Source organism: Prunus avium, chromosome 8, assembly GCF_965620075.1.
Source record: "Prunus avium chromosome 8, drPruAviu1.hap1.1, whole genome shotgun sequence".
In the NCBI taxonomy this organism is placed as follows: domain Eukaryota; kingdom Viridiplantae; phylum Streptophyta; class Magnoliopsida; order Rosales; family Rosaceae; genus Prunus; species Prunus avium.
This window is the reverse complement of record NC_142291.1, coordinates 7,448,996-7,509,943: the sequence shown is the minus strand read 5'-3', so window position 1 is coordinate 7,509,943 and position 60,948 is coordinate 7,448,996. Positions and strand designations below refer to the sequence as shown.

The following is a 60,948-nucleotide window of genomic DNA, read 5'->3' as shown; positions in this document are numbered from 1 at the left end:
TCTTATTTGCTAGTACGAACATAGCATAAATTATAACTGGTTTGCCAATAGTTTTTAAATGGTGGGGTTAACATGTTCTTACTATGTTTAACACTTAATTTTTTGTCTACTCACACTTTCTTTGTTTTGCGCCCCCTTCCAGGCAGTAGACGAGTACCAGACAACCACTTGAGGGCCTTCAACCATCTACCACTTTTCCTTCTTCTCTCTCGTGTAGGCATTTACTCTGTTGTAAATAATTTTCTGGCTGTAAACTTAATTGAAATAGTTATGCTCTAATATAGTCTTGAATCCCTGTAAGGCTTGAAGTCAACTGAAATAACTATTTTGTATGTGAACTTAACTTGTGCGTGCTGAACGTTTGGGGAATTTTAATTTGTGACTTTGTTTACAAGTGAAAATTTGTTGGTTTGAGCATTTTTCAGGGGAGACTCTGACGGTTTCCCGGTAGCAATCGAACCCTAAAGGAATTCTTGGGTTTAGGGCAAGAGGGGTAGTTTAGACATTTGTGCTCGACACCTGCTAGGTGTTGGACACACACAGAGTTCGACACGGATTTCAAAGTGGAATTTGGGTCGGGTACTATCAACATAACTTAATCCATTGAGCATCATAAGTAAATTCATCTAAAAATTGATTCAAAACACATAAAAGCAGAAGGCTTACCTTTCTTTTCGAATCATATTCCGTAAATGCTTCACCTTCTACATAGGTGAAATTGATTTTTCTTCTTCTTCATCTCAAGGACTTCAGTTTTGCAGCTAAATTAATATGCTCAATAATGCACTCATTCATGCTTCGCATACCATCAAATTTCATGATAGTAAGGTTAGCCAATATTGTCCATGTAATGGACTTGTTAGCAATTCTCGAGAAATCTTTAGCATTATTTACATTAATGGAGTATAGCCTTAATTTATATTGGAATGTCTATTTATTCCCACAAACATAAAGCTCAATATGTTTGATCTTTTCCAGGATTTATGGGAAGTCTTTAATCCCCAATGCTTTACCATAATAGCAATGAGTTTCTCATTTTGAAATGCTCAATCAAGACCCTGAACACCTTGGTGATACTGGACTTGTTCACAACAAAATGAGAAATTAAATCTAAACTAGATCAAACATGAGAATGAAGCAAACCTGAAAATGACATTGCAACATAATTTGTAATATGCTTAGAATACTAATGCTTCGAGTGACCAACACGTACAAATATATATAAGACTTGAATATTCTGAACATCAATAAATGTATCATCATAACTCTCCTTTGGGATAAATTATGATAGTACCAATAATTAACAATTATGATGCATATATTTTACATTATTGGTAAGTGTATATTCCTAGTTAGAAAAACTTTGATATCTTTGGATATCCAAAACAAATCTAAATAAGACATATATAAGTTACCAATCATATGAATAGTGGATCCATCTTTGAGTCCATCTATCTTATGAATGATGAAAATCAATATACTCATGACGTTCGAACCTTGAAAACATTATAAGGTTCAACCTCACTTTTATGCATCCTTAAATCACAAGTAATTGAATAATTATCATTTAATTTGATATTCAAGGAACGTTCTAGCTTGACCACTTTGGTGACTAACAAACCATTCATGATATGAATGTCAAATTAAACTAACAACTCTACTAGTTAATCAATTACATAAGATTAACTGATACACTTTAATGGTTAATCGATCATTAGATTAATTAACTTGATATTCAAGGAACGTTCTAGCTTGGCCACTGTGGTGACTAACAAACTACTCATAATATGAATGTCAAATTAATTTAACAACTGTAATAGTTAATCGATTACATAAGATTAACTGATACACTTTAATGATTAATCGATCATTAGATTAACTGATAAATATATGACATGTTTAACACAGTAGTGGGCAATAGATCCTTAGATTGCCTCGCCTCATAAGACAAAGTACAGTGACAACGAAATACAATATGCTTACATTTATTATTATTATTTTTTAAATAACTTTAATTCACTATACGTGTCAACACCAAGATCTATGTAGCATAAGTTTGTAAACGGTCATACAAAATAGATCATCTAATTACAAATTTCGTTGAATATAATCACAATTCTTCATTCGGTGCAAATATTATGCAATTTTCCCAAAATTAGTATTGCATAAAAGGAAACATTAGGCATCCAAATCAATTAAGAAACCCTATGAACTTTACAACTACTACACTGAAACCATAGCCCAGCCATCCAAATCGATTATGCAAAACTGATTGATATGTAACCAAAAGCACTTACACCGAGACATAATATGCTTTAATAACATCTCATATATAAATATATATTGTATCTCTCTAATGCAATTAAAATACATAATTTCTGGCACATCCATATGATTGCATGTAGAACTTCTTCACCAAAACAAATTTCTATTATTTATTTATTTATTCATTCTATGCATAGAGAAGCATGTTCAAACGACTTCATGGATACAGCACCAGAACCAAAAGGAAATAATATTCATATGATTGACCATTCATACCGCCAACTAAATGAAAGTAATCCTTCTTGGTTTAATGGTACATACTTCATACGGCACAACCAATGCATACATATATATGATTCAAATAAGTATAAATCCAATAGAAAAATTCATAATGGAAAATCACGAACGCTCTTAACCATGCTTTGATACTACATATAAACTTAATATTGGGTCAAACCATAAGAACCCAATCCATGATCCAAGATCTTGAACTTCATGATTTTCACAATAGCATTAGGTGGAAATTCAATTAGACTTAAATTATATACATACCTTAAATGATTAGTCTTCTACCATATCAAGATATTTGTCTTGAGCGATCCGTAGGCGGTCAGTGTGGAGGAAATAGATTTCTCTCTCTAGCATTTTGTATGTTAGAAAACCCTAATACGTGTTTTCATCAGTGTACACATAAGATGGGTATGTGCACTATTATAGGCAAAGAGAGGACCCGTTTCCTAGTGAAGTCCATAATTAATTACCACCCATCACAATAATAAAATAAAAAACTACTTCTCTTTATTTGAGTAATATAATTATTTTGAATAATAGTTATTAAACCAATTAAACAATTTATTTACCACATAGGTCACTTCATGTGGGCCACACAGAATATTTATAAAGTATTCTTACATGTGAAGCATCAACAATTATCACACAAGCTGACAGCTTCTAGGCGGGGCATGATGTTTGTTGAATATGATATCACATGCACTTTTCTTCCAACTCATGAAGAAAAAATCATGAGGCAATACTCCACCTCACATAATACAAAGATAATATCACATGGGCTTGTTGAATATCACATGGACTTCTCTTGTTAATAAGTGAAACTTCGTTGAAAGACAGATAATACAACCACCAACAAGAACAAAGGCAGCAAGCAAGAATACAACCACCAACAAGAACAAAGGCAGCAAGCAAGCCACAAGACGAGAGAACCACAGGGAACCAACCAAGTCTCTCAGTAACAAGAGGAAAAATCCAATATTACAACCAGAGGGAATCGTCTCTATACAACTAGAGGGAATCCTCTACCGGTTCTTAATGGGCGCTTGTCCCTTTTATTTTTTGGTCTGAACCATGAGGTGGTCCTGGATGGGCCCCAATTATGGGTGACACCTTTAAGCCTTAACCACAACCCAGACTAATCCCCACTCACACCGGGTCGGCCCGTAAGGGGTAAAGTGTTGGCCAAAGTGGTGACTCCGTACGAGAGCAGGGATCGAACCCCTGACCTCTCTTAAGGAATGAGAGTGCCGAACCACTCACACCAACCACCTTGGTTGGCGCTTGTCCCTTTCACTACTACAAAAAAATAATTTGCGCGACAAAATAAGTTTGTTGCGCAAAGTACAATTTTGTCGCGTAGGGTTTGCGCGACGAAATTTTGGTCGCGTAAAATCCATCTCGCAAAGCTCGTGGAGATAGGGCGTGGAGATAGGGTTTGCACGACGAAACTAATTTAATAGTTTGCACGACAAAATATTTTGTCGCACAAGGATTTTGACTTTTTGTTTTATTATTTCTTTTATATCAATTTAATTATATATATATATATATATATATATATTTTTTTTTCAACAAATTTTTACTTTTAAAATTTAATTTAATTGTATGATTTTATTTTTTTAATTACTTTAATTTAAATTGACATATTCAAAATAAAATTACATATGAAAAATAGTGATCAAATTATCCAATATATATATAATATTCAAAATGTACACATAAATTAACAAAGTACAATAATAAAATCCTAAAACAAGCCTATTGTGGTGGTAGTGGTGGAGGATATGTTTCGATAGCGTCCTAATCCTCAACTTTAGCCGTCAAAGTCTCGACAATTCCCTACAAAAAAACAAATATGGTCAAATAACAAAAAAAAAAAACATAAAATAATAACAAGAAATTGGCATAATCTCCCCTAAAATTGTTATACCCCAAATCCAACCCAAACTCCAATCCTCACCCTATACTCAACCCCAAACCCCGCACAAACTCAAAACTAACTCCAAAATAAATTTAAAGCTACTTAATAAATAACTATATATATATACACACACACCATTCAAAAATATATTTTTCAAAAAAAAAATCTGATTCGAACTAAAATGATAAATTTAAAGCTACTTAATAAATATATATACCATTTAATTTCTTAAGTGTTATGTATACAAAATAAAAAAAACAAAAATAAAGTGGTTTAGGTGACGAAATTTTTGGATTACGTCATGCAAAGATTTAAAAAAAAAAAATTTATTTTATTTATTTTTGTAAAGACTTTGCGCGACCAATCCTAACTTGGTCGCTAAACACTTTGTGCAACGAAGTTTAGTATTTCGTCGCGCAAAGTCATGCAAGGATTTTAAAAATAATTTTTTAATTTTATTTATTTTTGTAAAGACTTTGTGCAACCAATACTAACTTGGTCGCCAAAGACTTTGCGCAACGAAGTTTAGTGTTTTGTCGCGCGAAGTCATGCAAAGATTTTAAAAAATAAATTTTTTTAATTTTATTTATTTTTGTAAAGACTTTGCACAACGAAACACACGTCGTAGCACAAGAGTTTGTGCAACGAAGTTTATTTTCGTCGCGCAAAACATCGTTGCGGGCAAAGGTTTGTCACGCAAAGTTACTTCGAGCGACGATGTTTTGTCGTTGTGCAAAGGTTTGTCACGCAAAGTTACTTTGTGCGACGATGTGTGTTTCGTTGTGTAAAATTTGATCGCGTACGGGTTTTTTTACTAGTGTTCGCTTGCCTTTTGATCTTAACTGTACATGAAAAATTCAAACGGTGTGTGAACAAAAGAGTAGTGCACTTTTGGATATGGGTGGGATCAAATGTACGGATTCATTAGATATGTAATGCACGGCTAGTATCAAAGCAAACATGTGAAACGCATGGCTACTTCTTAGTATAAATATATGACGTTCTTGGATGAGCTTGCCCCATCTTTTCCAAGTAGTACGTTTTCTAGGTTTTGTAGTGAGACCCCCATAATGGATTTAGTTCCATGGTCGCGAAAAGAGTCTTTCCTTGTAGTGTGGTTGCTCCTTCTCAGCCTCACATGCACTCTGCTAGTAGATGTCACTCATTCTGCTGCTCATTCGGATACCAGAAAGGCATGGAATTCTCCTCTTTCTCTCTCTCTCTCTCTCTCTCTCTCTCTCTCTCTCTCTCTCTCTCTCTCTATATATATATATATATATATATATATATACATATCATTATAGTTTACAACTGGCTTCTATATACTTAGGGCCCGTTTGATAACTATTTCAATTTTAATTTTTAATTTTCATTTTTTGTGCCAAAGTATAGAGGAAAACAAAGTATAGAGGAAAAAGAGGGAGAATGGAAGGGAGAATGAGAGTGGAGATGAGATTGAGAGGGAAGCTGAGAGGAGAGGATGGGAGGGAGGAGTGATAAAAGTGGAAGAAAAAAAAAAACTGAAATTTATTTCAAATTGTTTTCACTATTGTTACTCCTCAATTTCATCCTCCTTCTCATCCTCTCTCAATTTCATCCTCACTCTCATTTTCCTCTATACTCTAGCACAAAAAATAAAAACTAAAAGCTAAAGTTGAAATAGTTATCAAACGGGCCCTTAATAATGTTTATTATTATTATATTAATCGCAGGTTTATATTGTGTACATGGGGGACAAGCCAAAGCTCGACATTCCCACCACTACAACATTGCCTCTCCATGTAAACATGATTCAAAACGTAGTTGGCAGCAGGTTAATTATCACATATATAATATAAGTTTACTGCCTTTTTTGGTTAGGATTAACGAGTTTTCTAGATGAGTAATTGGTGACAATTATATAACTAATTAACATTACAATGATATGATTTGCAATTTAGTAAACTATAGCTAGTCCCTATATAATTCCTAACTTGAGTTAACGTTTATGTTTTTGTTCAGCAATATTGAACAAGAACCTCTCCTACTGTACAGCTACAAGAGAAGCTTCAATGGCTTTGCTGCAAAGCTAACAGAGGAAGAAGCTCAGAAAATGACTGGTTGTGGATCGAGCTTTCTTTCCAATTTGCATAAAAAGTACTGACCATTATAAGTTTTTATCTTACTGGAAGCTTGTGTGTGTGTATATATATATATATATATATATATAGGAATGGCTGGTGTGGTGTCTGTTTTCCCTAGTGGGAAGCAGAAGCTCCACACAACAAGGTCATGGAACTTCATCGGGTTTCATGAAAACGTGAAGAGAAGCACTGTTGAAAGCGATATCATCGTTGGGATGATCGACTCTGGAGTTTGGCCGGAATCTGCCAGCTTCAGTGATGCCGGGTTCGGTCCACCACCCAAAAAATGGAAAGGCACATGCCAAGGCTCATCCAATTTTACTTGCAACAAGTAAGGCTAATATACTAGACCTATCATGTTGGTAGATAATAAACGTAAAAATTATCCTTTTTATGTGATAATTGACTGACGTACTGTTGCTATGGTTGAAACAGTAAAATCATTGGAGCACGGTATTACCACAATGGTAGACCTTTCGTCGAAGGTGACATCAAGTCTCCACGAGACTCGGAAGGCCATGGAACCCACACTGCATCAACAGCGGCAGGAAACTTAGTTAGCAAAGCAAGCCTATTTGGTTTGGGGTCGGGGACAGCAAGAGGAGGGGTCCCATCAGCACGTATTGCAGTGTACAAAGTATGTTGGTCGGATGACTGTAGTGACGATGATATTCTAGCGGCATTTGACGATGCGATCGCGGATGGTGTCGACATACTATCTGTCTCCCTCGGACCGACTTATACGGCCGATTATTTCAGGACACCAGTTACCATTGGAGCCTTTCACGCTTTAAGAAAAGGAATTCTGACTTCCACTTCTGCTGGGAACAGAGGTCCATACCTCAAGACCGTCAGAAACTTTGCGCCATGGTTTCTTTCTGTGGCTGCAACCACCATAGATCGGAAGTTTGTTACCAAGGTTCAATTGGGTAACCAAAAAATCTATGAGGTACAATTAATAGAACCTATAGCTAATTAACATGCCCTCACTTAAGCAATTGAATTAATATATTAATTTGCTTCATTGGCGTATGTAGGGAATTGTACCAAACACATTTGACCTCAAGGGCAAGTTCTATCCTCTAATATTTGCTGGAGACGCACCCAATAGGACAGCAGGCTACGACGAGTCTATATCTGTGTAAATACAATTATACACGTTGTGTAATATTTATGGGATATAGTTTCAGTCTGATAATAATATGTTGCAATAATTAATATGGTGGTACCGTACAGGAAATGCTATCCAGGCACGTTAGACCACAATTTGGTGAAGGGCAAGATTGTTCTTTGCGATGGGGAGAGTGGGTATGGGGCCTATTCTGCAGGTGCAGTTGGAGTTATTTTGCAAAGCCGACCTGTTGCAGATGTGGTTGACCCTCTTCCCATGCCTGCCTCTTGCCTTGGTTTGGATAGTGGTAACAGCATTTACTATTACATTAACTCAACGAGGTACACACAAATATTATTTGTAACTTTTAAGCTAAACCAGATCAGAATAATGCTAAGCTAATTTATATATGATTTTGAATATTTTAATGATTAATTTGTAGGAACCCAACTGCAACCATTTTTAAAAGTACTGAGGGTATTGACACACTGTCCCCATATGTGCCATCCTTCTCATCAAGGGGTCCTAATCCGGTCACTCCTAACATTCTCAAGGTATATGTACATAATACTTGGAACTTGATGAACACTCAAGACTGTTTTATTTTATATATAATTAGCTAGCTAGGCTGCAGCACTTCATCTTTCCTTAATTTTTCTCCTTGTTATGTTGCAGCCAGATATAGCTGCTCCAGGGGCTTCTATTTTGGCAGCATTTTCTCCAATTGCCCCTGTTTCGTTTGTTCCAGGAGATAACAGAGTAGCATCATACAATTTCGTCTCAGGGACATCAATGGCTTGCCCACATGCCACTGGGGTAGCTGCATACGTCAAATCATTTCACCCCAATTGGTCTCCTGCTGCTATCCAATCCGCTCTTATCACCACCGGTAGGGCTGTGTATAAATGTGATCAGTTATTTTTAATTACGTACAATTTTAGTATAGCCTAACCACGTATATCTTGGATTATTTGTAACGATTTGCAGCTAAATCCCTGAGTCCCGATCTTAACCCTGAAGCCGAATTTGCATACGGAGCTGGCCAAATTGACCCTGTTAGGGCTCCATATCCTGGTTTGGTATATGATGCTACTGAACTGGACTACATAGAATTTTTGTGTGCACAAGGCTATAGTACCAAATTATTGCAATCTATTACCGGGCACAAGAGTAGCTGCTCATCAAAAACTAATTATGGAGCACTCAGTGATCATTTGAATTATCCTTCTTTTGCACTTTCCTCCTCAAATCCAAACTCCATCAGTGGGGTTTTCAATAGGACAGCCACAAATGTTGGATCAAAAGGGTCCACGTATAAAGCTAAAGTGACTGGTGCAACGAAAGGACTCGAAATCAAAGTTAATCCAAGCATTCTATCGTTCTCATCTCTCGGGCAGAAGCTATCCTTTCAGGTCACAATAAAAGGGTCAATTCATCACAAATCCAGTGTCTCTGCTTCTCTGGTGTGGGATGATGGTACTTTCCAAGTCAGGAGCCCCATTGTTGTCTATGCTATATATTAAGTGGTGCATGGATCATGTAATCCTATATTGATGTAAGAATAAGAAAAAGCAAATTGCACTATTGAGGACCAAATGACAGATTCTCTAATATTTAATATATATCGATTATGAGTGATGATGGGATTTCTTGGGGATGTTTTCGTATTGAAGTTTGTGAAAACAGAGACAAGACAAGAGGAAGAAGAAGAAGAGAAGACAAGGAAAATGGATGAAAATGCACTTAAAATGGATGAGCAGAATTCGGTGTCTGTGTCAAGTAAACGACCCTTCAGACGACATGTCGTCCATTTAACTAAGCCTCGCTTAAAACTTTAAGCCCATCCTCAAGGCCCAAGGTGTATCGAGACCCACTTTGATCGACCGTTAAAGAGCCCCATTATGTTTCTTATTTTATTTTTAGATTAACTTCAATTTAGTATCATAAACCTTTACTCATATTTTCATTATTAAAAACTAAGTATTCAATTATTAAATTTTAGTAATGTGGTTCTTCCAGTAGATGGTTGAAAAATCCGTTAAATAATAATATGGCACAACTCACTTGTATCCTTAATTACAATAAAATATTTATAAAGTTTTTATCAAAAAAAAAAAATAATAATAAATTAAGAAATATGGAAAATAAAAACCTCTACAATTTTAGGATACCTTGGCATAAAAATATTGAGGCATGCAATGCAATGCAATAGTTCTAGATCATGGCATTTTTTTTCAAATGTTTTCTTTTTGGGTCCAAATTTTCTGATGTTGCTTGGGTACAACTATCACATACAATAAGATTAAGCCCATTCTCAAACTCATACTGAGAAGCCCAAATTTAGTGTATTTTGTACCATGTCACATTGACATGCATGAAGTTACTTATGCTGCTAGCTTTTATTTTTTCTTCTTGAATGTCTCTAATGTCTCAAACTACTTGAGCTACAATTGCTTATGGTTCAAAACCCCCAAGTGGCATCCAATGAATATTTGTATAAACCCCTTCTCCCCCAAATCGTTTGTACGGAAAAACTTACTTGAGCTACAACTTCATTGTTGTGCTTTTTCTTTTCCTTTTCTTTTGAATTACATTTGATGATCAATTAGCTTAATTTTGGAGTTGGTCCCCATTGAGAGATTAAGAATCACTGCAGTGCTGGTGCAGAGCTGCAAGACAAGAGAAATTTCCTTCAATGAATGGGTGTGCAAGGAATGTCTGTTTTCCCTGCTTCAGCGGAAAGAAGCAGCTCCATCTCCACACAACACACAACAAGGTCATGGCGACTTCCATGGTTTCCTGGAAACAGTGTCCAACAATATCAATGAAAAGCGATATCATCGTAGCGTAGAATTGTTTGAAAAATTCTGAAATGCGAATATATTGCTGCAATGATTTGGTGCAACAATTCTGAAGGATGTTTTTAAAATCGTGTATTGGCTGAAAATTATATATAGATGTTGGTAAAATGACTCTGCTACATATTATTCATATCTTCTTCCAATCCGCATGGGGATTTGTTTTGGAAAATTCACTATTATGCCTAATATTTTGTGTTGTGTTTTGTGTTTGCGAGAAAGCGATAAATATACAGAAGACAAAATATACGTGGTTCACCCTTAATGAATGGGCTACTGTTGTGTAGATACAGCTGCACCAAAATGGATTCAGTTGCATCCTCAACTTGTGATACTCGCAAGTGCACGAGCCGTTCGGTAGTATAGCGTATGTAAGTGCGAGGTCGATCCCACGAGGATTGGTGATTGAATGATCCAATTCATTTCTCCTACACAAAACAGAAATGAAAAAGAAAGGAAATAAATAAAACAAGGAAGAAAGAAAATAACTAACTCAAGTAGATAAGTTCCCAAGTTCAATTAGATTAATGGATTGATTCTAGCTAAAGTATGATTAAGCCATGGTGTGTGGTCATAACCTTGTGTTCCTAATTCCCTAATTTGATCATTTGTTGTCTAACCTAAAATTAAGCATTAGGAACCCATTAAGCATAGAAGAACAATTTAAACAACCAAGCATGTATCTAATCCCTGTTGTCGAATGTCCATACATACTCTTCCTATTCATAGTTCAATTCGAATTAAAGCATGGTGTATACTCTTAATTCAAACCAAGATAGCTAACATGCAAGCCTAAATGGTGATCAATCATTCAAACTAGCATATTAACTTATAAGCATAATGAATAAGAACATGAACCATAATTGAAACTTGGAAACTAATCAAACTTGAAAAACTAAAGAAAAGAATTTACATAACAATGAAAATTAAAGTAGAACTTGGAAAGACTTAAAGGAAAATTTAGTAAAAGGATTTTTGTTACAATCAATTGAGAACTAGAAAGGAAAACTAAGAGAATTTGAGGGAGAGAAGGGAAGGGAGCTCTAGAGAAGTGTTTGAGAGCTCCCCCCCTTGGGGTGTGTTTACAAGCTTGGGAAACCTCACTATATATAGGCCTAAGGAAGCTGAAAATCTGAATTAAGTATGGCTAATGCATACAACACTTGTTTTATAAAATCTGAAATGGTTGATGCACTTCACTAATGCATACAACACTTCCATTATAAAATCTGAAATGGTTGATGCACTTCACTAATAAATCCCACCAGCAGCCCTAGCTCATCTTCATGTCACCATGACCAAGCTTCCAACCAGAAATAATAGCTCATCCTGAGGTCAGCATGACCAGCAACTTCAAGGGCTTACGAATTGGGCTTCCCTTAAGCAAATTAAGACTTTAAGCACTCGAACTTGAAGTTCAGAATGTCTTCTTTCCAGCCATATATCATTTGGGCCAATCCAAGGTCGGAGGAGGAAGTTAAGGCCAAAACAAATTGCTAACTCATTTTGCGCGCTGATAAAATCCATCCTGAGCATGGCTCTGTGTTTGCTAGGTAACAGACTCCACAATTATCCAATGGGGCTGAATTTCGGATATGTTATAGTATACACCCATTGGAACAACTTTCATGAATAATGTGGCCTCATCCGAGCTATGTAGGTTGCTGAAACAAAGCTTGCAATATGACCTACGAAACTGGGCTGGCAGGGGACTGTAGCCAAAATTGAGTTTGTCTTTAAGCTCTTCATCCATTCATCCAAATTAGGCCCTAACATGCATGGATTGCATCATTTACTATCCAAAGCCCTCATTATTACCTAAAGCTCAATGAACTGAAAGATAAACACAAAAAGGATTAAAAGCACAAGTTTAACTCAAAAACATAACCAAATCATAAGCTAGAAGGGTACAAAATGATATACAATTATGAACCGATCAAATACCCCCAAACCTAGATTTTGCTAGTCCTCGAGCAAAACAACACAAAACAAAGTTAAAAACAAAACAAGAAGTTAACTAGACCACTTTCGTAGGTAACTCGATTGCATTGAGCGAATGCAACAAGCCTTTAAACCTCTAGGCATCCCTAGTAGGAGGAGTTGTGTCTCCTGAGGGTTTAACAGTTACGATACCCACAAACGTTTTTTTAACTCTACAAAACAAAATGGTTAGAAAACTTATTAGATTTGTTAGTTCTTAAGCAAAACCAAAACCAAAAACAAACATAAAAATAAAAACAAAACACAAAACACAAAAAAAAACAAAATCAAAATAAAAACTCAAAACAATCTTTCCGAACATTTTGTGAAGAGAAATGACTCATGCACATGACTTAAACGTTTTGACAATAAAAGCTCAATTTTAGACATTATTCACAAAGCGGCAAAGTTCAAAACATAATATGCTCAAAGTGTAGTAGTGTGATAGCCAAATGCAACAAATTCCCCAATCTTAGTTTCCACACAATTTCAAAAATCATACCAAGCACAAATGCAACTTCAAATCTCACCAAAGTTGTCCTCTCACAAATGAATCATTCAGAAGAGGGGTACAATGCAACACTCAGTTATAGACATGGGATTAGAGTTAAATCATAAGGTACTTAACTCAAAAATAGGAAGATGAAGAACTTGCATTAATATGATCTCAAGAAGGAGGACAAACACTTAAAAGTAGAAAAATGAATGCAATTCAACCACATGACATTTTAAGATCAATTTAGGTCTTTATTATAGGTTGTAATGGGGCCAAGGGTGTAAGGTGAGTGAGAAATGAAAGGTATGGATAATACAAAGTCCAAGGAACTCACAATGTAAGAGCATAAAAAAAAAATTGTTTACAAGACTTCGAATCATCACGATTAGATTTTTTTTTCTTTTACATGATCAAAACTCCTTATACCTTCATTTACAATGATTTAAACTCCTTTCCAAACACCAATGAAACCCAAAAACAAAATTTCATTCAACTACCATTTAATCATAACTTTTTTTCTTTTCTTTTCTTTCACCAATTGTGTGATTTTCTTTTTTTTTCTTTTTTTTTTCTTCTATGTAATATCCCTTCCCAAACTTAGCATGAAAAACACATCCGAATTAGAGCTCATGAGTTCCTTAGAAAGGTAAATATTTGTTTTTCAGGCTAAGGCGAGGAAATATAATTGGTAAATGAAAGAAAAGGTTTACATGTAGGCTCAAAATGGTTAACAATGGAAAATCATGCTTAAGCATGCATAAAGTTAGCTTGAAAGGTACAAACGATCCAAAGAGGGCCTAATATCATTTCTTAAATGTCATGAAATCGAATTGCAAAAGAATGAATGACTTTTAAGTATTCAACCAAATCAATGAATAATGAGATCAAACAACAACTTTGATGACAAGAAAATAAGAGTATGTGTATAACACTCATGAAATGAAGCACAAGGCTCAAAAGCTCACATTTATGGTTATATAAGTCTAATTTATGCTTGATACAATTCTTTGGGTTATGCAAATCCTTTAATTGGAGAATTATGAAACAAATGGCAAGTGCAAAGAAGGTTTCGAACATATCATGCTAGAACGATGCCAAATTAATCAATTAATTAATTATTTTTTTTACAATAAAAATTTACAAGGAAAAAAAATAAATAATAAATAAAATTCAATTTTCATTTAAGTCATGCAAACATTTATCACAATCTCATCAAATGTGTTCGGAAAGTGAATAAAATCAAAATCAAAATAAAAGCAAGACTTAACAAAATAAAATAAAAATAAAAACAAGCAAATAAAAAAAAAATTAAATAAAATTAAGGAAAAACCAATTTTACATGCTAAACTCCAATACCCCCAAACCTAGAAATGAACATTGTCCTCAATTTTTAAAAATTAGGAACAAGCAATGTCATAATAAGAAATGAAAGGTACTAAAGTAAATATAAACCACACAAAAAAAAAAAAAAAAAAAAAAACACAAAAAAAATAATTACAAAAATAAAAATTACAAAACAAACAAACAAATAAACAAAAAAGAAAAAAAATGAAACAGTAAAACACTCGAAACAGAAAGCCCTAAACAGACAAAACAGTAAGCCCTAAACAGACCGTCTTACGCAAACCAAAACCCAAACAATTGAAAGCCCAACCCAAAAGAAAGTTAACCCACCTTGAAACCTAAACAACGATGAAAACCCGACCCACAATGAAATCCGAAGCCCACACGTTTTTTTATTATTATTTTTTATTTTTAAGAGAACATGGGTCATGATGTCTCGGTTCAGTGTAAGGGACCAACTGACAGGGCGAGACACGTGTTGACGCGTAGAGGCGCCGCAGACTCCACAAGCAAAAATTACGGGCTCATGGAAAGGCGCGAAGACTTTACTGAACGCGTTCGTTCAGAAAAGACACGTCGTGATAAATGAGTTGGGTATGGTTGGAAGGCGAGAAGGTTGTGGGACTCAAGGAATGCTGGAGATTCAGAAAATGCTCAGATGCTGTAATGGCTAGGGTTTGTCAAAGACTAAGTCTATAAGAAAGGGTGAAAAAAAAAGGCAAACTCAGAAACACACAAAAGAGAAAAGAAAGAAAGAAGAAAAGAGAGTGAGAAATCAAATGGCCTCTAACTACCCATTTTCGTTGGATCTCAACCTAGCTCCACCGACTCAGACACGAGGCCAAGCAGCGGCACCAGTATGGATGCCCTACTTTGCTTCCGCACGGGGGCCTGTGACAGTAACTGACTCAATACTCCTGGACAACGATGTTGCCATTGGAGTGGCTAGAAATTTAGTGACTCCTAAAGATATACGTGTTCTGGGGACAAGGGATGACAACCGGGTCGTGAGCGATGCCCTGGCACTGAGCGTGCAGAGTACGGCAACAGTCGCAAGTTTGGGTCATCGCCTACTTGCGAAGTCCCATGAGGTAGAGGTGCTGAAAGGTCAGTTGGCGGCGGAGCGAAGTATGGTTGAGGAGTGTCAGACTGCTATAAAAAGCTTGAAAAGGGAGAGGTCAAGGATAGTGGAGGTGAATCGACACCAGCTAGAAGTATTGCGGGACGAGAATAAAAACCTATCCAAAATGGTAGAGTTGTACTCTCGCGACATGCGAAAACAGCTAGAGGACCTAGACCGACCGGGTAAACGCAAACAAGCAGATCGCGAGAGTAGTTACACTCAAGCTAAGATTGCGATCTTTGGGAGCTCAAGTGGTGAGCCCCAAGAGGCTGTGCATGAAGCCCAGGAAGAGGACAGCCAGAGGGCCAAACTCAAAGCTCCAATGGTCGAGACACCGAGCACTGTGAAGAAATGACTTCTAGTGCATTATTGATGTTTTTATTTTAATTTATTTTATTTTTTTGGTTGTTTTTGTCTTTATTTTGTTTTGGAAATAAAAGAGTAAATTTGCAGAAGGAAAAAGAAAACGGAAAAGAAAGCACACTTTCCAAACTTAAATCAAACGAAGACGACAAACGGAAATGGAAGCACAGTTCCCTAACTAAAATAAAATAAAGATGATAGCCGAAAGGGAAAGGCAAAAACACAAAGCTCTAGAAAATGAAAGTAACAGGCAAAACAATAAAACACCAGAAAACACGGAAAAAAGAAAAGTAAAGTGAAAGTAAAGGTGCTCCCCCTTGAAGCGATTAGGTCGAGCATGCCCGGGAAATCCGAAATGGTGTTGGCACCTTCATCAGCATATGTCTATTTAAAGCACGCCTCTACAAGCGGATGATACCCAGCATTTCTTCCTGCAAACTCAAGGAAAAACATCAAAAAATCCAGAAACAAAAAAATGGCATCCTCATGCACTCACCTTGATGATCTCGACCTTGAGCTCTCACTTGCACCACCGAATGCCCAGACAAGGGCTCCTCCAAACACTGTCTTTCCAAACTCTTCATATCATCACGGCACGGCCTCAAACTTTGCTGAGATAATACCAAACTTTTCTGAGGCAATGCCGAACAGAGCAGCGCTGCTGGGAGGCATGATTGGCAGCAAGCTCACACCGACAGATCATCTGCATGTGGCACAGAGGTCTGACAAGGCAGCGGTGGAGGAGTCCCACAATTTAACTGTGCTCCACGCGGTCTCCGCTACCAATTTGGGCATGCGCCTACTAGCGAGGACAAGGGAGTGTGCCGCGATGAGCGAGGAAATAGCTTCCTTGAAGGCTATGGTGGCGGACTTGCAGAAGCGGCTCTACTGTGCCAATCAGCACGTGGAAGCACTGCAGAAGAAAAATGAGGACCATGTCGAGCTGCTGCAGATTCTGCAAGTAAGAGAAAATAGAGGCAAGCCATGATGATGATGAAGATGAAGAAGAAGAAGAAGTTTTTTTTTTTTTTTTTTTGTTTTTTGTTTTTTTTTGTTTTTAATGCAGCGTTTGAAATAAAAATGTGTTTTAACACTCAGAAATAAACTAACTAACCATACCACGTAAATAAATAAATAAACTAACTTAACAAAACAAAAACAAAGACTATACAGAAAAGAAAACAAAGAAAATAAATAAATAAATAAAACTTAATTTAAAAACACACGAATATACAAGCAACTCACGGATGACCAGTTAAGGGCCTCAGAAAACACAGCCAGGGGATCCGGGAAGGTTGGAGGGGTCACAATGGTCCCGCTTAAAACCCAAACTTCTTAGACACCGAAGGTGTCGCCTAAAGAACTCCTAGACACTGTATTGACGGAAGTGCTTACTGGAGTTACCAAAAGTTAGCTCATATGAAAAATAATTTTTTTTTTTAAATAATTTTTTTTAAAGATATTCTCGTAAGAAAAAGAAACAAAAACAAATTAAGATAAATGAAACAACAAACCATAAACGAAAATGAACTAAGTACTCTAAACAAACTCAAACAAACGAAATAAATTGTTGTACTAAAAGAAACAAACCAAGAAACCAAAGAAAAAAAACAAACAGCACTTTCTATCACCTATTTATCACCATTTGGACAGATTCGTTTCTATGTTTTTCAGCTTCGACCTCTGTTCAGTTTTTAGGCTATAACTTTCCAACCGTAAGTCCAAATTTTACGTTCTTTATATGGTTGGATTCAGCATAGAAAAACAAAGAACTCAACGCGGACCAAAAGGTAAAAACAATGACGGAAATAAACATAATTCAAAGAAGAGAAAGGATTGAAATGCTCCCCCTTGAAGCGATTAGGTCGAATGTGATGCACTTGGAGGTCGCGACTTCTCCCACTACTCCACACTTCCCATCTTTGAAATTGCCTTCTTTCTCCCTCTTTATTAACCTGTCATAAATTTCTAAAACAAACACACAAACTTGAAATGGAATTAAAAGGATTAGGAAATAAAAACTAAATTGAAAAGGAATATCAACACACATCCAATTCCATGCTTCAAAGCAACAAGCATCAATGGGTTGTGTAAGCTGGGACTTAAACCCAGTTCTCTTGCTTGTTGGGCAATTGTCCTTTTCTGTTGGACTACAAACACAACTGGTCCATTAACATCATTAACTTTAAAACTTGAAATTGTTTAGAAGAACATGAAAATGAAAAATAAAAATAAAACAAGTAGGGAAAAGAAATAGAACCAAACTATGTTGCCAATCCCCGGCAACGGCGCCAAAAACTTGTTGTGTAGATACAGCTGCACCAAAATGGATTCAGTTGCATCCTCAACTTGTGATACTCGCAAGTGCACGAGCCGTTCGGTAGTATAGCGTATGTAAGTGCGAGGTCGATCCCACGAGGATTGGTGATTGAATGATCCAATTCATTTCTCCTACACAAAACAGAAATGAAAAAGAAAGGAAATAAATAAAACAAGGAAGAAAGAAAATAACTAACTCAAGTAGATAAGTTCCCAAGTTCAATTAGATTAATGGATTGATTCTAGCTAAAGTATGATTAAGCCATGGTGTGTGGTCATAACCTTGTGTTCCTAATTCCCTAATTTGATCATTTGTTGTCTAACCTAAAATTAAGCATTAGGAACCCATTAAGCATAGAAGAACAATTTAAACAACCAAGCATGTATCTAATCCCTGTTGTCGAATGTCCATACATACTCTTCCTATTCATAGTTCAATTCGAATTAAAGCATGGTGTATACTCTTAATTCAAACCAAGATAGCTAACATGCAAGCCTAAATGGTGATCAATCATTCAAACTAGCATATTAACTTATAAGCATAATGAATAAGAACATGAACCATAATTGAAACTTGGAAACTAATCAAACTTGAAAAACTAAAGAAAAGAATTTACATAACAATGAAAATTAAAGTAGAACTTGGAAAGACTTAAAGGAAAATTTAGTAAAAGGATTTTTGTTACAATCAATTGAGAACTAGAAAGGAAAACTAAGAGAATTTGAGGGAGAGAAGGGAAGGGAGCTCTAGAGAAGTGTTTGAGAGCTCCCCCCCTTGGGGTGTGTTTACAAGCTTGGGAAACCTCACTATATATAGGCCTAAGGAAGCTGAAAATCTGAATTAAGTATGGCTAATGCATACAACACTTGTTTTATAAAATCTGAAATGGTTGATGCACTTCACTAATGCATACAACACTTCCATTATAAAATCTGAAATGGTTGATGCACTTCACTAATAAATCCCACCAGCAGCCCTAGCTCATCTTCATGTCACCATGACCAAGCTTCCAACCAGAAATAATAGCTCATCCTGAGGTCAGCATGACCAGCAACTTCAAGGGCTTACGAATTGGGCTTCCCTTAAGCAAATTAAGACTTTAAGCACTCGAACTTGAAGTTCAGAATGTCTTCTTTCCAGCCATATATCATTTGGGCCAATCCAAGGTCGGAGGAGGAAGTTAAGGCCAAAACAAATTGCTAACTCATTTTGCGCGCTGATAAAATCCATCCTGAGCATGGCTCTGTGTTTGCTAGGTAACAGACTCCACAATTATCCAATGGGGCTGAATTTCGGATATGTTATAGTATACACCCATTGGAACAACTTTCATGAATAATGTGGCCTCATCCGAGCTATGTAGGTTGCTGAAACAAAGCTTGCAATATGACCTACGAAACTGGGCTGGCAGGGGACTGTAGCCAAAATTGAGTTTGTCTTTAAGCTCTTCATCCATTCATCCAAATTAGGCCCTAACATGCATGGATTGCATCATTTACTATCCAAAGCCCTCATTATTACCTAAAGCTCAATGAACTGAAAGATAAACACAAAAAGGATTAAAAGCACAAGTTTAACTCAAAAACATAACCAAATCATAAGCTAGAAGGGTACAAAATGATATACAATTATGAACCGATCAGCTACGTCCATGGAGAAGTATATTCTCATTATTATAACAATGTGTATTTACATTTGTACAAGCCCAAATATAAAGAGAGAAAGGGAGAAGCCCATGACTGAATATAAAGCCCAACCAAAGGGGGATCTCTTCCTAAGTGAGGAGTGGTATTCTTTTATAGGTGAGAGAGAGTCTTCACTTCTTGCAATATTTCAATGTGGGACTCTTTGCCTTGCTTAGAATTGCTTCTAGTTGCTTGGTCAGATATGGTATAAACAACTTTTAAGCTAAACCAGATATGATTTTGAATATTGTAATGATTAATTTGTAGGAACCCAACTACAACAATTTTTAAAAGTACTGAGGGTATTGACACACTGTCCCCATATGCGCCATCCTTCTCATTAAGGGGTCCTAATCCAATCACTCCTAACATTCTCAAGGTACGCATACGTAATTACTTGGAACTTGATGAACACTCAAGACTGTTTTATTTTATATATAATTAGCTAGGTAGGCTGCAGCACTTCATCTCTCCTTAATTTTCTCCTTGTTATGTTGCAGCTAGATATAGCTGCTTCGGGAGCGTCTATTTTGGCAGCATGGCCTCCAATTGCCCCTCCTTCGGATGATCCCAGAGATGACAGAGTAGCATCATACAATGTAATCTCAGGGACATCAATGGCTTGCCCACATGCCACTGGGGTAGCCGCATACGTCAAATCATTTCACCCCAATTGGTCTCCTGCTGCCATCCAATCTGCTCTTATCACCACCGGTAGGGCTATGTATAAACGTGATCAGTTATTTTAATTATGTACAATTTTAGTATGGCCTAACCACGTATATCTTGGATTATTTGTAACGATTTTGCAGCTAAACCCCTGAGTCCCAATCTTAACCCTGAAGCCGAATTTGCATACGAAGCTGGCCAAATAGACCCTATTAGGGCTCCATATCTTGGTTTGGTATATGATGCTACGGAACTAGACTACATAGAATTTTTGTGTACACAAGGCTATAGTACCAAATTATTGCAATCTATTACCGGGCACAAGAGTAGCTGCTCATCAAAAACTAATTATGGAGCACTCAGTGATCATTTGAATTATCCTTCTTTTTCACTTTTTCCTCCTCGAATCCAAACTCCATCAGTGGGGTTTTCAATAGGACAGCCACAAATGTTGGATCAAAAAGGTCCACATATAAAGCTAAGTGGGACTTTGTATTCTTTGTTGCATGGAAGTGGTTCTGAATTGGATTGACCAGCTAGATTTAGGATTGGTTTAGGTGCTGCAAGGGGACTTGCTTGGCTTCACCACGGTTGTCAGCCTCCAATTATGCACCAGAACATATGCTCAAATGTGATCCTCCTTGAAGAGGATTTTGATGCTAAGATAATGGATTTTGGGTTGGCAACGCTTACGGCTTCTGATTCTCGCCATCATGTGCATCCATCTTTTGGTGATTCTTCAAGAAGTTCAAGAGGGGCTAAGGGTTACAAGCAGAATTGCAGTTAGCATTGTCAGTTTCAAAAAAATAAAACCAAAACTTATTTAGCTGATGTGGTATATTCTAAGCCATTGGATTTTTTAATCTCATAATCCGTTAAATCCATGTGATCCTTTTAAATCTTATATGTCTTGATATAAATCTTTTAAAATACATAAGTAAAAAGTCTTGATTATAAAAAATCCATGAATAAAATCTTATAAGTCATTACATTCTGTTTAAATCCACTGGACTTTTTTATCTCTAAATAATCTTTTAAAATCTCAATTGAATACACCCCCCTTAATTTATGGTAGTGTATTAATTGGACATGAAATACTATACACTTTTCCTAAAAAATGTTTTAAAAAACCTCGAATGACAATTTAAATTAGTTATGCACGACGTGTATGATAGGATTAATTGGAATTATCTCTTTACTTGCTTATGAAATTCGGTTTTCAACAAACTTGGATTAACTTGATTAGAGAATGTGACAACTGTTTCTTGTTCAAATTTAATCAATGGTAAACCTTATGAAAATATTACACCTTCTGGAGGATTAAGATAGGGAGATCCGCTTTCATCTTATGCGTGGAACCTTTCGACATTTAAATAACTCTGAACGCTTCTCTTCTCATATTAAAATGCTATTAAATAATTTTCAATCTACCTTAGGACAAAAGGTCAATCTACATAAATCTACTTTTTTTTTTCTTATCATGTTGATGGTGGAATAAAGGACCATATAACTATAGTATCTTAGACATTCCTCACAAAAGTACTATTTTACTGAGCCTTGGGAAACACATTGGTAGTCTTCATCAATGAAACCAACAGTTGCTTATAGATAAATTCTTGGCTTGGCTTGAGAAGCTAGTTGCATGGAAGCTGAGCATTCATGAGTTTAACAAGAGAGAGAGAATGACCAGATTTTCTACTAGAAATAGAGGTTTAAAGCAAAGGATTTTGTGAGAATTTGCTGAGGAGAGAGAGAGAGACAGAGATTAGGGTGGAAGAACGAGCAATGATTTTATTAAATGGGTTGGCACGACACGGCCCGATAAATTAAATGGGCTGGCATGGCACGGCCCGATAAATTAAATGGGCCGGGCCAGCACGGTACGAAAATGTTAAAAGCACGAGTTTAAATGGGACGGGCCCAACACTTGTTTGGTAATTTGTGGCTGTCGATGTGGGTGTAAAAGCCCAGAAGCTCCAAATGTTGCTCCAATATGCAATTTCCTTGGTTGGGATTCTCCGGCAAAACACCTCTGAAGCCACTTGTGGAGTCATCACATACCTTGCGTCAAGTGCGGGAATCAGATTCCCAAATTGATATCCTCGTTCAGTAATGTGAGTGTGCAGAGAGTGAATGCTTGGGCACGCCACACACACTGTGTGCCGATCAATCCCACTCACTTGCGTATACAACAAAAGTAGAACAAAATGAAAACCCAAACCAGAAAACAAGACTACTTGTGGGTTTCTTGAAAAGTTATAATGAGTTTTTAGCTATAGAGATAAATGGTTATCTCTATAATGGATTAACCCAAAAAGTCCAAAATACAGTCGAAGATGAATTCGATGAACCCACGTTCCAAAAATGGGTATTAAAGACCTATAAAACCCAAAACCCACGACCCCCTCTCTTTCTCTCAGCCATAACACAAACACACTTCACTGCGGGTAATATATAAACACCTCTAAAACTCATGCCATCTCTCTTAGAGAATTGAGAATGTATGTTCACAAATAAAAGTTCTCTTTTTATTACAATCTTACTCGGGACTACTTTTATCATTGAGTTGGCAAGGACTGATTTTGGATGAGAGCAAGTAACCAGGGGCAGGCAACAGTAAGTTTGGAGCTTTTAATTACTGGTCAAATTCTAATGAGGACCCTTGCATGCATTAATTATGGAATTAAGATTCTTGAAATTAAGATTTTAGACACATGTGATTAATAAATAACCAAGTGTTGCTGCAAAAGTCCAATGAATCATCCAGTAACATTTACATACTTGTTTCTCATTTCTCTACCTTTTTTTTTTTTTTTTGTCATTCGTGGTCCTCAAGGTTAGTATGTCTAGGGTTATGCAATTGAATTAGTTATGCAAGACGCTTATGATAGGAAGATGTAGGATGAAATATGGGTCAATTATGTTGTGAAAAATTAATTAAAATAAGGGAGATTCACTAATATACCCAATATAGGAGCCCAAATTATAAAAATACCCCATATGAAATGGACTTTAGAAACACACCCAAAACTCATTTATAACATAACAAAAAGGCTTTTAACTTCTTTTAAATTACAAAACTGCCATTGATTTCTCAAAACAAACCCAACCCCAAAACATATAAACAAGCCCAAAATACTCAATAGGACATCAAAGTAATTTAATAATCAAAATTAAATTCAATAGGGCCAATTGTCATTTTTTGAGTTTTTTTTTTTGTTTGTCTATAGAAATTAAATGGTATGGGGTATATTTATAGTTTTAGTGCTAAGAATGGGTATTTGACTAAATATCTCTTAAAATAAAGGGGCTCAAAGTTGGAAGGAAATCAAGGGAGCTTTAGTTTTAAAACACAATATAGTTTACTAATTTGGAAGATAGGAATACAATTTCATCTAATTAGCATAAGGCCAAAGACCAAAATATGGTACCTAATTTACAAAAATATCATTAAAAAATATCAAAATTACACACAATGCCACTCCTAAAGCAAGCATACTATGCCACATGTCCATATCTATCCAACCACCACCGCTGGAATCTCGCCGCCGGCCACCACCGCAGGAATCCCGCCGCCAGCCACCACCGCCGGAATCTCGTCGCCTGCCACCTTCTGCAGGGGATCAACTCCATTGCCCTTTATTCACCTTTAAAAAAAAAAAGATTTTGTGTCATTGAATGGACTCGAACCTTGACCCTCAAAGGAGGAAGGTTCACTCACAAACCACTACACCAAACATGATTTTGCAATATTTATTCAATTATACAATATTTATATAAACAATCAACGGTTTTAAATTTTTTTTAAAAAAATATCATTTCAACACTTATTCACACAAAAACTGCAAATAAAAACAGAAACTGTAACAAAAATACAATGTATGTATCAATTATGTTTAAAAAAAACAAAAACAAAAACAAAAACAACTACAAAAACAATTGTAATTAAATGAAAACTGCAATGCAGTTTCCAGTTTCCAAAAGTCCAATTTTGAGTTGGGTAGTTGTACTCTTTTCTTGCCCACCCAATTCCTCATCTGGGTAGCCCCTACTCTTCAAATTGGTGAGGTTGAAGGCCAAGGAAAGAACAAAAATCAAATTGTAATTAAATGAAAACTGCAATGCGGTTTCCAAAACTGCAATTCAGTTTCCAGTTTCCAAAAGTCCAATTTTGAGTTCCCTTTCTCTTGGGTAGTTCTACTCTTCTCTTGCCCACCCAAATCCTCATATGGGTAGCCTCTACTCTTCAAAATTCTAACATACATAAGGCTGAAAACTTTGACATTATAAGAAAAAGAGTGAAAGTTTATGCAAATTGAAAATGTTACCAGCGTCTGTTTGAATAGCACATCTAATGGCCTTTCCATCTGGTGAAGGTATCTCCCGGCCCAATCAATGACCACCTGCAATATCCAAAATACCCATCAGACCATAACACATTTGACAAAGAAACTAAGATCTGTTGTTTTTATTTTATTTTATTTTATTGTTTTTATATAGTAATCTTACGAAATGAAACTAGTTTCTTTGCCAAGAAACTACTTGGCAAAGAAATGAAGCACATTTAATCTACAATCATGCTAAACTACTAATTATACACAACAAGTTTAAGTTTCCACATAACTCTAAATAGAATTTACTAAATTCTCTCGGGTGGAAATAATGGGAAAATTTGCTGGTGCTGTTGGAAATTACAATGCTAATCTTGTCGCATATCTTGATATTAATTGGCCCCGAATTGCTGAAGAGTTTGTAACATCTCTTGGGTTGAGTTTTAATCCCTATGTTACACAGATTGAACCTCATGACTATATGGCAGAACTCTTCCATGCATTTAGCCAGTTCCCATCAATTTGGGATTTTGACGTAAGCTAAATGGGACAAATTCAATACATCGTACACAAATACCAACAACAAGTGAATGCAAATGCAGGCCTTTGAAGTAAAACCCAAACTCAAACCAACTCAATACACACAACTTATCTAATTTACATCCAAAACGTAATTGAAATCTTGAAAAAGCAAAGACACAACCTCACCTCGACCATCTCGTCCGTAGAAACTGCACAAGCCGGCAATTTCTCATTCGAAACCCTAATTTTACAATCAATCTCTTTCCTAATCTTCTCCACCACCTTACCGCCCTTCCCTATCACCGACCCGACCGGCGCTACCTCCGCCAGAAACCGGAGTTCTCAACCAAATCTTGGAACGGATTGCACTGGGAGCGACGACCACCACTACCCGGTCACGCAACTTGACTTGGGCTTCTTCCATTCGGATCTTGGCCCCGGTGGCCTGCCGTAGCTGCTTGTTCACGCTACTTGACTTTCCGATGATGCCACCGATCTGGGTTCCACAAGCGTTTTTGCTACCATAGTACAATTCTTGTGCGGTCAAGTTTCTCATAGGTCTCTCGATATGATCTGATTTTTTAAAAAAAATATTTAAAAAAACCAACGAATTTTGGTCACTCTTTTAAACAAAAAGGGTATAATTGACATTTCAATATTTAATGTAAGGTGGGCCAACGAATTTGGGCATCTTCTTTGGTCAAATCCAAAACAAAATTCAATTCCTATGTATTAAAACCAAAACAGAAATACTTTTTGTCTCAAATACTAATTACTAAAGATAATTATGTTTAATACCTAATTTTCCATAAGGAAGGGATTTTCTAATTGATTGAGGAAGTTTGAAGCAATTGTGATTCTGTTAAGATTTGTATTTAATTTAATGTTTAATTTTATATTTTGAAGGATAAGTTACTTGTTAGGATATTATTTTCCTATGACTTTAGGGTTTTTTTTTTCTTCTATTTAAGCCAACTCTTGTATTTGACAGTTTATTCATAGAGCCGCATTTTCTCTTTCTTTTCTGTTCGTCTCCTCTTCTCAGAACCCTAACTAAGCCAAGCACTGCCATAACCTCCATCTTCTTCTCTATATCCATGGAGCGTACGGAGCTTGCTGTTGAGAACAACGATCTGCCTCGTCCTCCGCCGGATCTTGCTGTTGAAGAGTACTACGATCTGGTAGTTCTATATGATTTCAAACAATCAGAACAGAGGCTTTAATTTGAGACAATTTCAATTTCAATTTTATGTTTACTTATCGCTTTGCTTCTTGTTGTTGGGTATTGTTGTGGCATTAGGGATTCTCTGAGGTTACTTTCGATATAAACAAGAAGCTGGATAAGCTTGTCTCGATTGTGGTAGGCGGGAATTCGCTTTCCCCTCCTTCGCAGGAGCCACCAACTGACTATGAAATTGGCAATATGGAGCTGCTCGAGATTCTTTGGAAGGCGAGTGGGAAGCTTGACGGACTGTTATTGTTCATGTCGAGCAAGGAGTGAAGGCTTACTGGGTGCTCTCTCTTCATATTACACTTGTTGGCATGAGTTGGAAAATATGGTTGTATGGTCAACACGTGTGGGCACGTTAGCTTGTTTAGAGAATATTGTTTTATGGCAGACAGTTAGCATGTGTTAGGAATGATTTAGACAACTAGCTTATCTTTATCTCCATAGAGTACTTTCACTTTGTAATGTGTATATATATTGACCTCCCCATTTGGAGGAATATTGAAATAAAACTACTCTGCATTTGACATGGTATCAGAGCGTTAAGCTCTTGAGACCTGAACTGATCTATCCTAGCTTTCCATACCATTTTGTTTTCCGCTGCTATTACTCATATCCAGACCCAGAAAAGATTACCACTGCCAACTGAATATCTAAACTATCCAACTGCCCACTGCATATCTAAACTCTCCCACTACCCACTGCCAGAACTGCTCTATAGCTTGCTGCTACCGTCTAACTGATCCAATCCTCTTCTCTTTACCAAACTCTTTCTCTCCGTCTCTTTTTTCTACATTCCCATAACTTTATATTATCTTATTTTATCTTTTCCACATTCCCACATGCCCATCATTCTTTACTTTTCTCTTTCCCATAAACTATATTAACCTTTTTCTCCTTTTCCCATAATTTTTTATCTTTCTATTTCCCATCCGAGACAACCTTGTCTCCCTTTTCAAACCAAAGTTTTTTGAATAATATTCTTTATTCATTTACCTATGGCTGGTGATAAATTTGAAAACTTCCAAATTGCTCCTGAGAAATTGACTGGAAGAGTCAATTATGATTCCTGGGCTCGTGCTGCTCGCATGACCATAGCCAGCAAGAAGAAGCTCGGCTATATTACTGGTACCAAGAAAGCTCCTAAACAGGAAGATGTTGATGCCTATGAAGATTGGGAAGAAGAAAATTGTACTGTTCAAACATGGCTTCTCAATGCCATGGAAAAACATGTCCGTGCTCTGTTCGATCGTCTTGCTACTGCCAAAGCAATCTGGAATGCTGTAGAGAAAACTTATTCTGTGGGTAATAACTCCTCAAAGATTTATGAGTTGACCAAGAGATCTGTCAACACCGTGCAAGCAGGACGCACCCTGGAGGCTTATTATGAGGAATTGCAAATCATTTGGCAAGAACTTGATTCTATCAATCCACCTCAAATCAAGAATGAAATTGATCTCTGCACTCATTTGGTAACTGTCACAAATTTCCGTGTATATATCTTCTTGGCAGGGCTGGATTCACATCTTGATGCAGCCCGTGCATATGTGCTCCGCTCTGATCCTCTTCCTGATGTCTTAGAAACTTATGCTATGATTTGTGAAGAAGATGTCCGACTAAAAACCATGTGGAGTGAAGAGAAGACTAGTGGAAGTGCCATGGCTGCACGCAAGGGATTCCAAGGACCAGATCGTGATCGTACTTCTTTTGCACACCCTCCTAAACCAGCCTTTGCTTCAAAACCAGTCATTGAGAGATCCTCTGCACCGTTACAGTCCTCTGTCAAGCACAATGGATCATCTCCTACTAAAGATGAGCACAAATGTACTTATTGTGGTAAAAACCATACTATTGATAAGTGTTGGAAACTTCATGGACGACCTGCATGGGCTGATGATTTGATTGCCCAGAAACATAGAAGCAGTGCTGCTCATGTCACCACTCAAACCACTGGGGATGAATCAGGTGATGTAACCACTAAGGAGGCCAAGCAAGGTAAATTTAGTTATGCTTTATGTACTTCTACTTCTGCTTGTGATAGTGCATGGGTAGTTGATACTGGAGCGACTGATCATATGACTAATAATCCTAGGAAATTCACTACCTTTACTTCCACATGTTCAAAATATATCATGAAAACTGCTACTGGAGAAACAAATGTTGTCACTGGCATTGGCACTGTTAAAATTACCCCTTCCATGACCTTAACTAATGTCCTTCTTGTTCCTACATTAGATAAGGATCTATTATCTGTGTCCAAACTTACGGCAGAGTATTCTTCCCATTTTTTCCCACAACATTGTTATTTTCAGGATCTTCACACTCAGGAGGAGGTGGGTCGTGGTTTTAGGAGAGGGGATTTATGGTACTTTCATGGTTCAAATTCAGACATTGTTGCACATCAAGCTAATAAGCAAGTTCTGGAGAATGAGAAGATGATTTGGTTGTGGCATCAACGGTTAGGACACCCATCATTTGGATATTTAAAGCACCTTTTACCTTCTTTGTTTGCTTCTTGTAATAAAGAGTTTAAATGCTCTACATGTGAGACTTGTATTTTCGCCAAAAGTCATCGCACTACTTTTTCCTCGAGCGATAACAAGGCATTGATGCCATTTACTTTGGTCCATTCTGATGTTTGGGGTCCTTCTCAAACTACTACATGTGGTGGTATGCGATGGTTTGTGACTTTTATTGACGACTGCACACGTATCACCTGGATTTATTTGCTCAAACACAAGAGCGATGTGAGTCGTATTGTTAAGGAATTCTGTACGATGGTTCAAACTCAATTTGCTACCACTATCAAAGTGTTGCGTTCTGACAATGGCAGTGAATATGTTAATCGTGATCTTGCTGAATTCTTTATCTCCCAAGGAATGATTCATCAAACATCATGTCCCTACACTCCACAACAAAATGGTGTTGCTGAGCGTCGCAATCGCCAACTCTTGGAGGTTACCCGAGCCTTTCTGATTCATCACAATGTTCCCAAGTATCTATGGGGGGAAGCATTGCAGTCTGCTATATATGTGATAAATCGAGTGCCTTCCAGTGTACTTGGATTTCAAACCCCGCTTCAGGTTCTTCAAGCTAAAATGAAGACCATGCCTCCTGTCACTAACCTTCCTCCAAAGGTGTTTGGGTGTGTTGCCTATGTTCATGTACTTCCTCATCAGCGAAGTAAACTCGACCCATGTGCCATCAAATGTCTTTTTGTGGGTTATGCTTCCCATCAGAAAGGCTACCGTTGTTATCACCCGCCTACTCGCAAGATGTTTGTTACTATGGATGTCACCTTTCATGAGGATTTATCCTATTTTTCCATTGATGGCTCTCCTCTTCAGGGGGAGAATGATGGTGTAGAAGAGAATAGCCATGAGTGGCTTACAATTTCTGCATCTAAGTCTAATAATGTCCCATGTCTGGATGCTCAAGTTGAAACTGAAGCTTCGGATTCTGTCCCATGTGTGGATGCTGAAGCTCACACTGAGGCTATCATTGATGACCAAGAATTCAACTTTCAGACACCAGAAACTGAAAACACCATGGAAACACCATCTTATTCCCCTCTTTCTCCACGGCCCATCCAACCTACTCGAGAGGTCCCACATGAGGTAACTCCTGAAACTAATGATGTTTTAGGTAATTTAAATAACAATTTTGAGTCTCAACCATCAAAATATCAATTGCCTGTTCGAACAAACCGTGGTAAACCCAAACCTCAATATACTGCAGACCTAAATGCTAAAGCCAAATATCCCATCAGTAATCATGTGTCAACCCATAGATTATCCAAGTCATATGAGTCGTTCCTATATCAAGTATCTACTGTATCTATTCCAAGACAGTTGCAGGATGCATTAGCAGATGCTAAATGGACTGAAGCTATGGCAGAGGAGATGAGGGCTCTACAAAAGAATCAGACATGGGATGTGGTTCATTTGCCTCCAGGAAAGAAGACTGTTGGATGCAGATGGATTTTCACCATCAAACATAAAGCTGATGGCTCTGTCGAGAGGTACAAAGCTAGACTGGTTGCTAAAGGTTATACTCAGAAATATGGTGTAGACTACAATGAGACTTTTGCTCCTGTAGCTAAGATCAATACTGTGCGTATATTACTGTCTTTAGCTGCTAATTATGATTGGCCTCTATTGCAATATGATGTTAAGAATGCTTTCCTACATGGGGAGTTGAAAGAAGATGTGTACATGGATCTTCCACCAGGTGTTCCAGAAAGGACAGGAATGGTATGCAGGTTAAAAAGGGCATTATATGGATTAAAACAGTCTCCTCGATGTTGGTTTGGAAGATTTGCACTATCAATGAGGAAGTTTGGGTACAAACAGAGTAACTCAGATCACACATTATTTCTGAAGCATAAGAAAGATAAGGTAACTGCTTTAATTATTTACGTGGATGATATGATATTGACTGGAAGTGATGATGATGAAATTGATAAATTGAAGAAATATCTGTCAAGTGAATTTGAGATGAAAGAGTTGGGAGAATTAAAGTATTTTCTTGGGATAGAAGTGGCCAGATCAGACCAGGGCATATTTCTTTCCCAAAGGAAGTATGTTTTAGATCTCTTAACTGACACAGGTATGCTTGGGTGCAAACTAGCTGACACTCCAATTGAACAGAATCATAAGTTACAAGAAAATCCTGGTGATGTTCCCACCAACAAGGAAAGATATCAACGACTGGTGGGTAGATTAATTTATCTCTCTCATACTAGACCCGATATTGCTTATGCTGTAAGTGTTGTTAGTCAGTTCATGCATGCTCCTAGTGAAAGACATATGGATGCTGTCAACAGGATTCTACGATACTTGAAGAGTACTCCTGGAAAGGGTATTATATTTACCAAAAATGAATCCTTAACTATTGAAGGATATACTGATGCTGATTGGGCAGGTGATAATAATAACAGGCGTTCTACCTCTGGCTACTTTACTTTTGTTGGTGGAAATTTGGTTACTTGGAGAAGTAAGAAACAAAAGGTTGTGTCTCGTTCGAGTGCTGAAGCTGAATACAGGGCGATGGCCCAAGGCATTTGTGAATTGTTATGGGTCAAGAATGTGATGAAAGAACTAGGTTACAAACCTAGAGTTGCTATGTCATTGTACTGTGATAATAAAGCTGCCATTGCTATTGCTCACAACCCTGTGCAACATGACCGTACCAAGCATGTGGAAGTGGATAGACACTTTATTAAAGAAAAGTTGGAAGCTCATATTATTGATGTGCCATTTGTGAAGACAGAAGACCAGTTAGCTGATATCTTGACCCATGCTGTTTCCACCACTGCATTTTCCAACTCACTTGACAAGTTGGGCATGCGAGACATCTATGCACCAACTTGAGGGGGAGTGTTGGCATGAGTTGGAAAATATGGTTGTATGGTCAACACGTGTGGGCACGTTAGCTTGTTTAGAGAATATTGTTTTATGGCAGACAGTTAGCATGTGTTAGGAATGATTTAGACAACTAGCTTATCTTTATCTCCATACTTTTATGGAGCACTTTCACTTTGTAATGTGTATATATATTGACCTCCCCATTTGGAGGAATATTGAAATAAAACTACTCTGCATTTGACAACACTGAATGTATCAAGTACCACATTTGAAGTTGAAACCACTATACATTTATGTGGGTTTAATGTACCACATGAACAAATATAGATACATTTCCAATCTCCACTGGCTATTAGTAATCGCCGTTTGTTCTCTCTTCTCGTTTGGGATCAAAGAAATGAGTCCTTTGCCCTTCTCTGGGCCTCGTCCGCCATGAGCGAGTAGCTACGCTTTCCCCTCCTTCGCAGGAGCCACCAACTGACTATGAAATTGGCAATATGGAGCTGCTCGAGATTCTTTGTAAGGCGAGTGGGAAGCTTGACGGACTGTTATTGTTCATGTCGAGCAAGAGTGAAGGCATAACCCTAAGTTCCAAAGCCTTATTATCACCCTTTAAACTTATGCGTTTCTTATTTTAGACTTTAGCTATATAAATTTGATATAAAGAGAGGAAGGCTAGTGGTATTCCATTATTTCAACTGCGTTTCTTATTAGAAATATGTTAAGACTTTCCATGGGTTGTATAAATTTGATAGTTTGTGTTTTGTGGAATTCTTTGGAAAATGCCAGGTCTATGACAGGAAGGGTGGTTTCGGAATTTTGTTAATGTTAAAGCTTTGAAAGTAGTCCCTTCCTCTGGATGACTCTTTACTTGGCATAATAATCAAATGCACAATACTAGAATTTGGATCCTTGTATTACAAATGAAGTTTAATTTATGTTAATGTCTTAATTGGACATGAAATACTATACACTTTTCCTAAAAAATGTTTTAAAAGACCTCGAATGACAATTTAAATTAGTTATGCACGACGCGTATGATAGGATTAATTGGAATTATCTCTTTATTTGCTTATGAAATTTGGTTTTCAACAAACTTGGATTAACATGATTAGAGAATGTGACAACTGTTTCTTGTTCAAATTATCTCTTTAATTGATCAATAACCTGATGCAATGGTAAAAAAATATAGGTATAATGGGTAGCGCTATCAGTTGAATAGGGTGAAAGAAGATGAGATGAAAATAAAGGAGAAAGAGAAGGAGATGGGGCATCTTCAGCTTGCACTATAGCATGAAAAATTACCATCCATCCTGATATTAGCACCATAAGGATTCTCAAGTGACTTTCCATCATTGTTTTTACACTTTTTTCCTTGAAATGAATACTTGTATGTTTAAAGGTTAATATATGTGCTATAAGGTCCTTAAGATATGTTCCCTTTAACATATATACTTCAATGGTCACAGAATTTAGATTTTATGAATTTTTATTTTGTGGTAACAAGAGGGGCTAAGAGCCCAGAACAAATAGACTAAGCACAAACAACACGGAACCTGGACACCCCAATAATTTTATGAATTTTATTATAGCTTTAAAGTTTTATTTTGAAAGATTGTCTATATATATGTCGCAAAAGCTCATTATGGTAAAAAAATTTAGGATTAACTAAAAACCCCCAAACTTGAATGAAAATTATTATGGTGATGTTCTCTAATCATTCACTACTAGATTTTTGTATTTGCGCGATGAAGACATTTTGGTCGCGCAAAGTACATTTGTGTCGCACAAATAGTAATGCGACAGAAGGTTCGTCGAGCAAAATCAGTTGCGCAAAGATCGTAAAGAATGACTTTGCGCGACGAAAATATTCGAATAGTCGTGCAAAGAGCGCGACGGTAAACCTTCGTTGCACCAGATGTCGCGGGACGATGAGATTTTTCGTCGGTCAAAGTTTTGCGCGACGAAAATACGTTCGTTGCATTAACATAGCATGAGGAATAATAATCGTCGCGCAAAAATAGAGGGACGAGAGTACATTCGTGTCTAAAATATTTGCGCGACGAAATACAGTCGTTGTAAGGACACTGCGCGACGACTAACCTTCGTCGCGCAGGTATTGTGCGACGAGAGTATTCGTGACTCAAATATTTGCGCGACGAAATATATTTGTTGCAGTTACTTAGCGAGACAAAATCTTTCGTCGCGCAAAATAGAATAAATTCTTTAAAATTTATTTTTACGGTTGTGTATTTTCAAAAAAGGAAATTTGTGCGACGGAAAATATCGTCGCGCAAAAATAAATATATTATTATTAATTTAAAATTAAATTTAATTATTTTGGTAACAAAAATAAATTTGGTTTTAAAAAAATAATAATAATGAAATGAAATTGCAATTAAAAAAGGTAATAAAGAGAAATATGTAAAATGTTATAACATAATGTATTTAGTACAATAGAAATATTTAAAATGTAATTAAGAATGGTAAAATCTAATCAAACAACCCTCCAAGATCTACATTGTCGTCTGACAAATGCAGCTCGGAGGTCTGGACATTGTTGACAGGGGGAGAGGTGTGGTTGCCATGCTCGGAGGTCGACGGGGGAGTAAAAGGCGGGATTGAAATGCCGGAGTGAGCGAGGGACTGTAGAATATGAGACAAATGACTCTTGAGGTCCGCCACCTCTATCTTCAAAGCAGTCACCTCTTCGTTTGACTCCGATGATTCACGGGGTCTAGGTGGCCGCTGCCTGGCATTCCCCATCCCTCGACAATATGTCCCTGGGCGCCTCCCGAGAGTATGATCCAAGGTTTCAGTCAGGATTTGAAACCCTGCATCTGATGGAGGAACCACAGACTCGAGCGGCGTCTCGGGAGGAAGCTGGGAGGCGGACTTTTGAAGAACCAACTGGCTCCTCTCAATCATCGTCGTCTGTTGAACATAACATAAAATATGAATTAAAACATTCATATAATAACTATAAAAACTTGAACGCTTACATAATAATTTAAATTAAAGGCTACTTACATGAAGGGACTCCGCCAACTCATTCCCAGGTCGAACATAAACGTTGCCAAAGACGTCAATCTCTGGGAATTTGGACCCCCCCTTAAATTGAGCAAGAGAAGAAAAATGTTAGTACGAAAAAAACAAATTAATATTACTGACATATTAAAAAATAAATAAAAACGACTTTATTATTACCTGACGGCGCGCCTCCATCCTATAAAAGAAGGGCCTGGAACCTGAATGGTGGAGAAGGGTCTTCCTCTGCCTATTGACCTTATTTGCTTTGGCCTTCTTCTCTTATACAAAAAATAAAACGTATTAGTTGAAAGTGAAATGAAATATAAAAAATTAAATACACATTAGTAAGAAACATGTAATAAGTTTCAATTTAATATATAAAAATACCACATAATCGGCCTCTTGAAAATGACCGCAGAGCCACTGCCAACTATCCTCCCGGCCCTCAAGCTCCTTCAGGCAACCTTCTTGAAGAGCAACTTGCGGATCATCATATGCCTGAAAATGGTGATGCAGGTCGCTCTTCCACTGCTTGTACCTGTCAGCAAAGAGTCTGTTGATGTAGGCCAACAACTCTTCGCCGACGTTCTCCAAATTGTAGTTTGTCTAAAATAAATTCATTACATACATTAAATATTAGAAATAAAATTTGAAGGGAAAAACAATTAAAAGGTATAGAATACATACCGACAGGTGTCCTAACATCTCCATCCGCACCTGATCAGGCATGACCTTCCAGGACTTCCATTTGATCGGGCAATAAGTCCGAACGACAGATCCAATGTCATGGGCCAACGAGCTGTGCTGGTCAGCCGTTGGTGCAGCCCGATGCCGCGCGTCGTATGCGATGTTTATACGACTGTTGGTCACCCGGGTGACTTTGGCCGTCCTCAACTGGCGACAGGGTCCTCGGGTGTTCTTCTTGGCTGCAAAGACATATAAAATTAACGTTAAATAACAAATCCTACTAACATTCTTGGTCTAACATTCTTGGTCTAAAACAATTGGAGTTGAAGGAAAATCTTTACCTGGTTGTGACCCCGACGCACTAGCAGCAGATGGTGACGTGGTGTCGGTCATGCTGGGAGGGCGGTGACGCAGCCTGGCACTAACTGGTTGTGCCACTGATGACTCTGATGACACCGGCGCACGGGAGACGTGGGGAGAAACTGGCATGTCGTGCGACTGTGCTAGACCAGTGGGAGCTGACACCGCAGTCGGGGGAGCTGAACTAGGTGAAGTCATCACCGTCTTACGACGTTTGATAAGTTGTGACATCTGATAAGGTCTTACAATTAAAAACATCCTTGGCTAAAATTAAAATTTTGTAAAAAAAAAAACCTCAAAGCCTAATGAACAACAAATTCAATATTTAAAAAACAAACAGAAACATGTATTCTTTATATGGCAAAAAACAGAAGCACATTTTTGAAAGCAAACAAAACAGAAATATGTATGATATTACAAAAAACAGAAGCACATAATAAAGAAAAATCAAATTGCTGCCCAATTTTGAAATAATCGGTATGTGATCAAAATACGAAGCAAAATACAAAATTTGGTTAGTAGCACATAGTTTAAAGCCCCCGAAAAGTAATCAAAATACAAAAAACAGCAGCAGATGCTCCAATCAAATCTGAAATCTAACAGCAATACACCTAAAAATTCACAAATCCAACACCACAATGCAATTTCAACACCTCCAATCAAATCTGAAATAAAAAATACAAATCCAATACAAAAACAAAATTGAAACAGCAATTTAAACACTTAGGATGCCGCAATACAAATCAAATACAAATCCTAACCAACCATCAGACTAAGCAGCAATTTAAACAATTACAAAATAAATATACAAATTGAAACAACAAAACAATTCCAAACTTAATCCGAAAATTTCAGAAATAAAACTTAACAATTGAAAATATTAATCGGGGAGAGTTAGGAAATTTACAAACTGGGTTTCGAGGGAGACTGGAGAGCACGGCAGTTCGGCGGTGGCGAGCGAGACAGAAAGTGGGGGGCCGCCGTCTGACAGGGATGAGCGGAGATGGAGGAGGCGACAGACTGACAGGGGACATAGGAGAGAGGGACTGAGAGGGATGCGAGGGGACGGAGAAGAGAGGGACTGAGAGGGATAAGTGGGGACGGAGGAGAGAGAGCGGCCCAGAGGAGCCACGAAATGCGAGGGATGAGAGGGGTCCGAGGAGAGAGGGATAGAGAGGGATGAGATAGAGGGAAAGGAGAGAGAGCGGCTGCGAGTTAGGGTTCGAATCGGAGGAGAAGGGGCTGCGAGTTACGGTTCTAGACTGAGAGACTGAGAGACTGAGAGAGGTTGAAGACAGACCACAACTGCGCGTTTCCTTAATGTTTGCGTCTTTGCGCGACAAATAAAACATCCGTCGCGCAAAGTTAAATTTCGTACTTTGCGCGACAGAAAAAATAAACGGCGTCGCGCGAGAAATTTGTAATAGGCGGGATCGGAACTGCCAAAAATTTGAGAACTTGCGCGACGAAATAAACAACATCGTCGCGCAACCTAAACCCTAAACCCTAAACCCTAAACCCTTTCAGAACCCTAAATCCTGAGAATTACATTGCGCGACGGAAAATGTGCTTGCGTCGCGCTATCGTTTATTGCGCGACGAATCAGACAAATATTCGTCGCGCAAAGTACAAAAAGTAAACAATATAAAATGTTAGTGAATATATTGTTTTAATGGGGCTACGCATTCTATGATACTTGTTTCACCGATCCAACCGTCAAACTTGTTTGTTTATACTTAGAGATCGTACACACCAAAAATTGAAAAAATGCAAGATTCATAGATGATGTTACGGGATCAAAATTTTCGACGGTTATAAACTAAAAATCACGATTTAACGGTTTTTTTAACTCCGATTTTAATGATTTTTTACGGGTGCACTCCTTTACTGTATATGAATACAATGATTGAATTGGATCGTCATTTAAAAATATTTACAATAGTGGATACCACAAACTCGTATGTTCTATTTAACAAACATATACAAAAACTCTTCATTTTGTTTTAATATAGTGTTTTCATGACACACGCATTCTAGGAAAGTAGTTTCAACGATCCAACCGGTAGAGTTGTTGGTTTATACTTAGAGATCGTACACGCCAAAATTTGGAAAAAATATACAATCATACATGATGTAACGGGACCAAAATTTTCGACGGTTACAAATGAAAAATCAAATTTTAACGGTTAATTTAACTCCAAATTTGATGATTTTTTACGTCTTGTCTGCTGCGCAAATCTCACGGCCTGGAGTTCCGGGCCGAGGGGATATGCGTTAACACGCGGTTTCCTGCTTTTGGATGCGGTGCGGTTGTGCGCGGGCGTGCCAGCACGGTCTACCGTGCGTCAATGTGTTGATGAGTGTTGGATGGATAAGTGGTGCGCCTGTTTGAACTCGTCTTCCTAATCAAACGATTGTAGCCGAGAGAGGAACTGGTCTCGGCTGTTAGGTCCACGGCCTGAACTACAAGGCCGTTGAGTGATGGTGTTGGTGGTGGGTTTTGGGCGGTGCTCCGGCACGCTGCTCAGGGAGCGACGGTCGTGTGATATATGGGGTGAGTGAACGAACAACAAGGATGGTGCTCCGGCGCCTTGAAAATCAAGGGTCGTATGATATATTGATGAATGGATTTTCCTTACAATCTAACACTACTCCTAGGAAAGCAAGGAAAGATATTGAAAGTGCATTACAGGAAAAAATAAGTTGCTCCGTGGGAGGCTTTGTTTTGTTGTTTAAACTCTTTGAATGTAGCTCGAGTCTTGTATTTATAGGAAGAGTCTCTGGAGGAGTAATCGAGGCTAAAAATCTGCATGGTGGAGCCTGATTGGAGCAAGTGGGTAGTCCAATCGACATTTGGGATCGTGAAGTATGGTGGTGTGACCCCAGAAATCCCGGTGAATCTCGGCCGCCGCTCTTGATCGTGGGTTCTGAGCTTCTGGCCGTGGAGACGCATTTATGGCCTGGATAGCTGGTGAACCAATATCTCAGGCTGTCAGAATTCTTGTGAGAATGTCCACGTCTAATCACTCTGATCCTCATCACCAAATCCTGACTTCAGTCACTTCCCACCTTCCCTCATGCATTAAATGCTTCTTTGTGGCCAGTGGGTTTGCTGCATTAAACAGGCACTACTTCATTAAATGAAGCCTGGGACCCTGCTGTCACGTGATGATTTGCCTTTAATGCCTTGGCCGTGATTTTGTTCGGCCTCGGCCTCGGCCTGCGCTTGAGGCCGAGATGATCATGCCTTAGCATTTCTTCCTTTGTCTTTAGGAAGGCGAAGTACCCTGGCGAAACGTTGCGTTTCAGTTTTTACGAACAAGTGCCAGGGCCGAGAGAAGGGGCTCCTTCGACCAGCTTATGGCCGTGATTTATCAGGCACAAACACGTCTACAAACCTTGACCCCGTATGAATATAATAACTGAATTTGATGTTCATTTAAAAATATTTACAGTTTAATTTCGACTTCTTTTTTTTTTTAACACACTTTGCGCGACGATTAGTTACATTATATACATATACGTCGCGCAAAGTGAAACAGAAAATAATAAATAATTTATAAAGATTATTTTTTAAATGAAGGATTGCGACGAGGCCTTATTTTTCGTCGCTCAAATAACGGTGCGACGATAGTCTTCGTTGCACAAGGTTATTTCTGTTATTTCGAAATAAGTTGAGATTTTTTGGGACATGTCTTATGCGCGACGGGTAAATTTTTTCGTCGCGCAAGATTATTTTCTATTACTTCAAAAATTTGTTGCATATTTGTTAACTGCCGCGACGAAACTCGTCGTCCCGCAAAACCTCCTCATGCGACGGGCAAATATTTTCATCGCGCAAGATTATTTTCTATTAATCAAATATTATTGCATATTTGTTAACTGGCGCGACGAAACTGTTCGTCCCGCAAAACCTCATTGTGCGACGCCATAGTATTATTCGTCGTGCAAAGATAAGACCGGTCGGTTAAAAGTGACAACCGGTCGTTTTTATACAGAGGCTTCGGCGACCGGTCAGTTATTTCCGACGACCGATCGTTTTTTTACATATTCTTTGGCCCTTTTTTGCAGTTCCGACCTCTGTTCAGTTTTTAATCTATAACTTCCTAACCGTATGTTCAAATTTCGAGTTCTTTATACGGTTGGATTCAGCACAGAAAACCAAAGAACACAGCACGGACCAAAAGTCAAAAACCATTACGGACTAAGATTTCCGTCCCGCAAAAATGACGACCGGTCGTTTTAGACAAGAGTACCTTTTTTTTTTTTTTAGTACAACTCAAGTACATGAGCATTAAGAGCCTTTTGAAGTAAACCATTTGCAAGAGCATTGAGATTCTTTCTCAATTTGAGATGTATATGATGAAATTGGGAAGAAGTGCAACTTTTCAGACACGAGATTCATTTCCTAACCGTAATAATTTGCATTTACGCCATAATTAAATGTAAAATAATTTAATTAAAAAAGTATGAATGACTTGATTTCATTGCTTTTTACATTAAACTTCTCAGTAAGTACATATATTCAACAAAAGTAGAGTTGCCAATATATTTACACTAACGTAATTACATTACAAGAAATTACCTATACTAAAACATAGTAAGTCACAAATAAATTGCATTATTCATCATCCGAACTATAATAACCTTCGTTGTCTTCGCTATCATCACTTTCAGTCTCCCAATCATCCTCCTCCTCCTCCTCCTCCTCCTCCTCCTCCTCCATAACTACATGATCGTCGTTGTTGGGGCCCACTGCAGCATCGTATCTAGGAAGATCACCGAGGTCAATTGTAATGGATTGAATCGGTATTTCTCTTGAAGACACTCCTTCGAGCTGAAACGGTTCCTGAACAACATTTGTATTGCGAAGCGTTTCCGCATCATTTTCCATGCAAGATTCTGACCGTTGGTCAGCGACATCGACGTCAGATGGGTCTAGTTCTGGTATAGCATATACGTTCCTGTGATCCATCTGCTGAATAACTTTCCACCCGCTCCCTGCTTTAGGGTCATCTACATAGACAATTTGTTTTGCCATGTTTGCCAAAATGTATGGGTCGTCATCATACCAAGTTATGTTCATGTTCATAGATAGTAACCCTTGATCGATTTTCACACTTCCCTGCCTATTTGGGTTTGTATCAAACCATCGACACTTAAACATGATGACTTGGTATCGGTCTTTGTAAAGCAATTGCACGACAGTTGTGAGTTTGCCATAGAAATCAATGTCCGTACTTTCCCCTCCACCTGGAACATGGACACCGATGTTTTGCGTACACAACTTGTCATCTCGTGCAGTACCTAAAAACTTGACGCCATTAACATGACAACTGTTGCGTCGATTCAGCTGCATCAAAATGGATTCAGCTGCATCCTCAACTTGTGATACTCGCAAGTGCACGAGCCGTTTGGTAGTATAGCATATGTAAGTGCGAGGTCGATCCCACGAGGATTGGTGGTTGAATATTCCAATTCAGTTTTCCTACACAAAACAGAAGAACAAGAAAGAAAATAAATAAAACAAGAAAGAAAGAAAAGAAAATAACTCAAGTAGATAAGTTCCCAAGTTCAATTAGATTAACGGATTGATTCTAGCTAAAGTATGATTAAGCCATGGTGTTTGGTCATAACCTTGTGTTCCTAATTCCCTAATTTGATCATTTGTTGTCTAACCTAAAACTAAGCATTAGGAACCCATTAAGCATAGAAGAACAATTTAAACAACCAAGCATGTATCTAATCCCTGTTGTCGAATGTCCATACATACTCTTCTTATTCATAGTTCAATTCGAATTAAAGCATGGTGTCTACTCTTAATTCAAACCAAGATAGCTAACATGCAAGCCTAAATGGTGATCAATCATTCAAACTAGCCTATTAACTTATAAGCATAATGAATAAGAACAAAAACCATAATTAAAACTTGGAAACTAATTAAACTTGAATACTTAAGAAAGAATGTACATTACAAATAAAAGTAAAGTGAAACTAAGAAAAACTTGAAGGAAAATTAAGTAAACTCATTTTACTACAACAATTGACAACTTGAAAGGAAACTAAGAGAATTTGAGGGAGAGAAGGGAAGGGAGCTCTAGAGAAGTGTTTGAGAGCTCCCCCCCTTGGGGTGTGTTTTGAAGCTTAAAGGCTTCTCTATTTATAGGGCTAAGAGGGAGGAACATCATGATGGATTCCCACACCATCCTTCATCTTTTGCTGCTGCACCTCAAGCATCTTCACATGGGTTCAAAGGTGATCAGTTGTGGCTGCCTTTGCTGCCAACCCATGTGGTTGCCTTTTGGTTGCTGAAAAACGAGTTTTCTGAACCAGTCTTGGTGTAGGAAGGCCAGAGGTTTCAAAACGTATCCAATGGGGCTCAAATTTGGATATGTTATACTAGACACCCATTGGAACAACTTCTATGAAGAAAGTATTCCCATCGGAGCAGTATAAGTGTGCGTTTTGGGACTTGCAAGTTGGCAGCCGAACAGAGACTGGAATTGACTTCATTTCATTTCTTTGCTTTACATGCATGCACATGCTTTCTCTATAATAACTCCAGCATGTACCAACTTGCTCCTTTAGAATTTCATAGCTGGAATGCCTCCCCACTTCACTCATTATGTTGGATCCAAAGTCAGTTGCAGCATGGGTGAGGCACATGGCTTAAAGGAGGAGACAAGGCTCAAAGCTGGCAGCTGCAAATCCTCCTGAGCATGGTTCAGTGTTGGACGGGTTAAGGACTCCACATATGTTCAATTGGGCTGAATTTTGGATATGTTATACTAGACACCCAATTGAACAACTTCTATGAAGAATGTCTCCTCATCCGAGGTGTGAAGATTGCTGAAATGAGACCTGTAAGGTGACTTACGAAACTGGACTGACAAGAAGTGTGGCCCAACTTTGGTTTTGTCTTTAAGCTCTTGCTCATATGCCAATCAGTCCTTAACATGCATGGATTGCATCAAATGTTATCTCTTGCTATCTTAACCTACAAAACACACAAATAGAGGTAAGTGACTCAAAATAAAGAGAAACTAAGCAAAATCACTAAGTAAAGAAGGCATGCAAGTGTATGAAATTATGGACTTATCAAAACAGAAAATGGATTAAAAGCACAAGTTTAACTCAATAACATAACCAAATCATAAGCTAGAAGGGTACAAAATGATATACAATTATGAACCGATCAAATACCCCCAAACCTAGATTTTGCTAGTCCTCGAGCAAAACAAAAGGAAAACAAAGATAAAAACAAAACAAGAAGTTAACTAAACCACTTCCGCAGGTAACTCGATTGCATTGAGCATATGCAACAAGCCTTTAAACCTCTAGGCATCCCTAGTAGGAGGAGTTGTGTCTCCTGAGGGTTTAACAGAAACGATACCCACAAACGTTTTACTAACTCTACAAAACAAAGTGGTTAGAAAACTTTACTAAATTTGTTAGTCCTTAAGCAAAATAAAACAAAAAATTAAAACAAAAATAATTACAAAAACTAAAACAAAAATAAAAGAAATAAAAATAAAATAAAATAATTACAAAAATAAAAACAAAACAAAAAACTCAAAACAATCTTTCCGAACATTTTCTGAAGAGAAATGACTCATGCACATGACTCAAAAATAAAAGCTCAGTTTTTAGACAATATTTACAAGGTGGCAAAGTTCAAAACACAACATGCTCAAAGTGTAGTAGTGTGATAGCCAAATGCAACAAATTCCCCAATCTTAGTTTTTACACAATTTCAAAAATCATACCAAACACAAATGCAACTTCAAATCTCACCAAAGTTGTCCTCTCACAAATGAATCACTCAGAAGAGGGCTATAAGGCATCACTCAGTTATAAACATAAGATTAGAGTTAAACCATAAAGGACTTAACTCAAAATAGGAAGATAAAGAACTTGCATTAATATGATCTCAAGAAGGATGCCAAACACTTAAAAGTAAGAAAATGCATGCAATTCATCCATATGACATTTAAGATCAATTTAGGTCTTTATTATAGATTGTAATGGGGCCAAGGGTGTAAGGTGAGTAAGAAATGAAAGGTATGGATAATACAAAGTCCAAGGAACTCAAAATGTAAGAGCATAAAATAATTGTTTACAAGACTTCGAATCATCATGATTAGATTTTTTTCTTTTACATGATTAAAACTCCTTATACCTTCATTTACATTGATTTAAACTCCTTTCCAAACACCAAATATTTTTGAAGGCCCAAAAATGAATTTTCAATCAACCACCACTTAATCACAACATTTTTTTTTCTTTTCTTTTCTTTCACCAATTGTGTGAATTTCTCTTCTTTTTTTTTTCTTTATGTAATATCCCTTCCCAAACTTAGCATGAAAAACACATCCGAATTAGAGCTCATGAGTTCCTTAGAAAGGTAAATATTTGTTTTTCGGGCTAAGGTGAGGAAATATAATTGGTAAAATGAAAGAAAAGGTTTACATGTAGGCTCAAAATGGTTAACAATGGAAAATCATGCTTAAGCATGCATAAGGTTAGCTTGAAAGGCACAAACGATCCAAAGAGGGCCTTAATATCATTTCTTAAATGTCATGAAATCAAATTGCAAAAGAATGAATGACTTTTAAGTGTTCAACCAAATCAATGAATAATGAGATCAAACAACAACTTTGATGACAAGAAAATAAGAGTATGTGTATAACACTCATGAAATGAAGCACAAGGCTCAAAAGCTCACATTATATGGTTATGTAAGTCTAATTTATGTTTGATACAATTCTTTGGGTCATGCAAATCCTTTAATTGGAAAATTATGAAACAAATGGCAAGTGCAAAGAAGGTTTCGAACATATCATGCTAGAACGATGCCAAAATTTATTTAAAATTTTTAAGTTTTTTTTTTTTTTTTTTTTTAAATTTTTTTTTTTAACAATAAAAATTTACAAAAAAGAAAAAAATAAATAAATAAAATTCAATTTTCATTTAAGTCATGCAAACATTTATCACAATCTCATCATAAGTGTTCGGAAAGTGACTCAAAACAAAACAAGACTCAAAATAAAATAATAAAATAAAAACAAGCAAGAAATTAATTTAATTTAAAATTTTTTTTAAAGAAAAACCAAATTTACTTGCTAAACTCCAATACCCCCAAACCTAGAAATGAACATTGTCCTCAATGTTTAAAAATTAGGAACAAGCAATGTCATAACAAGAAATGAAAGGTACTAAAGTAAGTAAATATAAAATCACAAAACACACAAGAATTAAAATACAAAAATAAAATAATTACAAAATAAAAATTACAAAACAAACAAACAAATAAAAAAGAAACGAAACAGTAAAACACTCGAAACAAAAAGTCCTAAACAAACAATCTTACGCAAACCAAAACCCAAACGATTGAAAGCCCAACCCAAAAGAAGATTAACTCACTTTGAAACCTAAACAACGGTGAAAACCCAACCCACAATGAAATCCGAAGCCCACACGTTTTTTTATTATTATTTTTTTATTTTTTTATTTTTAAGATGACACGTGAATTGGGAGTGCAAAGACGGGATTTTTGAAAAGAGAGAATGTGGTCCCTGATGTCTCGGCTCCTGTGAGGTCACGGGCAAAAGAGGTGAAGGACGTGTCGGCGCGCAGAGGCCGCTTTCACATCCCCCAAGCCAGAATTATTGGCCTCTTGGGTGAAGCGGAACGACTTTTTCACTTTGAAGGTTGTGAAAGGTGAAAATGCAATTAAGGGGAGGTTGGGAAATGGGTGCGGCGATATGTAGAGATAAGCCGTAAGGGCCGCACATAACCCAGAACCGCAGCGGCTAAGGTTTAGCAGACTAAGTCTATAAGAAGGAAAAAGAAGAAAGGGTGACAAACACAAACTCAAACACACAAAAGAGAAAAGAAAGAAAGAAGAAAAGAAAGTGAGAAATCAAATGGCCTCTTCCTACCCATTTTCGTTGGATCTCAACCTAGCTCCACCGACTCAGACACGGGGCCAAGCAGCGGCACCAGTATGGATGCCCTACTTTGCTTCCGCACGGGGGCCTGTGACAGTAACTGACTCAATACTCCTGGACAACGATGTTGCCATTGGAGTGGCTAGAAATTTAGTGACTCCTAAAGATATACGTGTCCTGGGGACAAGGGATGACAACCGGGTCGTGAGCGATGCCCTGGCACTGAGCGTGCAGAGTACGGCAACAGTCGCAAGTTTGGGTCATCGCCTACTTGCGAAGTCCCATGAGGTAGAGGTGCTAAAGGGTCAGTTGGCGGCAGAGCGAAGTATGGTTGAAGAGTGTCAGAGTGCTATAAAAAGCTTGAAAAGGGAGAGGGCAAGGATAGTGGAGGTGAATCGACACCAGCTAGAAGTATTGCGGGACGAGAATAAAAACCTATCAAAGATGGTAGAGTTGTATTCTCGCGACATGCGAAAGCAGCTGGAGGACCTAGACCGACCGAGTAAACGCAAGTAAGCAGATCGCGAGAGTAATTACGCTCAAGCTAAGATTGCGATCTTTGGGAGCTCAAGTGGTGAGCCCCAAGAGGCTGTGCGTGAAGCCCCGGAAGAGGATAGCCAGAGGGCCAAACTCAAAGCTCCAATGGTCGAGACACCGAGCACTGTGAAGAAATGATTTCTACTGCTAATTGTTGTTTTTATTTTATTTTGGTTGTTTTTATTTTTGGTTATTTTGTTTCGGAAATAAAATAGTAAAGTTGCAGAAGGAAAAAGAAAACGGAAAAGAAAGCGCATCTCCCAAACTTAAATCAAACGAAGACGACAAACGGAAAAGAAAGCACAATTCCCTAACTAAAATAAAATAAAGATGATAGCCGAAAGGAAAAAGCAGAAACACAAAGCTCTAGAAAATGAAAGTAACGGGCAAAAATATAAAACACCAGAAAACACGGAAAAAAGAAAAGTAAAGTGAAAGTTAATGTGCTCCCCCTTGAAGCAATTAGGTCGAGCATGCTCGGGAAATCCGAAATGGTGTTGGCTCTCTCTCATCAGCATATGTCTATTTAAACCACACCTCTGCAAGTGGATGATACCCAGCATTTCTTCCTGCAAACTCAAGGAAAAACATCAAAAAATTCAGAAGCAAAACAAATGGCATCCTCATGCACTCACCTTGATGATCTCAACCTTGAGCTCTCACTTGCACCATGATCGGTGCATATTTACATATCATTTTGTACCCTTCTAGCTTATGATTTGGTTATGTTTTTGAGTTAAACTTGTGCTTTTAATCTTTTTTGTGTTTATCTTTCAGTTCATTGAGCTTTAGGTAATAATCAGGGCTTTGGATAGTAAATGATGCAATCCATGCATGTTAGGGCCTAATTTGGATGAATGGATGAAGAGCTTAAAGACAAACTCAATTTTGGCTACAGTCCCCTGCCAGCCCAGTTTCGTAGGTCATATTGCAAGCTTTGTTTCAGCAAACTACATAGCTCGGATGAGGCCACATTCTTCATGAAAGTTGTTCCAATGGGTGTGTAATATAACATATCCAAAATTCAGCCCCATTGGATAAATATGGAGTCTGTTACCTAGCAATTTTTTTTGGCCTTAACTTCCTCCTCCGACCTTGGATTGGCCCAAATGATATATGGCTGGAAAGAAGACATTCTGAACTTCAAGTTTGAGTGCTTAAAGTCTTAATTTGCTTAAGGGAAGCCCAATTCGTAAGCCCTTGAAGTTGCTGGTCATGCTGACCTCAGGATGAGCTATTATTTCTGGTTGGAAGCTTGGTCATGGTGACATGAAGATGAGCTAGGGCTGCTGGTGGGATTTATTAGTGAAGTGCATCAACCATTTCAGATTTTATAATGGAAGTGTTGTATGCATTAGTGAAGTGCATCAACCATTTCTGATTTTATAAAACAAGTGTTGTATGCATTAGCCATACTTAATTCAGATTTTCAGCTTCCTTAGGCCTATATATAGTGAGGTTTCCCAAGCTTGTAAACACACCCCAAGGGGGGGAGCTCTCAAACACTTCTCTAGAGCTCCCTTCCCTTCTCTCCCTCAAATTCTCTTAGTTTTGCTTTCTAGTTCTCAATTCTAGCTTTCTTTAATGTTTTCTTAGTTGTAATTTATTTTTCTTGTAATGTACATTCTTTCTTAAGTATTCAAGTTTAATTAGTTTCCAAGTTTCAATTATGGTTTTTGTTCTTATTCATTATGCTTATAAGTTAATATGCTAGTTTGAATGATTGATCACCATTTAGGCTTGCATGTTAGCTATCTTGGTTTGAATTAAGAGTATACACCATGCTTTAATTCGAATTGAACTATGAATAGGAAGAGTATGTATGGACATTCGACAACAGGGATTAGATACATGCTTGGTTGTTTAAAATGTTCTTCTATGCTTAATGGGTTCCTAATGCTTAATTTTAGGTTAGACAACAAATGATCAAATTAGGGAATTAGGAACACAAGGTTATGACCACACACCATGGCTTAATCATACTTTAGCTAGAATCAATCCATTAATCTAATTGAACTTGGAAACTTATTTGATTGAGTTATTTCTTCCTTGTTTTATTTATTTCCTTTCTTTTTCATTTCTGTTTTGTGTAGGGAAAATGAATTGGATCATTCAATCACCAATCCTCGTGGGATCGACCTCGCACTTACATATGCTATACTACCAAACGGCTCGTGCACTTGCGAGTATCACAAGTTGAGGATGCAGCTTAATCCATTTTGGTGCAGCTGAAATCTACACAACACACCACCGAATGCCCAGACAAGGGCTCCTCCAACTCCTGTCTTCCCAAACTCCACATATCATCACGGCACGGCCTCAAACTTTGCCGAGGCAATACCGAACTTTGCTGAGGCAATGCCGAACAGAGCAGTGCGGTTGGGTGGCATGATTGGCAGTATACTCACACCGGCAGATCATCTGCATGTGGCACGTAGGTCTGACAAGATGGCAGTGGATGAGTCCCACTCTTTATCTGTGCTCCATGCGGTCTCGGCTACCAATTTGGGCATGCGATTACTGGCGAGGATGCGGGAGTGCACAGCGCTGAACGAGGAAGTGGCTTCCTTGAAGGCTATGGTGGCAGATTTGCAGAAGCGGCTCTACTGTGCCAATCAGCATGTGGAAGCACTGCAGAGAAAGAATGAGGACCATGTAGAGCTGCTACAGATTCTACAAGTGCGACAAAATAGAGGCAAGCCATGATGATGATGAAGATGAAGATAAAGAAGATGAAGAAGAAGAAGAAGAAGTTTTTTTATTTTTATTTTTATTTTTTTTATTTTTTTGTTTGTTTTTAATGCAGAGTTTGAAATAAAAATGTGTTTTAACACTCAGAAATAAACTAACTAACCATACCACGTAAATAAATAAATAAACTAACTTAACAAAACAAAAACAAAAACAAAGCAGAAAAGAAAACAAAGAAAACACAAATAAAAAAAACTTAATTTGAAAACACACGAATATACAAGCAACTCACGGATGACCAGTTAAGGGCCTCAGAAAACACAGCCAGGGGATCCGGGAAGGTTGGAGGGGTCACAATGGTCCCGCTTAAAACCCAAACTTCTTAGACACCGAAGGTGTCGCCTAAAGAACTCCTAGACACTGTATTGACGAAGGTGCTCACTGGGGTTACCAAAAGTTAGCTTATATGAAAAATCTTTTCTTTTTTAAATTTTTAAGATAAAAAAAACAAAAATAAATTAAGATAAAATGAAACAACAAACCATAAATGAAAATGAACTAAGTACTCTAAACAAACTCAAACAAACGAAATAAATTGTTGTACTAAAAGAAACAAACCAAGAAACCAAAGAAAAACACAAACAGCACTTTCTATCACCTATTATCACCATTACGGAAATAAACAGAAATCAAAGAAGAGAAAGGATTGAAATGCTTCCCCTTGAAGCGATTAGGTCGAGCATGGATGCACTTGGAGGGCGCGACTTCTCCCATTGCTCCACACTTCCCATTTTTATGATTGAAGTTGCCATCTCTCTCCATTTTTATTAAGCTATCATAAATTGCTAAAACAAACACACAGACTTGAAATGGAATTAAAAGGATTAGGAAATAAAAACTAAAATAAAAAGGAAAATCAACACCATCCAATTCCATGCTTCAAAGCAACAAGCACCAATGGGTTGTGTAAGCTGGGACTTAAACCCAGTTCTCTTGCTTGTTGGGCAATTGTCCTTTTCTGTTGGACTACAAACACAACTTGTCCATTAACGTCATTAACTTTAAAACAAGAAATTGTGCAGTTAAGAAAAAAAATAAAATAAAGTAGGAAAGGCAAATAGAATCAAACAATGTTACCGATCCCCGGCAACGGCGCCAAAAACTTGTTGCGTCGATTCAGCTGCACCAAAATGGATTCAGCTGCATCCTCAACTTGTGATACTCGCAAGTGCACGAGCCGTTTGGTAGTATAGCATATGTAAGTGCGAGGTCGATCCCACGAGAATTGGTGATTGAATAATCCAATTCAGTTTTCCTACACAAAACAGAAGAACAAGAAAGAAAATAAATAAAACAAGAAAGAAAGAAAAGAAAATAACTCAAGTAGATAAGTTCCCAAGTTCAATTAGATTAACGGATTGATTCTAGCTAAAGTATGATTAAGCCATGGTGTTTGGTCATAACCTTGTGTTCCTAATTCCCTAATTTGATCATTTGTTGTCTAACCTAAAACTAAGCATTAGGAACCCATTAAGCATAGAAGAACAATTTAAACAACCAAGCATGTATCTAATCCCTGTTGTCGAATGTCCATACATACTCTTCTTATTCATAGTTCAATTCGAATTAAAGCATGGTGTCTACTCTTAATTCAAACCAAGATAGCTAACATGCAAGCCTAAATGGTGATCAATCATTCAAACTAGCCTATTAACTTATAAGCATAATGAATAAGAACAAAAACCATAATTAAAACTTGGAAACTAATTAAACTTGAATACTTAAGAAAGAATGTACATTACAAATAAAAGTAAAGTGAAACTAAGAAAAACTTGAAGGAAAATTAAGTAAACTCATTTTACTACAACAATTGACAACTTGAAAGGAAACTAAGAGAATTTGAGGGAGAGAAGGGAAGGGAGCTCTAGAGAAGTGTTTGAGAGCTCCCCCCCTTGGGGTGTGTTTTGAAGCTTGAAGGCTTCTCTATTTATAGGGCTAAGAGGGAGGAACATCATGATGGATTCCCACACCATCCTTCATCTTTTGCTGCTGCACCTCAAGCATCTTCACATGGGTTCAAAGGTGATCAGTTGTGGCTGCCTTTGCTGCCAACCCATGTGGTTGCCTTTTGGTTGCTGAAAAACGAGTTTTCTGAACCAGTCTTGGTGTAGGAAGGCCAGAGGTTTCAAAACGTATCCAATGGGGCTCAAATTTGGATATGTTATACTAGACACCCATTGGAACAACTTCTATGAAGAAAGTATTCCTATCGGAGCAGTAGAAGTGTGCGTTTTGGGCCTTGCAAGTTGGCAGCCGAACAGAGACTGGAATTGACTTCATTTCATTTCTTTGCTTTACATGCATGCACATGCTTTCTCTATAATAACTCCAGCATGTACCAACTTGCTCCTTTAGAATTTCATAGCTGGAATGCCTCCCCACTTCACTCATTATGTTGGATCCAAAGTCAGTTGCAGCATGGGTGAGGCACATGGCTTAAAGGAGGAGACAAGGCTCAAAGCTGGCAGCTGCAAATCCTCCTGAGCATGGTTCAGTGTTGGACGGGTTAAGGACTCCACATATGTTCAATTGGGCTGAATATTGGATATGTTATACTAGACACCCAATTGAACAACTTCTATGAAGAATGTCTCCTCATCCGAGTTGTGCAGATTGCTGACATGAGACCTGCAAGGTGACTTACGAAACTGGACTGACAAGAAGTGTGGCCCAACTTTGGTTTTGTCTTTAAGCTCTTGCTCATATGCCAATCAGCCCTTAACATGCATGGATTGCATCAAATGTTATCTCTTGCTATCTTAACCTACAAAACACACAAATAGAGGTAAGTGACTCAAAATAAAGAGAAACTAAGCAAAATCACTAAGTAAAGAAGGCATGCAAGTGTATGAAATTATGGACTTATCAAAACAGAAAATGGATTAAAAGCACAAGTTTAACTCAATAACATAACCAAATCATAAGCTAGAAGGGTACAAAATGATATACAATTATGAACCGATCAACAACCCGAGAATAATTCAGCTCGAATTGGGCCGAATGCCAAGTTATACAACTCTTCACTGTAAGTGGGGGAATTATCTGATTTCAACTTATTCACCTAATATTATACAAAAACATTCACATGTTAGTTTGAGAAAATTAAATACTACAATATATATGTCAATTACAAAACACTTATAACTTACATATTCCAAAAACCATTTTGGAAACAATTCACGGTGTTTCTTGGAATACAAATGCGATGGATGTTCTCGCTTCATCATCTCTTCATGCTCATCTAAATATGCCATTATCTCATCACAATTGTTCAATACGAACCAATGCGCTACCTCCATGTCATTTCTGGAAAACGACTCTCCTCATACAGGATCTCCAAAGGGTCGTGCACTTTGGGCAAAAATAGAAAGTTGATCATTTCTCACACCTCCGTCATTATTGCGCTGAGATCGATTGAAAGCCGTGTCCACGTCTTTTAAATACATTCCACAAAAAGTAAGTGCCTCATATTGAACCCAAGCCTCTACAATTGATCCTTCGGGCTTCACTCTGTTGCGTACGCTTTTTTTCAGCTCTCCGAGAAGCCTGCCAAATTAAAATGAAAAGATGCAAATTAGCAAGTAGCAAGCATGTGATAAAGAAGCAACAACAGAAATGATGACAATTATATACCTTTCTATTGGATACATCCAGCGATAGTTGACGGGACCAGCAAGCAATGCCTCTTCTGGCAAGTCAACCATCACGTGAATCATGCTTGTGAAGAAAGCTGGAGGGAATATCATCTCAAACTTGCATAGGACTTGGACAATGTCATGGCTCAACTGATCAATGTCTGTCTTTCGCAACGTTTTTGCCTTCAGTTGGGAAAAAAATCTGGACAACAATATGATTTGCTTGACTACATCTTCCGGCAATAGGTGTCGAATCCCCACAGGAAGTAGGCGTTGCATAAACACATGGCAGTCATGGCTCTTGAGTCCAGTAAATTTACCCCCGTCAACATTCACGCAATGTGCGATATTAGAAGCATATCCATCAGGAAACTTTACAGACGATGCAAACTGTAGAAACTCTTTTCTGTCATTCGGTTTCATGGATAAAAATGCAAGATCTCTTATAGCTTTATCACTGCCCCTTTTCAGCCATAAACCCCTTCGTATGCCCATTCTTTCCAAATCAAGACGAGCTTTTATCGTGTCCTTTGTCTTCTCCTTGATATCTAGAATCGTTCCCATCAATGTGTCAAACACATTTTTCTCAACATGCATAACGTCGAGATTGTGCCTCAATTTTAGTTTCGACCAATATGGAAGCTCAAAAAACATAGACTTGTGCGTCCAGTTCATATGTGTAGCAGGTCTGGTCCGAGTAACTGTTTTCCCAAACGGAGCAAAATCCAAACGGTTAAGCTGTTCCAAGATCTGATCACCGGACGATTCTCTAGGTCTTGCGCGACGCTCTTTGTTCCCGTCGAACTCTTTATCCTTTTCCCACCACTCGTGGTCCCATGGCAACCATCTTCGATGCCCAAGGTAACACACTTTTCCAGCGTGCCAACCAGAAGTTACATCTTCCTTGCATACAGGGCATGCCATATAACCCTTTGTGCTCCACCTCGACACCATTGCATATGCGGGAAAATTATTCACAGTCCACATAACTGCCGCCCACAAAGTGAACATCTTCCCAGTGGATTTATCGTACGTACGCACACCGTTTGTCCATAAATCCTTGAGCTCATCAACCAACGGCCTTAAGTGCACATCGATTGACCTGCCAGGATCCTCAGTTATCAAAACAGTCATCATCATGTACTCTTTTTTCATGCATTTCCAAGGCGGCAAATTATATGGGAATACGAAAATCGGCCAAGTGCTGTGGTGTTGGTTTAGAACCCCGTACGGATTGAATCCGTCAGTGGCAAGTCCCAACCTAACATTTCGGGGATCAGCAGCAAACTCGGGGAACGTTCGATCGAACTCTTTCCATGCCTCCCCATCTGCAGGATGCCGCATGACATCGTCGTCTACCCGTTTTTCCTTATGTCATCTCATGTCTGTGGCAGTATGCGTCGACATATACAATCGCTGCAATCTTGGCTTCAGGGGCAAATAACATATGACTTTTTGTGGAACCGTAGTCATTCTATTCTGAGACGTCTGTTTGAAAACCTCGACTCATTGCATATAGGGCATGTATCCAATGTTTCATACTCTTTGTAGAATAACATGCAATTATTTTTGCAAGCGTGGATTTTTTCATAACCCAATCCAAGACCACTCAACATCTTCTGTGCCTGTCTGCGGTCTTTCGGCAAACAATTGTCCGTCGGAAGCATTCTCTTGAAAACACCCAAAAAGTAAACGAAACACAGGTTCGACATACGATACTTTATTTTTCCGTGCATTAGCTCCACAATCGCCGTCAGAACGAAAAAGCTCTCGCACCCCGAATATAACTCTTGGTTGGCATTTCTTAACAGTTCTTCATACTGTTCGAACTCTGCACTATCCATTGGTGTAGGCACGTCATCTTCCCCTTCCTGATTGCTGCTGGTTGATGCAAATGGAAAAGCATCATGTATAATATCCATGACTTGTTCATTAGGATCCACAATAGGTTCAACATTGTCCACTCTTGTGGCTCTTGAAGACGAACCAATGTCTAATTGTTCCCCGTGATGGTTCCACCTGCTGTATGTCTCAATCATTCCATTCCTTACTAAATGAAATTGAACATTTTCAATTGTATCCCACAACATGTTGTTACACTTCCTACAAGGACATCTGATTCTAGTTGCACCCGGGTTGTGTGACTGTGCAAAGTGAATAAATTCCTCGATTCCATCCAAGTATTCGTCTGCGCACCTGTTAGGATTCTGTATCCACCTTCTGCTCATAATTCCTGGAACCACAATCACAATACAACAATTATGTTGTATTCTTAGAAAATCATAACGTCACCTTATGCCTCCGGTAAGGGCCCTATCCCATTCGGAAATGCATAGTCATGCCACGTAATTTACAGCTACATGAGATTAGATTTCGACGTGGATGAATTTCGGCAGCATCTCGGTACAGTTCTTGAGGTGTACCATAGATATCAAATACATACGTACCACCCGAAGAACGTACCGAGATGACACCGAAATCTCCACAATCGAAACCTAATCATGTAGCTGTAAACTACGTGACACGACTATACATTTCCAAACTGTCCAAAATATGGGACAATTCAAGAATTAATTGGACCGTAGTCGTGGTTTACCCACCCATGCGCGGTCCAACTAACCTCGAACGGGAACTAAGCTTTACAACAAAAAATGTACGAAGTTAATTTCAATTAACTTCGTACATTACCGTGCATAATTTAACAACATAATACAAATATAATTTCACAAAAACAATATACAAAGAAATTAAATTGATATTTTAAATAAATATAAAACAAATAAAATACCTTCTTCAATATGTCCTGAACTAATTTGCAGCTGAGAAAATAGAGAGAACGGAGAGAGAGAGGGGCAGAAGCAGAGGCAAAACTGATTTTTCAGTTTGCCTCTGCAATGGCTGAAATGAATCTGTTAAAGAAGACGACTTTGCGCGACGAAGGCTTAATTCATCGCGCAAAAGAAAAATTCCGTCGCGCAAATTCCACTTCAGCGACGCGCAAAGATGTGCCGACATCACATCTTTGTGCGACGAACACATTTTTTCGTCACAACGGACAAAATCGACTTGCGCGGCGCGCAAAGACGTGCCGACATCACACCTTTGCGCGACGAACAAAGCGTTTCGTCGCAAGAGAATGTTAGTCGCACAAACGCGAATTTCCGTCGCGCAAAAGCCCAGTTTGACACGCACGCAGCCACGATAGCCACCTTGCGCGACTAATACACCATTTCGTCGCGCAAACTTGTGGCGCGAAACATCTGGAACACTGTTTGTTTTCCCGCTATTTATTTTGCGCGACGATGATTGTTTACGTCGCGCAAACACATTTCGCCCGACGAATATATTGTCGCGCAAGTTTTGCCTCCAAATGCGATTTTCCCGGGTTTTTTTTCCGCATCTTTGCGCGACCATAAAACTGTTTGTCGCGCAAAGTGTACTTTGCGCGACAAATATATTAGTCGCGATCGTAAAAAATTATAAAATTATTATCCATGGATGTTTGTGCGACGTATTGATTTTTTCGTCGCGCTAAACATCATAGTGCGACGAATATGTCTTCGTCGCGCAAATCTTTGTCGCGCAAACTAAAAAATGTAGTAGTGATTCCAATTTATTTTGGTCAAGTCATGTCTTTGTTGATAGAAAAAAATAAAATAAAAAATTCATGTCTCGTTTGATGTAGTTTAGGTCATTACTACATGAGATTTATATATCCAATATTTGTTTTGTGATTTTTTTTTGTTAAACCCTAGATCAATTAAAAAAGTACATACAAAGCCATCTCGATTAGCAATACAATGGATATGGGTAAAGCTTCTCCAGTGACTAGAGTCAACTCTAAGGCTGAAATGATCTGGAATAAATTGCAAAGAACTTGTATAAAAATTGTTATCTACAGTCTAAATTGTCCTAGATCAAGTCTACTACACGAATTAATCTTTGTTCAGAATGAAAACTGATCCCAAACCAAAATTGATCCCAAAAGTGTGGAAGGCAATTAATGCCCATTACTAGGGCAAATTGCCCTACTCATGAGGTAGTTATACGAGTGATCTCTACCGAAAGACGACATGCGTTCAATTCCCAGGGCGCTTCAACCTAGTTTTCTTCCAAACTCTCTTTAGCAATGATTAACTTGATTGTCAATCTGATGGTCTTTAGAGGGCACCACACTAGTGTACCCTTGCCTTCGTTAGATTTCTCATGATTTGGTTTATTTTGTATTTGAATTGCATGTTTATTTATTGCTTTTTATTTTTTTTATTTTTTATAACTAGTTTATATCTTATGTATTAGAAGCATTTTGAGGGGTATAGCTTATTATGTCCTCCGAACTAGGTGTATTATTTTTTATTATGAATGAAAAACACTTGTGCCATCGAGTTTATTTGTAAGGTAAATCCAGCCCAGTTCATTTTGAAATCCTGAATCTGTCCATGAATATTCCATAAGACTCTTTGATTTGTTTCGGGACGATATTAAGTTGGCTTCTTATTGTTCAAAAAACGATATTACTTGCTTGGTGTGGTTGTTGTTTGGGATTCTGCCTCCTCTTTACCCCCCAAAAAAGAAAAAAAAAAAAAGAAGATATTACTTTGCACAAGCAGCTCGTGATGGATATAGGTTCTTCTGTCTGTGGCACTACAGGGTTTGACATACATGCATTAAATGCCAATATGTAGATACATTGTCGGCTGCAATGAGGGAGCACCTTAATGGCATCACTGTCAGAACATTGATGGATACAATGAGAGAGAGAGAGAGAGAGCGAGCTCAAATCTACTAAATAGTGAGGGAGCAAACATGGGTTAGGCCAGCGCCAAGGCAGTATGGCCTTCTTCTTACATCCGAGTTTGAATTTTCTTCCCGTACATTAGAATAGTTTAGAATATCGCTCTTGTAAAAGAAAAAAACTTGAAAGAAAAGGGTCCGAAAAAACAAGAAACTCGTGATATACAAATAAACTCTCCCCTACAACTTTTCTTCTTCCCATCTAAACTACAAATCCTGAATCTAACTAAACAAAAATAGGATCAAGAAAATTCCAGTCTCAAAGTAAGTTAATTAACTTCCATATAAAGCCTAGAAATTAATTAATCCCCACATAATTAATTAAGAGGAAAACCAGAGAGGCCAGTGCGTTGGTGGATGAAGTACTATTCATCAATTAGAGGGTACATGGTAGTACTTTCCTCTACAGGTGCACCTGTAGACAATTGGGCAAGACTCTGAAACGGAGCACTTGAAGCTCACCATCACTCTTTTGCATGGAAAGCATGGTCCACAAGCATGTGAACAGTCCGGCAAGCTCGACCCAAATGGGTATAGCTCCATGTTCTCTTCTTTCTTTGCTCCTTCCTATATATATATATGAACAAAAAAAAACCAAACAGATTAAACAACCATATATTAAGGCCATTTTTTTTCTTTGCAAAAAGACTTCAGTTCAGCTTAAATGACTTGGTGTCTTAAAAACATTTATAAGGACATTTTATCGAAACCATGTCCTTTTAACATTTAGTTACCGTGACAAGTTGTCCCTCCAATAAATTGAAGACTAGATGATTATTTGATACACTCTTGTAATAATGAAATTAACAAAAATATTGTGAGAAACAAACCTCAAGGTGCATTCGAACGTTGACTCTGTTACCGGTAACAACTTCTGCTTGAAGGTTTACTGAAATGCCAAGGAAGAAAAATGAAAGTGATAATATTTAAAATAATGAATTATTATATATTGTGTAACTTATGAATGAGATAATGATATAGAACATAGAGTGATGAGACATACAAGGGAGGTGAGGCCTCACACCTAGGCTTCTGCCCATCACAATTAACATGAAGAAAATCCCAAGCAGGAAACTTGTGTGGGCTCCAAGAGACAAGTACTTCTTCATCATAGTTTTGTAATTTGTTCTTGCAAAGACTACTCAAATTTTAGGAATTTGATGAAAAGAGATTTCATCAAAATGGAAGGTGAGAAAATCTCAAGAAGCTGTGAAAAGGGTTGGTGTGTTTGAAGGGGGATTTAGAGATGAGGGATGGATGGGAGCAAATAATAATATATGGGGAGAATATAAAACGGAAAGGAGGGAATGGATTTAAATGTAGCAGGAGGTACATCTGTGGCACATCACATGATCCACGGCTAGCTTTTTAAGTATCACATGTTTTGTCAAGTTGTCCAATTTTAACATAAAGTCTTGAAATAGTTTGTAATGAATGATATTTCAAAAGTACACAATTTGAAAAACCTGTACTGTGCATAACCTTCAAATTTGACCTAGCAGATTTGTCAGGAGTCAGGATACACGGATGTATCAATTAACTTCTTTTGATAGGCTACTATACCTCTTTTGGTTCGCGGGCCATGATAAAATTGAGACTAAGTCTGGGCATATCACGTAGTCTCACTCATGAAGAAGAAGAAGAAGCAAAAAAACTTGTATGAAACGGGAATAATATTGTTTTGTTATCTCATTCATGCCCTAAAAATATATTGTGCCACTTCAAACATAGAATTATCATTTGATCTAGTGGATATAATTACCATTTGTTCACATGACATGTTTACTAATCCGTAATCGGATTATAAAGAATTGAATTGAGGAGGAGTTAGATTGAGGAGAATTAGATTTCAGATTCCTATTGAAGTTATTTACTAAACCATATGGAATTGGGGTAGGAGTGGTACTAATTACTAAAATGTCCTCATTGTTGGGTTAAAGTCGATGGTAAATTTGAAAATTTTAAATTGTGTGAGGATATAATGGGTAAAAAATATGAGTTCCTAATGTGTTAATTCTCTATGAATTAAAATACCACCACTTTCTTAAACTCCTGACCATAAATGTATTTGGATTTAGTAGGGGGTCACACTTGCATGTAATAACTCAGAAGCTAGCTAGGCGGCTCTCTCATCAACTTTGCAGAACAACTTCAAACAAAAGCTCTTTCTCTTTGACTTCCACGTGTGGTTGCCTTAAGTTTTCATGAACTATTAGCAACCTATCTATCACAACTCACTTAAGTTGAGAGTCATTTTAGTGCTTAGTGAGTAATTCATTTTAAGCACAATGTATTTGGATGAGGGAAATAAATTTATTCTTTGTTTAGATGAAGGAAAATAACTCAAAATTTAGCCAAAAGTCAGGAATTTAAGAGGCTAAATTGCCAATTTCCTTGTTTCGCAACTTAAGCGTGGAATTTATTAAATAGTGCACGAAAAAAAAATTGCAAATTGGGGCATCAAATTCTCGAGTTTAATTTCCACCAAAATAGACTTCATTTCATAATTTTCATATTGTCATTTAGAAAATTCGACACATAGAAATTGAAAGAATGAAAATCTAAATTCAGTCATTTTAAAATTCTATGTAATTTTCAATTTCTTCATCCAAACAGATTTTGACGAAAGTCAAAATTCCAAATTGATATAAACCAATTCCCGTATTTGGATTAAAAAACAAAGAAATCCAAAAATTCTACATGGAAAAAAAATAGAATTTGGAGGTCATAAATCCCAACTTTAATCCTCTATTTGGACAAAGGAATTTAGAATCGTGGGAATTTTGGGAGAGTTTTCTCCACTTAAATAGCAGAATTTAAATCTCCATCATTTAAATTTTTGGGAATGATTAATTTCAGTGTTTTGAGTTATGTATGTCAAATTTTGTAAATGACAGAAATTATAGTGAAAACAAATTCATACTCATTTGGAATTGTGAAATGACTCTTTTGATGGAAATTAAACTTGAGAATCTCGATCCACAATTTCCATGATTTTTCCCACGTGTTATTTAATAAGTTCCATGTTTAAGTTGTCAAACAATGGAAATATCAATTTCTTCTCTTCAATTCCTGAATTTTAGCTAAATCCCAAGTTATTTTCTTCCAACGGTCGTCAATTCTAATATTCCGAGATAATAAACATTAAATTTCGTGTTTACATCCAGTAGCCAAACAAGAAACTTTACCAATTTTAGGACATTAATTT

General features: G+C 37.6%; 4 protein-coding genes and 2 long non-coding RNA genes across 6 annotated transcripts; 3 read left to right on the top strand and 3 right to left on the bottom strand.

Annotated features, from left to right (window-relative positions):
* Positions 1-5,496: 5,496 nt before the first annotated feature.
* LOC148291257 (cucumisin-like) lies at positions 5,497-9,357 on the top strand. Its single transcript, XM_088245621.1, has 10 exons — positions 5,497-5,670; positions 6,190-6,290; positions 6,479-6,576; positions 6,688-6,931; positions 7,036-7,549; positions 7,638-7,741; positions 7,837-8,052; positions 8,154-8,265; positions 8,387-8,600; positions 8,699-9,357. The coding sequence occupies exons 1-10, from the start codon at positions 5,548-5,550 to the stop codon at positions 9,232-9,234; spliced, it is 2,262 nt and encodes a 753-aa protein (XP_088101747.1). The 5' UTR covers positions 5,497-5,547; the 3' UTR covers positions 9,235-9,357.
* Positions 9,358-23,907: 14,550 nt separating this feature from the next.
* On the bottom strand, positions 23,908-25,974 carry LOC110744309 (uncharacterized). Its single transcript, XR_002524604.2, has 3 exons — positions 25,589-25,974; positions 24,878-24,952; positions 23,908-24,196 (listed from the first exon to the last, which is right to left on the bottom strand). It is a non-coding gene; the product is annotated as an uncharacterized LOC110744309 (long non-coding RNA).
* Positions 25,975-26,387: 413 nt separating this feature from the next.
* On the top strand, positions 26,388-32,868 carry LOC110744314 (uncharacterized). Its single transcript, XR_015826334.1, has 3 exons — positions 26,388-26,583; positions 26,703-26,937; positions 32,245-32,868. It is a non-coding gene; the product is annotated as an uncharacterized LOC110744314 (long non-coding RNA).
* Positions 27,629-28,980, top strand: LOC148291256 (uncharacterized). The gene is made up of 2 exons (XM_088245733.1): positions 27,629-28,625; positions 28,943-28,980. Exons 1-2 carry the CDS (start codon positions 27,629-27,631, stop codon positions 28,978-28,980), a joined length of 1,035 nt encoding a protein of 344 aa, XP_088101859.1.
* Positions 32,869-34,489: 1,621 nt separating the features above from the next.
* Positions 34,490-36,271, bottom strand: LOC148291255 (uncharacterized). The gene is made up of 6 exons (XM_088245732.1): positions 36,055-36,271; positions 35,714-35,952; positions 35,414-35,632; positions 35,204-35,302; positions 35,027-35,107; positions 34,490-34,930 (listed from the first exon to the last, which is right to left on the bottom strand). Exons 1-6 carry the CDS (start codon positions 36,269-36,271, stop codon positions 34,490-34,492), a joined length of 1,296 nt encoding a protein of 431 aa, XP_088101858.1.
* Positions 36,272-57,704: 21,433 nt separating this feature from the next.
* On the bottom strand, positions 57,705-59,003 carry LOC110744313 (protein EPIDERMAL PATTERNING FACTOR 1-like). The gene is made up of 3 exons (XM_021944289.2): positions 58,744-59,003; positions 58,571-58,629; positions 57,705-58,307 (listed from the first exon to the last, which is right to left on the bottom strand). The coding sequence occupies exons 1-3, from the start codon at positions 58,850-58,852 to the stop codon at positions 58,113-58,115; spliced, it is 363 nt and encodes a 120-aa protein (XP_021799981.1). The 5' UTR covers positions 58,853-59,003; the 3' UTR covers positions 57,705-58,112.
* Between the last annotated feature and the right edge of the window lie 1,945 nt (positions 59,004-60,948).

What these genes read in the sequence shown, in the direction of transcription:
- LOC110744313 (XM_021944289.2), bottom strand. Translation starts at nt 58,852, where the DNA reads ATGATGAAGAAGTACTTGTCTCTTGGAGCCCACACAAGTTTCCTGCTT. An exon ending in TGTGAGGCCTCACCTCCCTT is followed by an intron (nt 58,630 to 58,743) that starts GTATGTCTCATC and finishes TTGGCATTTCAG; the next exon opens with TAAACCTTCAAGCAGAAGTT. An exon ending in ACGTTCGAATGCACCTTGAG is followed by an intron (nt 58,308 to 58,570) that starts GTTTGTTTCTCA and finishes ATATATATATAG; the next exon opens with GAAGGAGCAAAGAAAGAAGA.
- LOC148291257 (XM_088245621.1), top strand. Translation starts at nt 5,548, where the DNA reads ATGGATTTAGTTCCATGGTCGCGAAAAGAGTCTTTCCTTGTAGTGTGG. An exon ending in CAAAACGTAGTTGGCAGCAG is followed by an intron (nt 6,291 to 6,478) that starts GTTAATTATCAC and finishes GTTTTTGTTCAG; the next exon opens with CAATATTGAACAAGAACCTC. An exon ending in GTAACCAAAAAATCTATGAG is followed by an intron (nt 7,550 to 7,637) that starts GTACAATTAATA and finishes TGGCGTATGTAG; the next exon opens with GGAATTGTACCAAACACATT.
- LOC148291255 (XM_088245732.1), bottom strand. Translation starts at nt 36,271, where the DNA reads ATGACTTCACCTAGTTCAGCTCCCCCGACTGCGGTGTCAGCTCCCACT. An exon ending in AGATGTTAGGACACCTGTCG is followed by an intron (nt 35,633 to 35,713) that starts GTATGTATTCTA and finishes AATTTATTTTAG; the next exon opens with ACAAACTACAATTTGGAGAA. An exon ending in TTCAAGAGGCCGATTATGTG is followed by an intron (nt 35,303 to 35,413) that starts GTATTTTTATAT and finishes TTTGTATAAGAG; the next exon opens with AAGAAGGCCAAAGCAAATAA.
- LOC148291256 (XM_088245733.1), top strand. Translation starts at nt 27,629, where the DNA reads ATGGCTGGTGATAAATTTGAAAACTTCCAAATTGCTCCTGAGAAATTG. An exon ending in CACTAAGGAGGCCAAGCAAG is followed by an intron (nt 28,626 to 28,942) that starts GTAAATTTAGTT and finishes TGTTATTTTCAG; the next exon opens with GATCTTCACACTCAGGAGGA.